This window comes from Canis aureus, chromosome 1 (genome assembly GCF_053574225.1).
Source record: "Canis aureus isolate CA01 chromosome 1, VMU_Caureus_v.1.0, whole genome shotgun sequence".
NCBI classification, from domain to species: domain Eukaryota; kingdom Metazoa; phylum Chordata; class Mammalia; order Carnivora; family Canidae; genus Canis; species Canis aureus.
This window is the reverse complement of record NC_135611.1, coordinates 19,831,738-19,903,826: the sequence shown is the minus strand read 5'-3', so window position 1 is coordinate 19,903,826 and position 72,089 is coordinate 19,831,738. Positions and strand designations below refer to the sequence as shown.

At 40.7% G+C, this 72,089-nt stretch overlaps 2 long non-coding RNA genes across 2 annotated transcripts; both read right to left on the bottom strand.

The window, feature by feature from the left end:
- Nucleotides 1–21,153: 21,153 nt before the first annotated feature.
- On the bottom strand, nt 21,154–62,725 carry LOC144280967 (uncharacterized). The gene is made up of 3 exons (XR_013349437.1): nt 62,552–62,725; nt 50,897–51,028; nt 21,154–21,370 (listed from the first exon to the last, which is right to left on the bottom strand). It is a non-coding gene; the product is annotated as an uncharacterized LOC144280967 (long non-coding RNA).
- Nucleotides 62,726–67,690: 4,965 nt separating this feature from the next.
- Nucleotides 67,691–70,790, bottom strand: LOC144280935 (uncharacterized). Its single transcript, XR_013349399.1, has 3 exons — nt 70,619–70,790; nt 68,194–68,428; nt 67,691–67,870 (listed from the first exon to the last, which is right to left on the bottom strand). It is a non-coding gene; the product is annotated as an uncharacterized LOC144280935 (long non-coding RNA).
- Between the last annotated feature and the right edge of the window lie 1,299 nt (nt 70,791–72,089).

Sequence of the window (72,089 nt, the reverse complement as noted above, 5' to 3'; positions counted from 1 at the left end):
AATGTCTACTCTTGGTGACGCGTTTTCTCCAAAGTCAGTCTGATTTCATTCATGAAAAGACTTCCCGAGTTGTGTAATATCCTTCTGTATTTTTCTGAATATCCCTGCATATACTTTTGTTGCTTTCCTGTCTATTCTCACCATGGCACCACTCCTCCCCCATTTTTTGTCATTTAAGTTCCTACATGACCCACCCTTGAACAGCCCCATTCTGCAAGAGATCACTGTGCTTCCTCTTTCCTTCCTCCAACTTTAAGGCTTTACTTAAATGGTCATTAGGTTAAGTGATATGCATTTTAAACTCTGATTCATCATTCTTATTGCAAGTAAATCCTCCATTTCCTTGGGTAACTCTTCCTTCTGAATCTGGCTTTGTTAGCACCGTGGGTTTTAAAGGTGAAACTCATTTTTGATGCTTTTTATGCATCATCGTTCAAACTACTTTTCTCTAACAAATAGGCCAAATAAGATACATGGACAATGAAGACTAAGTGCCTTCATATTTTCATTTTTGATTATATACTCATTTTTCTACACTTTTTTTTTATACATGAGAGACACAGAGAGGCAGAGACATAGGCACAGGGAGAAGCAGGGTCCCTGCAGGGAGCCTAATATGGGACACAATTCCTGGTTCCCAGGATCACACCCTGAGCCAAAGGCAGATGCTCAACCACTGAGCCACTCAGGAGTCCCTCTTTTTACGCTTTCAAAGTGGTCCTCTATTTTTGCCATAACTTTGTCAATTTTTAGTACCAAATAAAATAAAGCAAAGGGGGAAATGAATCAAATAAACTGAAATAATGCAAGATAATGCAATAAGAATCCACATGGTAACAGAAAACCCATGGGACTGAACAGAAGGGTCTTCTATCTTGTAAGTGCTGGCTGCCTCCTCTTCTCCATCCCTAATATTCATTTCTGCCGTGAAATACTTTACATTTCCATGGATCACATGAATATTTTTGCATCTCTAAAATTATATTCTATCACTTTGGAACAACTTATAAAATGATGGCATTATGCAAATTAAGAAGTGTGTGTGTGTGTGTGTGTGTGTGTGTGTGTATCACCAAGAGGCTCTAACCTCCACTTTGCCCATTTTGTTTACTTAACCACTCTTAGTTGCTCTATTTCTCTGTAACAACAGAGCTCAGGTGCCTTAGTGCCTATCTATACAAATCAAATAGAAGGGGCTAACAAATGTTCCAGAAATCTAACCACCTATTACATTAGTTATCTATTGCTTAATAACAAATTACTCCAAAACCTAGCAGCTTAAAACAGAAAGCACTTACTATCTCCCAATCTCTGTGGGTCAGGGATTCAGGCATAGTTGAGCAGGGTGAAATCAGTGTCTCACAAGGCTGAAATCAAGGTATTAGCTGGGTATGGGCCATGTGGTCCCATCTGAAGGCTTGTCTGGGGAGAATCTGCTTCCAAGATCACTCAAGAAGTTGCTGACAAGTTAGAGTTCCTCAAATGCTGTGCCATGAGGCCCTTTCCCTGGCAGCTCATGACATGGTGCTAGCTTTCCTCAAAGCAAGCCAGCAGGAGAACAAGAGAGGGCATGCAAGACAGAAGCACAGTTTCTTTATAATCAAATCTCAGAAGTGACATCCCATTATTTTTGCCATATTCTGTTGATTAAAAGCCATCACTTGATCCAGCCTACACTATGGGAAACGAGATTATACAGGGTGTGAACCAGGAGGTGGAGTCATTGGTATTGGTATATCAAAGACTGCCTACCACGTCTGCCTGACACCTGTCTGCACAAACCTCTTCATCTAAGATTCACAAGCACGATTCATGTAACTTGCCACTTTATTTATGCAACCATTTGGGAAAACCTCAGCAACCATCACATCTATCAATCTAATAATGAAAATTAATATAAAATATTTTTCAGAAGAGTCTTTCATAAGAGCTAAATCTCTTAAAATAGAGAATAAAGTGCATTAAAAATAAAACAAAATGCCATTCAGAGGAAGACAACTCACAAAAGTTAAAAAATTAGATAAAGATAGATCAGTAATACAAGGAAAATGTAATTCAGAGGTTGTAATATCAATGTCACAGGAGGGGAATTCAAAGTAAGATATTAAATGGGACAAAGAAGATCATTTTATTTTCATATGGTTTGCAGTGTAAAATAAAGATATCATAGTACTATATTACATGTACTAAATGAAAAAGTATCAAAATACATAAAGCAAAACTAATTGAATTAAAAGTAGGAGCTGATAGACATAATACAATTCTTCCTTCACTTCCTGAAAGATGAAGGTAAATAGTACTTACAGATGAAGAGGATTTGAAAAGTAAATCTAGAAGTGGATTGATTTAATGGATAAACACTCAACTTAGAACCCCATGGTTCAAATGGACAGAGAATATAGCTTCTATGTCAGTGTTCATGAATTATTTACCAAAAAGGTGATCATATATTAGTCGATGATGAAAATAAATTTCCTGAAGCAAAAATAAAATAGAACATATTCTCCAACTGCAATTTAATAAAAGTATTAAAAAATACACTTAAAAACCAACACTTTTCTCTTTTCAATTATGGCCACTTGGAAGTAGAATAAATAAATAAGATGAAAACACCTCCTACCCAAATGGAGTACATCAGTATATGCACAGTGTTCCCGTCACTTCAATCTTCTCAGTCCCCAGGGCAACTGGGCTGCGTGTGCGACCAGCAGAGTCCTCTGAGTTCAAAGTTGTTGGCCTTGAGCAGCCTCACCCTGTTTTCCTATATTTTCTATATGTATCATGAGGTGCAAGACTCAAACTGAACTTACGGTCTCTGTATAGATCACTGATAACTAGACTAACATCTCCAATTTTAAGCACAGTAGGGGGAAAAAAGTAATAAGGATAAAAACAGGAGTTGAGAAATTGGTTTTCTTAAATAAAACTGATAAATGAAAGGCTAAAAAGGACGTTCTTTTGAGTCCGACAGACTGGGTTCAACATCCGCCTGACTGGTATTAACTAGTAACTGAGATCAGGAACTACTTAAACTCTCAGAGCCTCCGTGTTCTTATCTGCACTGTGAAGAAAGCCAGAAGTTTGTTGGGGGATTAAGTGAGATAATATACATAAAGTTCTGTGTGTGTGTATGTGTGTGTTGTTTAAGATTTTATTTATTTATTTAACAGAGAGAATGAGCACAAGCAGGAGGAGCAGCAGACAGAGGGAGAGGGAGAAGCATTCTCCACTGAGCAGGGAGCCTGATGAGAGTTTTGATCCCAGAACCGTCAGGTCATGACTTGAGCCCAAGGCAGAGGCTTAATACACTGACCCCCGCCAGGCGCCCCATATATGTAAAATTCTTATGAAATCTCTAACACCTGGTGAATACTCAAAACATATTTATTACTAACCAATGTGGGCTCTTTGAAAAGATCAATAAAATAAATCAACTTCTGATTAGTTCGAGGATAAAGGAGGGGAAAAAAATGAACAACATTAATGACAAGAAAACATGTAAAAACAGATATGATTATATTTAAAATTATAAAAGAACTACATGTTACTCTATTCTACGATATTGAAAATCTCAATGAAATGGATTATTTTCTAAGAAAGTATAAATTCCAAAATCTTACTCAAGAATAGTTAGAAAACCTTAATCAACCAAAACTACTAAAAAAAAAAAATGAAAAACAACTTTAAAGCATAATCTCAACAAAAAGCCCATAATGTTATTTAGGGACTTTTTAAAATACTTTTCCAAGCATAAAAAAAAATAGAAATGTATCAATTCATGTACAAAATGAAGACAATCTTTTACCAAACCTGTCAAAGGACAAGGGGAAAGAAAAAAAAAAAAAAAAACTGTAACCAATCACACTAATGCCTATTAGATATAAAAGAACTAAAAAAAAATTTAAAAAAAAAGCACATAAAAATAAAATTCAGATGTATAACACAAGGTCATGCATCATGACCAACGAGGCTCAATTTCAGGATTGCTGTGATGGTTCATCTTGGAAATGGACTCATAGAAGTTATATTAATAGGACAAAGGAGATAATCCGTATAAGCATCTTGATAAAGGGTGGAGGTACAGTATGTAATAAAATTGACTCTCAATTCCTAATTAAAAAAAACTATTAATAAAATGGAATAGATTTCTCCTTAATATTATTTACAGAGGTATCTATCCCTGACCAACTCTTCTAATAAAATCAGAAATAAGACAAGGATTTCCATCATCACCACTTCTATGTAAGATTTTCCTGCAATTCTGTTCAATGCAATTAAACATAAAAACAAAATATTGTAAAGGTGGAAGAAAAACAGGCAGGAATTATAGATGCTATGGTTGCTTAACTATGAAACATATTGGAAAAAGAAGATGTATCTGAAAAAGTATTAGAACTGACAATCCACGTTTGTATTCAGCTGCTATGCCATGCAAAGTGTGTGCAAACCATTCATACCCAGTATCCATGTTGATTGGTTGGTTCTCATGCTGAACCACTGATCTAGTATTTTGAGTTGTAGCTGGTAATAAAATATATCATTTAGAAGTAAGTCAGGGTTCCTACTAACCAATTATAATCAGTTAAAAAAATGGCACAGTAGTAACCAAAGATGTAAAATATATAGAAACAAACTGGACTCAAGGAATATATGAGACCTTTTTAATGAAAACAAATTTTGCTGAGGGTCACATAGAAATTTACTTCCTTATGAATATGGAAAGACTCAGGACCTCAAGAATATGGAAAGACTCCCAAAGTTTGTGAACAAGACAAGAATGTCCATATTTACCATTCACTCAACATTGTGAGGGAGGTGTTAATTAGAAAAATTACACAAGAAAAACAAAATCCATTTGGAAAAGAAGAAGATTGGAAAAGAAGAAGAAAAAAAACCTTGAATTATTGAATACAGAGAAGCTGTATTCTTATTATAGGAATACTGTATAGATTCTCTGGAAATTAATCTATAAATGTAACTTGATCCTTTGGAAAATCCAATGAAGTTTCTTTTTGGAGTTTGATAAAATTCTGGTAGAATAAATATGCAAAAATGTTTTGAAAAAGAGTGATGAATTGAGATTTTCCTTAAAAGATAGCCAAATGTGTTATAAAACCACAATAGTTAGAATAACTTGACATTGGTGCCAACATAGACATATGAGGTGAAATCAAGTAAAAAATCCCAAAGCAGCCCTATGTATATTTAAGAATTTAGTGTATGATAAAGATGGCATTTTAAATCTGTGGGGAAAAGATAAATTATTCAATTAATAGCTGCAGAAAATATGTTGACTGGTTTTTGTAATCTTGAAGCTACAAAGAGCTTTCTAAACCTGACACTGCAAGATGAAACCATGTTAAGAAAATAAAGATATTGTGACCTCCAAAAAAATTCTACTGGCAAAAATTAAAGAAACAAAGAATAAACTACAAAAGGGTTTTTTTTTTAAGCTATTACTTTCTTATTCATCAATCTATCCCTAGATCCTGCAACAGTGCCTGGCACACAGTAAGCACTTGAATAAATGTTTACATAAAGATGTCTTACAAGTCACTAAGGGAAAAAAAGAGCATCTCAGTTTTAAAAATTAACAAAAGACATGAGTCATAAAAAAGAAATATAAAAAGTCAGTTAAAATGTTTGAAAACTATAAATCTCACTAGTAATAAGATCAATGCAAATTAAAATAACATTTTAATGCAACATTAAAATAACCTGGGTGACTCAGTCAGTTAAGCATCTGATTCCTAATTTTGGCTCAGGTCATGATCTCTGGGCTGTGGAATCAAGTCCTGTGTTGCGCTCCACACTTAGTAGTCTGCCTGAGAGTCTCTTCTCTCCCTCTGCCCCTTCTCTCTGCACACTGAAATAAAATTTTTCTAAAATAAAATAAATCTTTAAAAACATAATAGCAGTTTGTCACTTTTCACCTCTTCCTTCATTTTCTACTGCTCTGAATTGGCCAATATATAGGGAAAAGAGCACTCATCAATTGCTGGTAGAGATTAATAAATTCTCTCTCATAAAAATGTATGCAATATAATTCAAAGTCTATAAAATTGCAGATTTTCTGACCTAGCAATTCCACTCTTTGGATATTTTCTCTACAGAAACTATTAAATAAACATGCAATGATATAGATACAAAATTATTCATCAAGCATTGCTTATAAGAATGAAAACTAGAACCAAATGTTCAAAAACAGGGAACTGGTTTCATAAATTTTGGTACACTTTTTCGAGGAATATCACCCAACAAGGGTACATAAAAATTATGGATAATGTAATTATGCAATTATCAAAAGATGTTCATGATATGCTGCTAGTTCAGAAAAGTCGGTTTCAAAGCAGCATACGTAAAAGTCATATCTTCATATGTGTAGAAAAAATTTGAAGAAAAAATATCAAAATTTTAGGAGTGGTTTTTATCACAGTAATTTTATGTCTTGGTCTTCTATATGTTCTAATTATTTTCAATAAATGTGCTACTTCTATAATAAATGTGGTAATTTTTTAAAACAATAGAAAAGTAGTCATTAGTATTTTCTTTAATGTTTCCATCTCCTGAGTTTACTGTTTTATTTTTAATGGCTTCTTTTCACGAGGTCTTTATAAGGACATTTACCAGAAGTTAACATTCGGTTATTATTAAATGGAAAGCCCTAAAGTACTCTCTACCCTCTATTACTATGTTCATCTATTACTTTCCACCCACTTCATTCCAACATTCTGTATTATTTTTAAACTTTCTTTGTAACCTTCTATATGAAATCGTTTCATTGACATATTTGCCTACTTACTTGTTATTTTGGTTTCTCTGCCAGAATGTCATCTGCACAAGGACAGGTTCTTGAATTGTTTATGTTCAAAGCCATTTCCAGTACCCAGGGCAGTAACTGCCATATGGTAGATGTTCAAAAAATACACAGTGAGTGAATGAACGAATGAATGAATGAGTCTGTTTTAGAAGAGATGGTTTTCTTCATATGATTAAGCAAATGATTCATTGCCTCTTGAGAAAGTTTTGGAATTAGATCAGCTAATTTTCTCTGTTAAACAGTGAGGCTGCTCCACCAGGCAGTGGTGTATATAGTTGTCATTCAAGTCTAGAAGTCAGTAGAGCTGGCCTACAGTCCTGGTCTTACCACAAATAAGCTTCCTACACAAGTCAGTTTTGCTGTCCTTGCTACACAAGACTGGCCCTACCCTAATTGAAAGTTGGCAAAAGGCAAGAGACTACAGCTGCTACTCTTGGTCTCTATTTTTGTGCTCTCTCTCCTCTTTGGAGGGTTCACGTGCTCTCCTCATCTTGTGCTTTCATCCTCTCCTGCTCCACTCTCCTGGTTGAGGGATGGTAGGCTGCTGAAGCCTCCATAGGGTACACTCTGCCCAAACCCTTGCACTCATGACCTTACTCACTTGCCTCTCATGGAAACCCACTTTCAGGGTAGTATCCAAAAAGCTCATACAAATTGCCCTAGTCTACATGTTTACACATAAAATCAGAACAATCTTGTTGTCTGCAAAACAGGAATCCTTGGGCAGAATCATTGTCGCTTTCTGACTTCTAAAACTCAGATGACAAAAATATGCTAAATAATTACAAAGCACTTTTACCAGTCACCTATGTGTGATCCACAAATAAAGTTATTTTAAAATCACAATACTTTCTAATATAGAATAATTTAATTACTAATAGATGTTATCACTACATAGACATGCAAGTCTTCAAATGCCATCAGCCCCGTGGAAAGTATAATAAGCTGGATCCACTCCTAGCTCGGTGGGCTCAAGATCTAAATTGTAAATGTGAGATATTATTATCTGAACCTCCCAGGACTGCCTTGGCACTGGGAGGAATTGCATTGCAATCTTCTATTTAATCCTCCCCTATTTTTTCCTAGATATTTATAACACAGCTGTGGAAAGGTGCTCCTGGCAGGAAGTTGGCATGCAATTTCTCAGGCTGGGAACAAATATCTGAATCAAATAGAAAAAAAAATCCAAGTGGATGAATTTGTTCAAGTTTTAAAGCTGGGAAAAAACCACAAAGGAGTTGAAGTTCAGGTCTGAAAAGCATTGAGTGATGTCAGGAAATAGGTAATGATCTGACTAACCCAAGTTCCAAACCCCCTTTTCTTCAATTTTCCAAGTAACACAGGACAAGGCTGATTTCCTCTTATGTATGGAGTTGATGATCATTCCTCTGAAGACCCTGCATACAAGACTCTATTATCAAAAGTGAAAGGGATTAACGGGGAAAGGAGAGAAAAAGAGTGGGAAATATTAGACAGGGAGACAGAACATGAGAGGCTCCTAACTCTGGGAAATGAACAAGGGGGAGTGGAAGGGGAGGTGGGCAGGGGGATGGGGTGACTGGGTGACGGACACTGATGGGGGCACTTGATGGGATGAGCATTGGATGTTATACTATATGTTGGCAAATCGAACTCCAATAAAAAAAATATACAAAAAAAAAAAAAAAGAATTAAATCCTCAGAGGAGGAAGAACTTTTCAAGCTTAGAGCAATAGAATAAAGCATGAATATTAACAGACCAAAAAAAAAAAAAAAAACTCTATTATCAAGCACAGATAGACTTGTCTTCCCAGAATCAGACTTTAGAAGCCTTTGATACATAAGTAAAACATCTTCATTTGTAATAACTTGCCCTTTTCTTAATTTTTTTTGGGGGGTGGTGGTATTGGGATGGGGATGGAATTATGTACTGTATAGTTTTCATAACTTAAAAACGTATTGTAAGGATATAATTAAAAGACTTTAGAAAAGATATTGGAGGTACTTGTGGGTCACATGAGACTACTTGACCTGGAGGAAACACGAATGACTTAGGCTGGAAGATGTAACCATTTGTTGGGCTCGGAGGACATCAATCATCTTTGTTCTACAAGTGAAACCAGATACAAGGCTCTACTAGGCAGGAAACAGCAATTAATGAAACAGCCTTAAAGGGAAAGTAGTCTTTGAAAAGTGCAAAGATCACAAATCAGCTTCTGGCTGGCTGGCGAGCTCCTGGCAATGACATCATCCTCCACTCAGGCCGCATAGCTAGACAGCGCCCACATCCCCTCCGCAGGTCTGTGTGGCACCCCAGTTACCAAGGCATTTCATAGACACCATCTCATCTGATCTTAACATTCTTTCTTTCGAGAGGGAGAGGCAGAAGCTAGCTTCTCTGGGACACAGAATCAGACTAGCACCCGGCCTACAGATATCTTCAAATAAACCAAATCATTCAGAAACACTGGCCTAGGTAAAGGTCAAGACTGGAAGACCTCAGAATTTTAAGACCTTTCTGGTTGTGTGAATACTGTATGTATGCACTTCTACAGCCTCCACTTACCTATAGTAGAATTTTATAGAATAGGTAATTAATTGCTATTCTGCTATGAATCACTGGTAATATTGAATATTTACAATTTTCTAAGTATATAACCTATATTACCTTATTTTGCTCTTGTGATAACTCTAAAAGACATTCAAATATCCATCAAATGAATGGCTTGACTTAAGTCACTTAAACAGCCCTTGGTGACACTACTTCTTCTTAGCACAACACTATTATCATGACCTTCTTTGGTTCTTACCAGAAATATCTGGATACTGGAAAAAGAAGGGAATAGTGGAGTCTGGGTAAGAGGTAGCAGTTCACCAGATCAGAAGCTCATGTTTCTTGTCCCCAGCTCCAGGAAACTGAATTCCACTCAAGCAGTAAAAACTATGTTCTAGAGCCAAGAGAGGACCTAATTATTAGCCTAATCTAGAAATTCTTGCCCACTCAGGATGCAATTTCGCTGGTGGAATTTTTCATTGGAAAACTTTAGTGAATGTTTATTAAGTGTTTGATTTAAGGTTTGATATAATCTGACCCCATAGAAGAAATAAAACATTAATATTATCCTCAGGATCATCATCATAATAACAGATACTATTCAGTGAATACCAATCCCATCTAGACTCTTGCATAGGCTATCTTTACCATAACCAGGAGGCTGGAATTATTGGTCCTGTTTGACAACTGGAACTAAGAGAGATGGAACAACCCACTAACTTCAACTTCCCGAAGCTAGTGAGTGTTAGTGCCTCTCTGAACCAAGTTCAGCTTGACACAAAAGCCTCTGTTCTTTTCACTATGCTATACTTCATGTGCCCAAGCCCCTGCTCTCGAGAAAATTATGCTTTAGCAGAGAAGAAAAGACTCACAAAAAGATAGCCAAAGACCCAGGACCAGTCCAAGTTCCAAGTAGGTGGTGCCATTCAAAATGCTGTCATTTAGGGGTACCTGGGTGGCTCAGCGGTTGAGCATCTGATTTTGACTCAGGCCTTAATCCCCACTCTGGGGATTGAGTCCCGCATTGGGCTTCCTGCGGAGCCTGCTTCTTCCTTTGCCTGTATCTCTGCTTCTCTCTGTGTGTCTCTCATGAATAAATGAATAAAATATTTTAAAAAATAATGCTGTCATTTGTAGAAGACAGTAAGAACAGTGGTCAGCATAGCCCACCCCAGATCCCCTCTGGGGTAGGCTATGATTTTAGTGGGTCAGAGGTGCATTGACTAAAGACTCTCAATGTTCTATCAGAAAGTTCTCCTATTCTTCCTTTGAATAGGTTTAGTTGGGTCTTGGTTGCCCAGCTAGAGATTAAATTTCTCAGACTCCCTTACCACTAGGGCCACATGAGCCTGTTATAATTATTCTGTGAGAACAACACTGTAAAGGCAACAGAACACAAGATAGAAGGACCTGGGTTCTTGGACCTCACAGAGCAGATACTCTTCCCACCATGGTATGATAGAAAGAAACTTCAAACTGTCTTGAGGCACTGTATTTTGTGATCTCTTTCTAACAGTAGCTTAGCTTGTTCTCTAACCATGCAATGAGCCAAGCCTAAAGGTATGCTGTGAAATGGTGGTTAAATAAGCTGAAATGGAGAGTTCCTAAACTCTCCATTTTGGGAAGGCAGAGTGAAAAAACACCTAGCTTGAAAAGCCAGTCATGGTCTCACTGTGGAGTACTTAGTTCACATTTATTTATCCAATCACATTAATGGAGTATCTGCACATGGGGGATGCACAAGACAAAAGACCTTGCTGCTATGCATAAGAATCTCAGCATCTAGAGAGAACTATAAGGAGAACAACCACTTAGCACTAAAATAAATACCATGACAGGCTTCCCAGGGGTTGTGGGAGCATGAGGCAGAGGAGGCCATCCAATAAACCCACACATGTCTGAGAGGACCTTGGCAGAGACACATGAATCCAATCTTAAAGGACAAATAGATGTTGACCAGGTAAAGGCAAATAGGCCAGGGAAGCTAGGGTCCAAGAAAATGTTTGGGGGAGAAGTTAGCAAAAATGATGGAGAAATGAGGTGGGGGCAAAGCATGCATTTATCCATTTATTTATTTACACAAAAAATATTTTTAGAACATCTTTTTATTGAATTGGTATTATTAAATTGCTTACAATAGAACCTGGTATATGGTAAGAGCTATATGTGTGAGCTATTATTACCTAACGATGAAATAATCATGTGCCACACTATGAATACAGTTATAAGCAAGAAAGACACTTCCCTTGTCCTCTCAAAATTTAACCTAGTGAATGAGATATATTTTTTTAAAAGCAGGAACACTAAGATTCCATCAGAACTGATAAGGAAGTTGATAAAGGTATTGGTATAACTTATGTTACCTGATGTAACCAACAATCCCCAGATTTCAATGGCTTACCACAGCAAGTGTCTCTTTCTTACTCACATTATAGCTGCAGATTGGATAGCTCTCTTTCCCAAGGGTGACTTGGGATTCAGATTCCTTCCTTCTTCTGGCTCCTTCTACCCTCCAGGAATTTCCCAAAATATTTTTCTAAATTCTCTCCATCCAATTAGTCAATAAGATAGTAACAGCCTGGAAGATAATAGATAGGTCTGATACTTAGCCACTCCTGGATGTGATAAACATCACTTGGGCTCTTGTTTCATTGGTAGAAATGAGCCATGTCATTCTACGTAGGGCAAAGGGCAAGAAATGAAGTTCCTGAGTGGAGAGCCATTTATCAATAGAAATTCTACTTAAGAGAAGGGAATACCACTTATAAGTCAGATGTCTGGCTCTGTCATGGGGAGGTATGAGAATGTATAGGTAGGGGGAACCTAGCTAACTCTACAAATCAGGCGAGTCTTCTCTGAGGAAGCAATATTTCAGCTAACACTGGTAAGCTATGCTGGGCAATTTTAAGCATATCCTGAAACAATGGAGGAAAAATTTAATCAGGGGAGCAACATAATCTGTTCCAATTTTCAAAAAGATCACTCTGACTGTAGCATAGAAATTGGACTCCTGGAGAACAGAACTCTTGGAAGAGGATGCCATGACCCAGATAAGAAATAACGGAGGTGGAAACAAACAATGTGATAATGACATTGAAGAGGATAGAGACTACTCAAGCCAACTGGACCTGGTAATAGGTTGGATAGAAAGATAGGGGAAGGAAGGGAGTAATGATGGTGGTTAGGGATCTGATTTGAATAACTTGAGAGAATGTAAAAGAATTAAAAGAAATTAAGGAAGATGGTGATTGTAGGGATGAGAATATTGATTTCTATTTTGGATGGGTTAAATTTGAAGGAATTACTGGGCATTTAGATGCGAATGTCCTGTTGAATAAAAAGTATTCAAGTCTGAAATCTCAGGGTTCAGATCTGAAATGGAAATCATCAGTTTCCATCAGTCTGACATGTTAAGTCATCAGCTGAAAGGAAAGTTACATGGAAGCCATGGAAATGACTGTGACCCCCCAGGCTACACAGTTTGGACTTTATCTTACAGTTAGGGAATGCTTCCCATCTGCTTTCTTGGTTTCTCCCTCCTGGAGGACTTCACTGCTCTTTGCAATTTCACAGTGGCATCCTGTCTTCCTTCCCCAGCTCTCTCCTTCCTCAGCCACCATCTGATGATTGCCACCATGCCTTAAACAAATTCTATTCTCAGAATTTTATTCCTCTTTTTCTTCTTTGAATTGCATGACACATAAGCTCCATTGCCTTTACAGATTGTTGATGGATGCTCTGCAGTGTTCCACTATAGAAGTACTCCCTTACCCCAACAAGCTCACACTCTTATGCTGAAGTTGACAGAGACAGTTTTGAACAGCTGTTTCTGCCACTCTGCCCCAGGTTCAGAAAGAATAGCACCTCCTCGACCAAGCAGAAATGAAGAGTGCCATTTCCCTGGCCCTGTGTGCTCTGTCTCCCACACCCCATTTGCATTAGTTCTCAGCTTGTTTCCACTCGGCCAGTTTTGTTTGCATGTCTGGCACTAGAGGTGGCTCCCAGGACATTTTGCAGCCCTCTTCTTTCACCCAGAAGGAAGGTGGACCACTTTGGCCCCAGTGTACTGCTGAATGCCAACTGGCAGGTGGCCAGGCCAAGGGAGGGCGATGACACTGCTGGGCACTCCCAGCAGGCAGGGAATGGGGGCACCAGATTGGCACCCACAGTTGCAGCCTAAAACTGTCAACAACAGCCAGAATCTTGGATGCTGAACCCTCCTGTCATTCTCCACACTCTTGGAATCTTCTCAGAGTGGCTTGAATACTAATGTAAAGGGAGCTTCTCAGAAGCCACCTTCAGTCTAGGAATCAGAGAGCTGAAGTAGCATCTTATCCTTTTTTAAATTTGTGGAGCATACAGATTCAGAAGGCCTCCTCTCCAGCTCTAGCTCCCATTCTCAGAAACTCACCTTTCTTTTCTTGAGACAGGAAGATTTCTCTCCTCCTATGCTGACTACTGCATGATATCCACATAACCCCTCCAAATTTTCTCTCTCTCAATCTCAAGCCATTTAACCAAATCTCCCAGGTCCTATGGACAACTTTGTGACCAAATGGCAACAGCTCATTTGCTATAAGGTATAGTCCAGATATTTCCTGTTAGCCTTGGATCTCTATCCTTTTCTACCTCTCTCTATGGTTTGAGAGGCTTTTTCTCAAGGACTGCACCAGTGAGCTTCTTTGCCTGCTGGCAATGGGAGTTTGGCCATTAGGAGTTTCTAGGAGGCAGTAGAGGGTTGGAAGAGAGTGAAGTCCCAGTTCCCTTCCTGTCAAGCACTGCAATTTGAATGCCTCCTTCTACTGTTGGTTACAATTCTTGTTAGAAGACCCTCTCCTTATAACTATTCTCTCTGGATCCGCATAGTTGCTTGCCCATTTGGATTTAGAGGTGGTAATGGCTCCCTACTATTACTAACCCCAGAGTAGTGCAGTATCACTCCTTGGATTCCCCCAAATTTTCCTATGACTTTGTAAATGTTCCCTTGGTTAATGTCTCTTCAAATACCCAGTTTGAATGTGCCATCGATTTCCTGTCAGGACCTTGCCTGATATAAGAGACTCTTACAACACTACAATGGAAGATTTCTGCTAATTTAACTCAATTTAATATAACAAATATCAGCTAAGTGTATACTTGTGTCAGGTCCTGTAATCTATACTGGAGTTTTAGCAGTGAACAAAACCGAAAAATTCCTATCTTCATAGAGGTTACACTCTAACTGGGGGGAGATAAACAATTTTCAAAATAAATAAGCAAACTAGGGCAGCCTGGGTGGCTCAGCAGTTTAGTGCCGACTTCAGCCTAGGGCGTGATCCTGGAGACCCGGGATCGAGTCCCACGTCGGGCCTCCTGTGTGGAGCCTGCTTCTCCCTCTGCCTGTGTCTCTGCCTCCCTATGTATGTGTGTGTCTCTCATGAATAAATAAATAAAATCTTTAAAATAAATAAATAGATAAATAAGCAAACTATATACTAGCAAGTGATAAATGCTATGAAGAAAATATAAAGCAAGCAAAGGAACTAGGGAGTAGCAGGGTTTGAGAGGCACGTAGTGCAATTCTATATATGGTGGCCAAAAATGGCCTCAGTGAGAAGAAACTTGGATAAAAATCCAGTGAGGACACAAACAAATACAGAACGTGGAGTGTTGCCATGAAAGAGTCCACATTCAGGTTAAAAACACAAGATGGACACAAAGGAAATTACATATGCCACAAGACAACAAGGGGAAAGATGTCAAAATAGCAGTAGATGATTAAATCCCAGTCAAAAATATGATAGTAATATGATAGTTTCTTTGTGAAACAGACTATAATGAGTCTGTGAGTTTTATGTGTAGGGAGAAGTACCTTTGAAAAGGAAGGAATCAGGGGATCCCTGGGTGGCTCAGTGGTTTAGCGCCTGCCTTTGGCCCAGGGCGCGATCCTGAGTCCCGGGATCGAGTCCCGCATCGGGCTCCCGGCATGGAGTCTGCTTCTCCCTCCTCCTGTGTCTCTGCCTCTCTCTCTCTCTCTCTATGTCTATCATGAATAAATAAATAAATCTTAAAACAATAATAAATCCATTTAAAAAAAGAAAGAAAAGGAAGGAATCAGGGTTGGGTATAAGGAGTCAAACCACTCTGTAGGCCTGGCAGCCTCAGCCAAGCATTCAGATCACTCTGAAGCTAAAATGGCCCATCGGACTAAAGTGGCAGAGCCTTTGCACTCTCACCTTGGTCAGTCACTGGATATGGGCCCCCTGGAAGGCCCTAGCCAAGGGCTAGTCATTGCTCTGAAACTAAGGAACTGAGAGCTAACTGTTGACAATATCATGAGTATTGACAATATCTTTCAAAGAGGAATCAGGACAACGTATCTCCATGTCCACTATACTCATATACTAAAAATACTTGAAATGAGATTGTTTAACCTTTATCTGAGTATCATTGAGAATCGTAATTATTAGGGAGGAGCAAATATTGGTCTTAATTTTGATTCTATGTAATAGAGATCTATGATCTGAAAGCTGATCCTGGGGAAGATTCTAGAATTGATTGTTAAAGCAATGGCTTGCGGTCTCTTAGAAAATGTGATAAAATTTAAGAACAACTTCCCCAAGAACAAATGCTGCCAGATTACTCTCACTCATTTGATAATATTATCAAATTAGTCCTTTGGAAAACTTGATAGATTTTTAGAAAATTTATGAAGATGCTCTCATCAGAGTGGCATGCTAGACTATGTGCTTGCCATCCCAATCTCCCTTTGGAGATGAGTTTCATCACCCTAATCAGCCCTATAAGACACAGATCTTTGACAAAATGATTTAATTCCCCTCCTTCTCTCCCATAGTTGATTTAACAAGCAAGACCAAGAAAAATCAATCTGCCATCAGCCAATGGCCAATCAGATTATCTCCTTCTAGGATTCGAACCAATAAAAAAGAAAAAAGAAAGAAAGGAAAATCAGGCAGATGGTACTGGGTCCCAGGATAAGAATGCCCATGTAGAAATGGTGCCCAGGTTGGTGCCATGGAAAGTCAAAGTTAAAGGGAGGTGAAGCTAGGAATCTCCCAGAATCAGTCAACCTATAGTGTGAAGAGTGCAGGAGCTCTGGCGTGTGGATGGGTGCTTGGGAGAAAAACAGAGAAGATGACTAATGATTTTCCAATTCCATAGGGCCCAGCAATATTTCCTACAATTCAGTTTATGAGATTCCTTGTATCCTTATGAGTCTATTTTCACTTAAGCCACTTTGAATAAGTTTTCTATTACTTGTAATCTAATAAGGCCTAAAATGAGTCTCTAATCATCTACTTATGTTTTGGCTAATGTACTAATAATGAGCCAAATGACAATACATCAGATGGGCTATTAATTGGTTGAAAAAACATATCGAGGAAATAAGGCTTATTGATAGATACCTAGAATGGATTCCAAATGTGCCTTCATTGCTGAGGCGTTCAAAAGTCTTGTCAATGATTAGAATGTTCCATGAAAGTTGGTATCATGACCACCTTATAAAATGCCACATTTATCACATAGTTTAGCAGAGAGTAGGTGTGGGGTAAAAAAATTGTTAAGTGATTGAAAACATAGATTTTGCAGATAAAAAGAATCCAAGAAAGATTTTGAAGAATGAGAGAATTAGGAGTTAGCATGGTAAAATGATTTTGTTTTATAATAACAAGTGCAAAGTTCTGGAAATGAGTCCAAAACACCAACAATACATCTTAGGAGCACGTTGAACGAAGAAATCTAGGGGGTAGCCCCGGTGGCGCAGCAGTTTAGCGCCGCCTGCAATCCAAGGCATGATCCTGGAGGCCCTGGATTGAGTCCCACGTCAGGCTCTCTGTACGATGCCTGCTTCTCCCTCTGCCTGTGTCTCTGCCTCTCTCTCTCTCTATGAATAAATAAATAAAATCTTAAAAAAAAAAAAAAAAAAGAAATCTAGGAGTGTTCCTCAGTTGTGGGCTCAAGCATCAACAGCAACAGCAAACCACAGATGGAATATCACACTCTCCTCTGTGTGCCACTTTTCAATAGCAACACACAGACTAGAGTACATATCAGTAGGGACCAGAATGGCAAAGTGCCTCAAAAGGTATGGGATGAAGAACCTGCAAAATTACAAACTTAGAGCAGACCGCATGATGAAAGAAGGCAGCCTTCAAACTTCTGAACAGTTATCATCAGAAAGAAGGTGACTATTAAATCTCTCCCAGGAGAGGAAAGACTAAGACCCATGGATATAATCTATAGGCTTTCTATTAACAAATTATTGAGCTAGAACCTACCTTCAACCACTCATTACCTTGGTACTGGTTATACTGTGCTGAACAAAGTACACAGTCTCAGCCCTTATGGAGCTTACGATTTATCTTTTTTTAAGATTTTATTTATTTACTTAAATGTATTTTATAGAGACAGAGATAAAGAGAGCATGTGCACATGTGAGTGGGGTGAGGAGCCGAAGGGGAAAGAATCTCCAACAGACTCGCACTGAGCATGGAACCCAGCCAGGGGTATGGTGGAGGGCTTGATCTCACGACCCTGAGACCATGACCTGAGCTGAAACCAAGTGTGTCAAGTATCAGTCACTTAACCAACTAAGCTACCCAAGCACCAGAACTTAATATTTAATATGGATATTGGCATCAAACAAGAAATTATGATTTAAGGTATAAAAAGGGCTTTGAAGGACAAGCAGAAGGTGTGGTCAGATTTCCCTGAGGTTTTAGGAAATTATTTGTTTTGATTTCATTTTTGTTTTATATTATTCTTGTTTTGTTTAAGAGTTGAAGGAATTGGAAAGGAATGTTGCTGAGGCCTTATGAGTAAATGCGGGAATAGTAAATAATTGGGAGACCAATTAAGATGCTAGAGCAGAGGACCAGGGAAGAGATATTGAGTACTGGGTCAAACTAGGGGTGATGGCAATGCAGATCAAGAGAAGTTATTGTATTTAAGATATACTTTGGAGGGAAAATCCAAATGACTTGAGGATATATTGGACAGATGCAAGACTCTTTAATTCACATTCTTTGATATTTTCTTATCATCCAGACAAAAACTGGTCTAAAACATTTTATAGTATCTGTAAAGAAAGTGTTTACTGAGTCAATGAGACAAATTTGGAGGAAAGGGATTTGAAGGAGATGTTTAACCTCCTTCAGAGAATAAATATTTTTAAGGGCTTAGGTAAATGCCATCATTAAAGTAGACTCACAGGATCTCTATAATTTGAAATAAATTTCTGAAGCTCAGGCTTCTCACAGATCCAAATGAGTCTTTATCCCCGATCGCTTATTCATTCAAAAACTTTTATTTAACATTTCAAATATGCAAGAAGCTGTGTGGGTTGCAAAGATGAATCAGGAAAGGGCTTGTACAAAAGTAACAGGAACACAGAATATGTCCTAACTCAGGGTCCCTACAACAAGTACAAACTAAATGATCTAGGGAAACAGTGGAGGTTTTATTTGTTCTGTGCCTTGAAAGATAAGGCAAGGGTGAGGGCGTTCAGAAGTAATGAGAGGCAAGCAGTGAGAAGGTTAAGAAGATGGGCTGGATCAGTAAGAATGTTAAAATGCAAGTGGTAATAACTAGAAAAATATTAGTGAAGAGTTTAGTGAAAGAAAATATGAAAAATAGAATTTTCTCTCCCAAATGTACCTTAAGTGTCACATATTCATTCAAAATACAGCACGATGGGATCTCAGAAGGCAAAACTCTCCAATCCCATTGGTTTTCATTATTGCCTTGCTATGTCTCTTGGCCATATGAGCCAGGACCTAGGACTTCAGTGACCTTTCTGCCATGGCAAAAACACAAAAAAATATTGATCTAACATCCAGATTTTTTATCATTAGACTTTGTTTCCACTTCAATTTTCTTTTAAACTTTGAGTGATATTGTTCCTTTATAATTAAGCTCTGAGGTCATCCATGTACTCTACCAAGGGCCATTTCCAACCAGGCTTCCAAGATGCCAAGCAAGCCCACATGGGACACACATATTGAAGGCTTTCCTGAGTTTCCTCATGTCTTTTTTTTTCTCCCATTAATCCCAATTAAGGCTGCATACTTCCAAGGAAGACGTGAGGAGAGCCAGCTCTGGGGATTCTGTGTCCAAAAAGGGTCAAGGAAATGTGGGATCGATGGTTACGCACAGAGTAAAGCAGCAGTACACGTCTTTCTCACTACCAAGAGAACTATTCAACAGCCTTTTATCCAGAAAAAAAAAAAAAAACATAATTTTTTTCAAGAGACATTCTCCCATAATAAGACATTCTTTCTTTAAAAACGTCTTTACTTTATTAGTCAATAGTTGGTAAATATTGACTTTATTAGTCAATTGTTGGTAGATATTTCTTTTGAACTACTTTTTTCCCAGTAGCAATAAGGGAATTGAAATGATCTATCTATCCATTCTTACCTCCCTGCCTAATCCTATCACTTAGAAAAAAAATGACTGAGAATTAAGAATAACTAGGACTAAACCTACACAAGGCACTATTGCTCTTTACTCACCTGAGTTTTCCAGCCTTGATAATTAGGAAACGACAGTCAAGAGCCTCAAGTCACAGCCAGCAATCAATCAGCTGTCTCTAGTAGCTTTGTCTTTTTGCCAAAGACGTCACCATTTGTCTGGTCCTAGGATACTCACTACCTTCAGTGCCCTCGAGGGCCACCTCAGGAGCTTCCCACACTGAAGGGTGGTTTATTTAACCTGGCACAGCAAGTACCAGCAAAAGATGGTGAGGCTCACAGAGTACAACCACCTGTCACTTCTTATTAGACATTTCGCATTGGAGATTTGTTTTGATAAAGGGCATCGATGCTACTTACATCGGATAACTGAATTGGAATTAAAATACCATTGTTCCTATTATTGAGAAACATAATTATTAGCATTAAAATAGGCTCATCCCCAAATTAGATTATTTCTAGACATTCTGTGAGGCTGTCACTCAGAGCTGTCCTTGTCAGACCCACCCACTCCCACAGTATCTCTTCCACTTCTGCTCTGCTGAGAGCCCCATTCTGGGTGGATAGAGGAACGCCACACTCACACGGGCTGGCGGAGGACAGAACTCGGAGCAGAGACCTAAGAGCTACTGTACGCTCTTCCCTGGATGCACCACCAGGCCCAAAAAGAACCCCTGTAAAGATGGACTAATAACCCATGCAACCTCTCTGGAGGATTTTATTGCTGGAAAAAAATTCATAAAAAGCTGAAGGGATAGTAAAAACAACTGTCCTAACGTGTTTCTCCATACTAACCTCAGGTCAAAATGCTCCAGGGGGACATTTGAACGTGAGGAATACAGTCTTTCTCTACTCCACCTGCCGGCTGGTGTCTTCCCAGGACAGCACCACTCACCATAAGACCCCCTTCTCTGAGTTCCTAGCGCAGATGTTTGCACCATTCATTACTACTTTGTCAACCTCTCTAGAACTATTCCGTGGAACTATTGCTCACTTCTCCCACTGGTATTCCACTTTCACATATATCAATGACTTTTTACTCCTGGTAAGAATATAAGACGTGAGGTTAGGACCTTGGTTACTGTGCTTCTGCTTCACCCACAGAACCTATCACAGAATAGGTAGGTATACAATACGTACCTACTGCTTGATTAGCAAGAATGGTGGTAGAAGCATCACTGAACCAAGAGTGACTTTATACCGCACATGGTGCTGCCACACAAATGGAGTTCAGTATAATTGATTATGAAGCCACACAAAAAGCATAAATCAAGGCAAGGTATAATCCATTTTTAATTTTTTAAAAAAGCAAACGATAACACCCCATGGGGCCTGAAGAACTCGGGATTAATGCACTGAAAAGTCAGCAGAGGAGCCCGATGAAGTGCTCACGGTCAACATCATCAAAAATATTTCCGTGGTGAACATTTTTGAATGCCGGCATTGTCTTTCTGCAGGACACACGATCCATGCTCCTGATCCCCCTGCTCGGCAATCAGACCATAAGAGTCCCACATCTGGATTCCTGCGGAAATGAAGCATGTGCTGGAAACACATAAGGAGAAAACCAGGGTGACTTTTTGTGGACTTGATCTGCTATTTATTTCCAGGATGAGTTTATTAGTATCAACCAGAAATAAAACTATTAAATAAAAATAGAGGTCAATGTGGAAGCTTTTAAATAGACTTCAAGTTTAGAAAGGCACCCTCCTTTTAGGACAATTCTGACTTGATCCTCACTTAGACCCCACTTATGTCCATCATTTCAGTTAGCTGGCCAACACACCTAAGTGGTCAATGCATTAGCAAGTGTGCACATGAAAGTTCCATCTGCACGAACGGTATCAGCTCCTTTCTTCCCCCCATCCCCACTCATTGATAGACGCTGAGGACCTGCAGCCTACATCCTCAGCTCCACTTACCTCCCCCTGTGTAAACCTGTTGGATAAAGTAATGCAGTGGACGAGTCCACGCTTTTGGATTGGACAGAGTTGGGTTTAAATTCCAGGTCCTTCCTTTGCTAGCTGTGAGTACAAAGAAAGGTTGGGTGACAACTAAGCCTGAGCTTTGAAATGGAAATAATAATAAATTCTCACTGTTTGTTTGTTTGTTTTTTTTTTTTGAAGGTCCAATAGGTGCTCGATACATGTTAATTCCCCTCGGCCATCCTCGCCAGGCCTCTGCCCCTAGGAGCTAGACCCCTAAGTCCATAGCGTCTACCACTAGAAGGACTCCTGCCTTAATTCATTAACCACAGGAACCAAGATCCACTTATTACCCTGCCTCCAAATGCCTCCCCAGCCTGAAGTTACCTGCTGACATTCTTTGTCCACCAGACCAGACTCATTTCAATGGATGCAAGCCCAAATATAGCTCAAAATCAGCACATTACTATGAGGAACTGTAATTTGGAGTTCTAGCCAACACCATCCTACCCTAGCCACACCCAACTTCACTTCCCCTGCCACTGAACCATGCATGCCCACGTCCCAGAGCAGCTTCCTAGGGAGTCTTCAGTGAGAGATCCATTTCAAGGCTAGAGAAAGAAAATATGCATCTCATTTGCATCATTTGACTTAAAGTCTAAAAGTCCTTTATTACATTGTTTTGTTGTATTAAAAAGCCCTAGTCAGAAAAAAATAAATATAAATATTATATAAGGAGAGGAAACAGTTACATAAGAAGCCATCCAAGCTCTGTCTCATTAAGAGACGCTATAAAAATCCATGGTTAAGTGCAGCTATTTATGAGCCAAGCTGTGTAGGTTTGAAACCTGAAACTGTTGTGTCGTTTGGGACCATTTGCTTAATCCCTCTGTGCCTCAATTTCCTCATCTGTAAAATGAGGATAGTAATAGCACCTACCTCATAATGATGTTGTTAGTATTAAATAAATTAATGCATTTAAAGCGCGTGGAACCACACTCGCCACATGGTGAGTGGTAGTGTTGCCTGGTACTCCTAACTGCAGAGGCAGTTTTCAGTTGATGGACATCGTCAGCTTTAGAGGGAATTCATACCAATCCCAAATTGTGCAGTATAGACAATTCTCAGGGGCGGGGTCTGTTATGAGTTCAGCTGTGTCCTCCTCAATATCCATATGTCTTAGTCCTAACCTCCAGTACCTTAGAATGTGCCTTATTTGAAAATGTAGTTAGCTGGTATTTGCTGTGAAGTCGTACCTGAGCAGGGTGGGCTCCTAACCCAGCATGACTGGTGTTGTTATAAAAAGGGGAAATTTGCAGACACATACAAAGGGAGGATGTCACGTGAAGATGAATGTAGAGAATAGGGTGATACTCCTAAAAACTTAAGAGCACCAAAGATCGCCAACAAACCACAGAAGCTAGGGAAAGGGCATGGGGCAGTCCTCAGAAGGAACCAGCATGGCCAATGAACAGATTGCTAGCCTCCAGAACCAGGAGACAATAGATTTCTGTTGTTTAAATCACCAAATTTGTGGTACTTTGTTACGGCAGCCATAGCAAACAAATAGAGACACAGATCCAGATGTCAATTTGGGATGAGGTCAGCCAAGGAAGAGCTGCTCGTTGAGCACCCCAGGACAACTGTGCTGTGTTAGCAGGGGAGGGGCTGTCTAAGGCACAATCTCTGTCTGTGCTCAGGACCAACAATGTCACTGAGGAGGCATGCCTGAGCGTGTGCACACACACACACACACACACACACACACACACCATTGTATAGTCAATGTCCAATGAGCCATAGGACAATCAGTGTTCCAAGAGCTCAGAACTAAATAGTCAAAAAAGGCTCTATCTAGTAAGGTCCCAAATGCATTCCAGCACTGGGTAGAAATAGTTAAATTCCTACAAACTTTCCTAAAGCCAAGAAATCCATCCTCAAGGATCTTGCATGCCCCTTTCCACACTGTCTCTAATTCTAGCTGCGCCTTTCTCAGCACATCCTTTGGGGTGTATCTCTCCAACCCACAGTCACTCTCACACACATGTGCAATTCCTCCCCTTTTGTTCCTTCAACTTTCCTTGCAATAGATGCTTCACAGCAACAATCCCATTAGCTTTACAAATGCTGTTTGGAAACCCAAGCAGAGCCATTGCTTTCTCCGGTGGTGGGGAATTTGGTACTCCAAGTGATTTTTTTCATCCCAATTTCAGGGTCACGCTGCTCGGATATACAAAGTGGGGAGAGGAAGATGAGTGGGAGAAAATCTTCCCCCAACAGAAATGTGCAGCTTTCCCTGGAAGGCACCAATGCCACAACAAACAAACATATAAATAATAAATATTCTTTTACTAAAATGATAAGTCTCACTTCAGTAAGCAACACATTATGCACCATACTGGTGTAATAAAGCGCACATCCCCTTGAATCATTCCCACTAATACAATGTATTCAGTGCTCATATGATTACACTTTTACAGCCTGTTAGCAAAAACACATACAATTGCAAAGTGCCGCTAATGCAATGTGACAGAGTTCTGTTATTACAAGAAGAAGTTGTCAGCACCGAGCAATTGATTTTCCTTCATCTCCTTCCTGCCTCTGCCCGTCCTCCCCACCTCTCCTGGAGATGTTTATTTTGTACCCTGGGTGCAGTCCTTTCTCTGAATCAATTCTGATATAATGTAGAGAAGGAATACGAAGACAACGGGAAAAAATTAACACTAATCTAGGTATTCTAAGGGGAAGAAGCTTCCTTTAGGGACATTTTCCTCCGAAAGTCTTTATTGAAGCTCCAAGAACCATGGCTCCCTTCCCGCAGCACAACAATCTGGTCTTTTTGTTCTTTTATGCCATGTCTATGTATTTTCCCCTTATCGTCCCTTCCTTCTTCTCATAAAATAAAATACAGGTGGCTTTAAGGTATGAGGACTCCTACATCCTAACTGATTCACTTCCACGTGTTTTGAATAGCAGTGGAGGGGAAAATAAGGAACACAGGAAGCCAAAGAGAATAAATATTTGATTATTTCTCGGTTAATAGTTTCCTTGTAAATGTTTGCCTTTATTCACAAGGTGACCATAGATAGATTAAACAATGATACTTTCTGAAGATGAAAAGAAATCTATGTCCAGCACCAGTAACTTAATCCAGAGTCACGGAACAGCGCAACTGGATAGCCCTTCCAATAGAGATCGTCAAGTCCAATGCAGTTATTTTACAGGTGAGAAATCCAAACTCCAAAAGTTAAGGAATTTATCCAGGTTCTCATCGCCTCGTTAGTGTCAGAGCTGAATCTAGAAGTCGTCGTCTTTTGCTGATCTACTATACTGTGCCTTTAAGTGTAACACACATACATCAATATATGTGTTACTGAATTACCAGATGGCCCTTAACACCTCCATTTTCTGTGTCTTGCTTATGATAGAATAGGAAAGTTTCACTTGTCAATGTAGGTGTGAGGGAGAATAGACAAGTTCATGAAAATTCCTTGATGGTCTTCTGAAAGAGCAAGTTTCCAGAGGAAACATTAAAATATCTTGATTTATAGATTCCATCTTGGGGGGTTACACCTTCCTAGGATACAAAAAAAGGGCTATTTCTTCCTTGCCCTGTTTAAAACGTATAATTCCCACATCTTCCTCTTCCCGTCCCACCTCATTAAGTGGATGCACCCTTTATTGGTTCCTAACATAAATGCTGACACCTCTTCTTTTGCTCAGCAGGATCTCATTTTAACGTGCCCTCGAATATCTAAGAGCCACACGGAGTATGGGTTATAGCAAGATCTCCAGGCATTATTGTACATTAATATGATAGAAAGTTAAAGCCTCAGCCAGTTGGATTTTGACTCACTGGACCAGTTGAGCCTGTGGCTCTGGCTACACTTCTCATTTTTAAAAATTGACCGCAGAGTTTGGGACCTTTTATCTTGACGATGACTCAAGGTATTCCCATGTGTGAATAGAGAGTGTAGGAGCGGGTATTGTTAATCTGATTTTGGTTTTGGCTTATGATGCCAACTAGCAAAAATTCATGGGTGAAAAGCATTTAGTTTGGGCCAAAAATTATCTGTGATGAGTAAGGGCTTATAGATACGGTCTCTGTTTGAGAAGAACCACTCTCCATGGCTTCACGCTCCTGAGGTATGCATACTAAGAAACAAACATAGAAAGAAAGAAGGGCCGACCTCACATAATATAATGTAGCAAACTTTTGGAGGCACTGGTCTGTTGTGATAGAAGTGGCATCGGGCAACTTTATAGGGCTCAGGGGGACTCAGTTGGTAATGTACCCCTCATCATTGTTACTCCCCTTCCTCCAATTAACATCATTGCCTGATGCCCCTACCTAAAAACCCCTTTCAATAGTATTCTTTGCTTTCCTCTTTCCATATCACAACTATCATGTCCGATTTCTTATCATGCCCCTATATCTACTAATTCGTATTAAGCCATTAGATAACAAACACCACATGTGACCTTAACAATGGCAATGTCCTATTGTTAAAACTAATATAATGGGTAGCAATTACGGTACTACCCCCTCTCTGGTTACTTTTTTTAAAAAACTTCTTTTTGCAAAAAGCTTCTTTAAACATTGATGCCCTTGAATAGTGAAAATGACTTGTGTCTGGTGTAGAGGTGCTGTGATACTCCTGAAAGCCCACGAAGACATCCGGGCACTCTGCCTTCCAATTCTGTAGTCAATAAAGAAAAGAGACAAGAGAAGATTTTCTTTGTCCATATTCCAGGTCAGTTCATGCCTATATATGGCAGGCACGGTACTGAGTGCTCTGGGAAAAGGAAAGGTGAAGAGTGACACACAGGCTGGGGCCTCCAGGAATTTTTAAGTCTAAGAAGGACAAATTCATAAGTGCCAAGAGGCATAAGAGAACTGCCACAAAATGTTTGCAGAGCTAGGAGAGGTGAATTCCTACTCAAAGCACCGGTCAAGGCAGCATGAAACAAGCGAATCAGCTCTGGTCACTATGGGAGGAGGTGATAAAACATGAAGCTCTGGGGCTTGGCCACTGGGAGAAGCACAACCAGTATTAAAAATCAAGCAGACTTCCCCTAGGAGCTAGTTATGCTGAGGGTGGTTATGACATCGCTGATGGAAACTGTCATCTCCTGCTGTTAGCATGAGGCATTCGGGCCAGCTGAAGAGTTGGGCAGGGTCCCATGCATATGTTTGCTTATATCTCCATGTGTTCATTTATCAAGCACCTTAACCAACTATGATCTTCTTCAGAACAGTAAATAAAATAACAAATGAAACATGGGCTAAGGCAAAGTTGGTTTTACTACAGGCCTTTTCATAGGCAGAGAGACCATAACATGACAATAATGAAATATAAATGACCTACACGAAAAAAGATACTTACTGAAGAATCAGTTCTTTCTGAAATAATTCTTAAGGATCTTTTGATAAAGAAATCACATCGTGATATTGCTGATAGGATAATTTTTCATTGAGGTAGGAGGGAGAAATGCAGTAAAGGGTTCCTAAAAGCCAGAAAAGCCTAAGTCAATTGTTAGCCTGGGCACAAAACAACAACAAAACAAAACAAAAGAACCCTGTTCATTTATTGGTACAAGGCCGAATGAGTACATATCATTCAACTGCTGGGAATGGGGGAGGCCAGTTAAATAATGCTGTTCTTAGATAATGTGACAGGTCGTCACTAACACTCTGCCAACATTCCCAGAGTGTGGCCTGGTGCATTCTGATAGCCTCCTGAGCCTCTCTGCCTAAAAGGTTTTCCATCCATTCTGTCTTACAGGCCGGGAGTTACAGAGGTGTTAACACCCCAGGACCAATCCTCAATCAAGTTGGTAGAAATTAATCCAGATTCATCCCACCACAGTGATACAACCCTGATGTGTGCACTACAGTCTGCCAGAGTCCCCAGTAGTCTTAGGCCTCAGTGGGCCACAGCTGTGATCCCATCATTAATGTAACTTTTATTGCCTTTCCTCACCCTGTCTCAATCGCCCACTCTGTCTGGGCTTCCGGCGATCACCTCCCTGAGAAAAAACTTGTACCTGAATTGTTGTCTCAGGAGCTACTTGGGGGAAAACCAAACTAAGACCCATCACTTTTTCACATGTGGATGTGTCAACGAATAAATATTTACTGAGTATCTGTTACCTACATCACACCGTTCTAGATTTAAACAAGCAAGTTTAAGTCCCCAGTAGCAAAGAACTCAAAATCTAGGTGGGGGGTGGGGAAAGGGGGAGGCAAGTAAAACATGGATTCATCAAATATTAAACAACAAACCAGGCAGTGTGTGATGAGTACAAAATAAACCTTCTCAGAAAAGTTCAGGACACCTGGGTGACTCAGCGGTTGAGCACCTGCCTTTGGCCCAGAGCGGGATCCTGGAGTTATGGGATCGAGTCCTACATCAGGCTCCCTGCATGCAGCCTGCTTCTCTCTCTGCCTGTCTCTCTCTCTCTCTCTCTCTCTCTCTCTCATCTCTCATCTCTCATCTCTCATGAATAAATAAATAAATAATATTTAAAAAAAGAAAAGTTGTAGAATGCATGGCTTTGGGTAGATGGTATGAAAGGGCAAGAACAATCCTATTGGAATGACATAAATGTAGATATACATGGTCTCTAACAAGAAATTTTTTTAAAGATTTTATTTATTTATTCATGAGAGACACACAGAGAGAGAGGCAGAGATATAGGCAGAGGGAGAAGCAGGCTCCATACAGGGAGCCCACTGTGGGACTCGATCTTGGGACCCCAGAATCATGTCCCAAGGGGATCATGACCTAAGCCAAAGGCAGATGCTCAACTACTGAGCCACCCAGGTGTCCCTAACAAGAAATTCTTCATTAAAGAGACACCAAAATGTGATTGACCCAGTACTTATCAAACATCTCTGATCCTGGAAACTTTTCTTTACGTAATATTTTGTTGACAAAATCTCTTGAACAACAGGGCACACTTTGGGAAATGCTGTCAAGTTCCAGCTTTGAACATTGAAATCCGATTCCTCAGTCATTTTAGCCAAGGGCTTCTCTCCTGCCAGCCTCATTGGCCAGCTCAGATACGAAGTAACTCATTACCTTAAGCCCGTTTGGATAAAATATATAGACTGACCAGTCTTCCAAGATACTTGGATTTTTCTATATGATATCAGGGTGGATGTATGATGATATCTTTCTAATAGCTACGACACTACTCTAAGCCCTGGGAACAATAAGGAGAAGCTGACAGATATTGACTCCTCTCTTTAGAACTAACTGCCTTGGAGAGAAAATGATCAGTTTGTTCTCCATGAGATATATATACGTCTTTTCAGAGCTATTATTATCTGTATCAGATGAAGCACAGTATCAGATGAAGTGCAACCTTGCTGCTTGACATCAGACTCCAGAGAACTCTGGGTGATTTTGGTGAATCACTTCACTTCTCTGCATCTCTATTCCTCATCTGTCAAATACAGCTACTTCAGAGGGCTCTAATGAGACAATACATGTAAAGGGCTTGCCATTGTTCCTGACCCATAGCAAGAGCTCAACAAGGGTAGCTCTATCTGATACCAGCAGCAGATTAGAACTAGGATGACTCTCATTACTTGGTTCCCTTGAATGGATTTCACTCCCCTGTAACCAAAACTGCCTCCACTCGAACATACCCACAACTTGGGTACCTCACAGTGTCCAAACAGTGCCTACATGAGCCAGACACAACACAGATGAGTTCTTAAAAAGAGGTCTTGAATTTCTTCCAGAGGAAATTTTTCCCACTGATGCAACTGTGGGAAATCTGAATATAAAATGTGAAATTCACTCTCCTGACAATTGTTCAGTAGAGAAATTGTTGCATAAAACAAGATCGACTTGCTTATCAACTTTTTCAGAGAGTTTGGTGAAGTGTTTTTTTGTTTTTTTGTTTTTTTTTAAATCACTTTTCTCCCTCGCCTTCTTGCCTTGATGAATACAATTGCACTGAGGACTTTTTGAGTTGGTTGTAGTCTCTTTCTCCTCACTTCTTCCTAGATTCAGTTTGGTAGGAAAATCTTGTGCACATATAGGTCATTCCTAACATCAAAACATCATGGCGGGTTCAGGGTATAAGACTGGATCTTCATGGAATATTCTTTTCCTTTCTCTCCTCCTCCTACTTATTTGCTTCTCTTCTTTTTCTCTTCTTCTCCAGTCCCTCTGACTCTATTTGCCCTTCCTATCTCTCCCTCCCTACTCCCCCTTGTCTCTCTGATTCTCTCTATCATATATATAATATGCTCTTCCATCCATCTTTATGTCTGGCTCTGGCTCTCTATCTCTTAGTGTGTCTGTCTTCTCTGGGTATCTCTCAGCCCCCTTTCTCTCTTTCTCTCTCTCTCTGTCTCTTCCTCTATCTCTCGCTGACTCTTTCTCAGGTCTCTCTGTCTCTCTTTTTCCAGGTTTCTTTTTTTTTCCCCTGCTCTTGACTCTCTTTGTCCCTACTTCTCCTTTTCTCATAGCATGAACCCTGGTTGAAACCAGACTCTGTAATCTGTATTGTTCTTTAAGAGAAAATTTCCTGATGTAAATGGAATGTACAACATTTACTACTGCTGACAGCCTAATGAGTGACACAGTATCAGCAGACTTCACCAAATGTGTTGGAGGGGGGAGAAAACGACCCTCTCAAATCACTGCAAACACTGAAGCAGATGAACAAAGGAAATTAAACCAGTTGCATCCAACAGACTTTGAAACACACCCACAAACCTTCCCTGCCCCCTCCTCCATCAGCAGATCTTCACACTTTTGCTAATACCAGCTGGTTCATACGCTCCAGAAGTATCACCCTCGCCAGTTACTGAAAGTGAGACTTCAAATATGGGTTAAATCCACTCTGGTCATTAGCCAGTCTTCTGTCCAATTTTTCCCCTGGATTCTCTTCACCTGGAAATTGTGCATGCTTCATACATCTATCATAGGAAAAATACTGCAGCTACTGGGACAGAGAGAGGAAGAAGGGGAAACTTGACAAATGTGGTCCAGAAATTCAGTTTTTTTCTCTGTTTTAAAAGCAAGCAAAGAAATCAGAAGGACATTACTAGTTTCAATTTAGTGGTAACAAGTAAACATGTGCTCCACAGACACAGAGAAATCTCTGATATTTGTGTGAGATCTTTTGGCAGACATGTCAAAGAATGCGAGGTTAACCAGATGATGCTCACAATCTATCCTGAGAGTTTATAACCATCTGATCTTTACTCAATAGCAAGCAGGCAGCTAGAGAAACTGAATCACAGTTATGTCTTGCCCCTCCCACATCTTGTCTTAGAGAAGCATAGACAAGATGGACCTGAACAAAATCTAAGAGGTAAAGCTTTTTGGAGGCACCTTCTTTATTGTTCTTGGGACCCCAGGATTTAAACACACACACACACACACACACACACACACACACAAATACACAGCACCTGGTGGTTGCCCAGATCCTGTCCCTCTTGCCACCCCATCCCCCAGCTTCTGGCCTCCATCCAAATAATATCCTTACAAGCTTAACATTTTCTTGGGTTCCTACCATCTCTCCTTTTTGGTGACAGATATTTATTGTTGCAATTTTATTTCTTCAAAGTCATATACTCTCTCCTCTAAGAGGTAGCCTACTTGATCTAGACTAAACCAATTCACAAGAATGGATTTATTGGGCTAATCTGTTTCTACTGTAAAAAGGCATTTATTCAATGCAATAATGAAAATCTAAGAGGACTCTAGTGGTAAGCATTTTAGGCATTATGGTTGGGTAACAGTAAAACCTTCTGAAGGCACAGTAGCTGCCTATGCTTTTTGAAAGGGCTAGTTTGGGATAAGCCTCAAGATTCTATGCCCTTCCTATTGAATTTCTCTACTTCATCATACATTGATCAAGATAGAGTGTCTCAGAGTGTGTGCTCCTGCCTACCAATCTGTCAGAGGTACATATCATTATGCACCAGAAGTTAACCATGTTCATTATACAATAGAATTTTAGTTAAAGCAGGCACATCCTAGTACCAGTTTAAAAGACTCAAGTGCTCCAATAGTTTTGTTAGAACCAGGATTTACTTGCAAAGCAGCCCTAGAACTTGGGACCCAAGACAATGTCCTATAGGGCACCAAGAAACTTTTATTTCATGCCTTTTTTAGGTGATAGCTTTAATGATTTGGACTCAAGGCTTTTTGCAACCTTTAGGAATAAGGGAGTTCAAAGCGGAGCAAAGTTAAGATAGATTAGCAAGGAGATAAATTTATTAGAGTTAAAATATTTTTAAAAAAAGAAGAAAGTACTAGGCTAATACACAGAAATGCTCATTTAATCTTTGTATCTAAAATAGAAATGATTGATTCAAACACTTAACAAATGTCCATTGATTGCCTACTATGTGCTAAACATTGTGTTGGGTAAAGGACTCCAAAAGGGAAGAATGTATACACAGCAATTTCTAATCTCATAGAGATTATTTTTGTCTAGCTGGGGAGGCAGACAACTAAGCAAATATAAGAAATGTAGTAAATCTTATAATAGAAGTGCAAAAAACTACTCAAGTCTGTACAATGACATGCCAGGGACATCTAACCAAATTCAAAAGATGGGAGTGGGAAGGTGAAGGATGATGGGAAAAGTCAAGGAAGGCCTTCAAGAATCTTTAGGAACTAAAAACATCAGTAAGTCTTAGTGTCTTGAGTTCAAGTTAGGTGTAATAGAGATATGATTAAAAAACAATTGTTAGAGAAAGAAGGGTTGTATTAGTTTGTTAAGAGTTTTGATTGTATCCTAAGGGCCACAGGAGCCACTGAAAACTTCTGAGCAAGCTAATGATGTAATCAGATGTGACTATGAGCACAATCAGAGTAAAAGAAAAGCCTGCATTTTGTAAATACAACTATTAACATATATGGAGTCCTCAAGGTTGTCAACATTTTCTCAAGAAATGTCTGGAAGGCATCAGATGCAAAAGAGCATGATCAAAGGCCATCTTGCTCAACTGCTCTACGAAACCAAATTCCCTGTTGAAGTTGCAGGGTCTGGCACCCCCTGCCTTTTGTCTTGGCAAAAGAACATGATTTAGAAGCATAGAGGCTTGTCTAGATTTGAGGAAGGTCAGATTAATCAATCTTAAAATATTCACTGTCCTGCATAGCATAAGCTACCAATCGGACCTATCTTTTTCCATCAAAGATTCAGTCAGCAAGACTTACAACTACTTAGTCCCTGGAAATGGAGCCACAGGGCAGCAGGTTACGGAGTCCTAACCCAGTTTGTGGTGATCTCACAGTTGGACAGAGTGCAATATTGACAAATGGCCCTCATATGACCATGGTCTCTGAGGGAAGGACTCACTTACAGACTTTCTAGTAGTCCTTGGCGGAGCCATGTAAGGGGGATTAGTGGCAGATAAAGCTCATCTCTCTCCCTCTCTCTCAGTGCCACCCTCTTATGAACTAGGTCTGTTAACTTCATCTGATACAACCTGTTTCACCTTGTCTAGAAGAGTGGGGGCCCAGGGTCAGAATATGCCTGTGCTTTCTGACCCCAAGGTCTTTCACACAATCGATATGCAGTCCACAACAACATTTGATAGAGCCATTGTTAATTGACTCTGTTTTCATTGTTTGTTTGATTTTATAACTAAACTAGTCTCCAAGGAGTAAACTTTCTAGTCCACCATATGTACTATACAGTTAATTATAACACACTCCCTCTCTTACCCATGGACCCTGAACATAAGGATGTTTCTAGTCTACATATGGTGAACAATACTGTTCATGCATTCTACCCTCAACGCATTTCCTAGAGCCCTCACACAGTGGACATTAATGACTTCTTTGGGCCCCTTCTGGTTTCACCAGATGAACAGAAATGAAAATAAGCAGCTGTCATACTTTAACTTAAAAAAAAAAAAAAAGAAATTCATCAAGCCTAATCCAATTTGGAGAAGTATTTGGCTTAGAGAGAAGGAATCGGCTGTACCATTGATGGCAAAAAGCTCACTTACTAATGCACCACTTCCTGACATTCAATTTGCACAATTTGTCTCTTATTATCTGGCAACTCTCAGAAGATTTTGGAAGCAGGAAAAAAGAAGGCAGAAACATAACAAGCAATAAGATTAAGAAGTGAGAATGAGGGGGGCACCAACTTGAGAGTCAGTTACCCAACTCCTAGACCATGTCTCTAGGCCCATCAATGCCTGTTGACAAGCCACTCCAACCAGATAATGGCCATAAAAGGGAACCAAATGGAAGGTTAGCCAACACACAGTAATAAAACAAAAGCCACTTTATGTTAGTTACCCGGCACTTTAGACACCAGAGAACTCATTCGAATCTAAACTTAGATGTGATATATCTGAGAATATTACCATACACCTAGACAGGGAAAATTGCATATTTTCCATCATAAAAAAAATATCAAAATGTTTTATCTGTGCTTCTGCAATTCAAAAATGACTGAAGCTGTGAACTTCAAATTTGGCAAGATTGTAGTCCTCATTAAGGAAGGGAATGAAAGCCAATTTTGAAGAAAAATGGTTTCCTATTTTTGAGTGTAGAAGGTTGAAACAATGAGTGTTGAACCTAAGATGAAGAACATTCCCTCTGCTGTTTTAGTTTCCATTTGGATAAAGATTATTAACCAGAGAATAAAACTAGGCATGTCTCTTTTTTGACTTATAAAAGAAAACATCTTTCCTGAGTCCTTCATTTCTAGCTTTCTAAATCGAAGTTCAATGTGTTTCATGAAGCTAAGATGTAAAATTAAACCACCTCACAAGCAGATAATTCATAAAATTACCGTACCTTGGCCTGTGTAGACCTGGGGTCATCTATCCCCACATATTTTTGGAGTTAAGTGGCTGGGGTACAACACGCAGGATGTGTGAGGGACTAAAAGGATACTCTTAGAGGACGTGTAGCTTTGGAATTTCCTGATTTGACTGCAAAGATTTCAGTCTTAACACTGTGTCAATATTGGTTTTAAATATATACATATTTGTTTATTGGCACACACACACATACACACAGGAATCGCATCCATAAAATGCACCCACATCTGTGGTTAAACACAGCAGCTGTTTAACAGCCCAGTATAACAATCTGAAAAAAAATTGAGACCTGAATTCAGAGTCCCACATCCAGGCTAAGCTGCAGCGGGAACCGAGGCCCTGTATGAGGAATGCTGCCGTGAGAACTCTCCAAGATTCCCCCACGTAGAACTCCTTTGCCAAATTCACAGCATGCTTCTCAAAGTTTGGATTTGATCATGAAAGACCCTAACTTTATTCCTTACTCTAATAATTGTCTTGTAATAAATACTTTGAAGACTGGCTCAAAGTAGAACCAGGGCAACTTGAAGTCTATGCAATGTGTACATTTTCTGCCCCCCCCCCCCCCCAGATCTCTGTGACATCGATGAACAAAAGAAACAAAAGTAATTCAAAGGGCCTGGCCACACGACCACAAAAGAAAAGGCCTGTCCCATGAGCAAGTGTCCCACAGGTGCCAGCACAGGAGCCAGCGCGCACTTTTTGTTAAGCAACCCCCACCATCGCACCTCCTTTGGCCTGCACTCCCTGTGTCTGATAACCTGAGTGAGAATCATCTGGGAAATTACCGAGGAAACGCACAGCAGTCTGAAATCACACCCGTAAATCATCAGGGCACACAAGAGTGGGTAATCTGGAGTGTAAGGTGCTCTGACTTCATGAATTTTCTGCCAGTGACTGAGATTTTTGGAGATCCTGCCAAGGGGTGTACAAAAGAGAGAGTATGTCACCTTCCTGTCATCTGTAAGTGCCTGATTCTCCAGATGCGGAGATGAGACATTTTTATTACAAAATGAGTTTGCAGATTTTCATTGCTGTTTTTCTCACTGAATTTCCTTTTTTCCTCTCTATGCATGTGTTTTCTTTTACTTTTTTTTTTTTTCTAATTTTGCTTTTTAACATGTGAGTTGAATCAGTGCATCTTACCCACACCCTACCACCACATTTTCCTTCCAACAGCTGCAGAATGAATTCCAATTACCCCAGCCCGGCACTCAAGGCCCTCTGTAATCTGACTGCATTCATTCATTATTCATTTATTCATACGTTCACTTATTCATTGTTTTCATTAAATTTGTATTTATTAATCATCTATTATGTCTGCATGCAATGATAGGAGTGGAAATACAAGAATAAGATATGTTATCTGCACCAAGGAACCGAGAGTCTAGCATGAAGCACACACAATAACTATTATAGAATGGAGCAATGTATGAGCACCATGGGACAATTGAGAACACTGTGCCTAATTTTGCCCTAAAGGAGATGTAAAGTGTGAGCTACGGTTCAAAGCCTGAGTAGGATTTACCAAAGTACATACAAAATGAGGTGACAAGGACTGTTGTAAGTAGGAGGAACTGTGTGATCAGTCACTGGGTGAAGAAGAAAAAGGTGAGCAGAGGGTGAGAACCCAACATAACGTTTCCATGTGGTCTTGCTGTGATAGGTGGGTCAGGGGGGTGAGGACTGAGATACAGGAGAATAGAAAGGTTGGCAACAGTCTGTCCATATAAGGCCAGGAAAGGTCTACTAGGACGTTTGGTTTGTTTCATGGTTTGGTAGACATTGATTTTAATTAAGATTCTAGATTTGGTTAATCTAGAAAGCTTCTAGTTGACTTGTATTTTTGGAAAATCACTTGAGTATGCAACATGGAAGAGGTGCCTCCATTTCCCTTATCTGCTACCACTCTGCCTTTCAAAAGCTTACTCCATTCAGCTGAGTCATGCAGCAAGTAGGAACTATTTCTCCAACCCAAGTGTGCAAGAAACAAGCCTGCCCAAATTTTAATACAAGTCCCCTTTCTCAGGAAATGCAGGGTCCTCCTCCACCTTTCCCAAGATTCTAAGTTTTTCCAGGGTGAGTGCCTGGAGAACCTAACAGTTATTATATTGTATCGGCTCTATATTTTTGTAGGGGACCTGTCCTATGCCTTTATGCTGTAAGTCCCAGACTCCAATGAAACCAATCCCTATGAACAAAATGTTACTCTTCCTTCATAAAATCTTTGTTCTCCACTGAAGGCTTTGTGCCTAATATTTTTGCAAGTCTTTTTGGCCACTACTTTGGGTAGATCACCTGGAAATCTTGTTATTTTTCAAATTCTGAGTCAAGTAAGTATGAGGTGGGGCCTGAGTTTCTGCTTTTAACAAGTTCCATGCTGTTTGTCTATGGACTTTACTTTGAGTAGCCGGGATCTGCATGTTAATTATATCCTACTTTTCCTGAGACATGTCTTCTCTATTATTAATCTAGTATTGGGGATTTTTAAAAAAATAATTTAGTTATTCATATAACTCAAAGATACTAGATCTTTGAAAAAGAATATGCTTTCCACATCCTTGTACCCTCCACATGAAGGCTAGCTACCCAGTAACTGATGGCTTATGCCAAGATTTGCTGATCTTATGGTTCATACTGTTTTTCAGCCCTTTACTGGCTGTCAGTGATCCCCAGGATTCAGTTCAAACCCCTCAGATCATATTGAAAGAGTGTGACCTGGCCCCTGTTCCCTCTGTAGCCTGATCTGCCAGGCCCCCACCTCCTGCTCTGAGCCCTGCCATCACATAAGGGAAGTTTTCTTATTCCTTGAGGGGCTCCTAGAAATGCCTGATTAGAATGCAAGAAGGTGTCTCCCCTGGGGACTCTGGAGTGTTAAGGAAAGACTGGGAAATATGTTCCATTTCTTTCATCCTTGTCTTCTAGCCTGGATCAAACGCTCTCCATAACTCAGATGCAAGCATGGCCCCTCCTGGGACCAGAGGCAATGAGAAGCTGAACCATGTAGACTGAGGATTGGGCCTCCCTTCATCCCTCAAGTTCTCATCCTCTCTTTCCCATTTTGTTTCCATCTGCGCACTGGCTACATCCAGGTTTGGTGAAGTTCTTCCATCCTCTAGTCTAACTTCTAATTACTTTTCTCTCACTACGTTTTCTAGCATGAGAACTTGGGTTGTTTTTTTTTTTTTTTTTTCTCAGAATATTCATCTGTGGCCCTTGTTTCTCCCATTAGTGTTTCTCCTAGGCCTTCAATCCTAGCTCTCTCTCCTTTTGCCCTCTGTGTTCAACTGTCCTTATGGTAATGTGGTGCATGGGGGACAGTGAACAGCCTTTCCTAAGTGGCCAAGATGTGTGCTGCGAGCTTGGCTTTTGAGTTTGTTCCTCTTGTACCAGCTCTTGTTCTATAAAATTGGATGTTATGTTTTCATGGCCTCCTCAATACCTTTTAGCATGCCTTCATCTCTTTCTTCATCTTAATTAAAGCCTGTTATGTTACATTCACATGTACAAATTAAAACAAATTTTACATACACTTCCTTTATAATTCCTGGCGATTTGCATGTGAACATGGGAGGGAGTACAATACCTGAGGATGTTACAACCTACAGCCCACTACCTACTCTCGATTCCTGCACAAGGTTTGCTGACAGGCAGTCCAAGAGGTGGGTCTCAAGGCTAGAATTCTGATAAGCTCTGCACCGTCAGGGGAATTGATCCAATCAGAGCTTGTTGAGCAGCAAAGTGACATCAGTAAAGATCTCCTCTCTTATTAGGTTGCAGATTGCTTTCCCTTAACCCATCAGAAATCTAGACTCATCTGAAACTTAAAGGAGATCCTTACCCAGCTGCTTTCTCCCCTACAGGACTTGCCTATCATGAGACTGGTGGCTTAGAGCTTGGCGTGAGGGTTTTGTCCAGATGTGGTGGGCTTCAGGCTCTCGAACATTCTTCCTTTTAAGTGGTGGATTGAAACTTACCACTGGAAGACATAGGCAAGAGTGCTTTTAAGCTCTTTAGAGGATATTAGCGTATTGCCCAAATGTCCTCTTGGACAGATTTCTGTTTTCCTTATGCATTAGATTAGCATACTAAGGCTATACTCTTTCATAAATAGTGAGGAAGAGCTGGCCCCTTTGGCAGAAATGGCCAGGTTCTGCTAAATTAGGATGCTCTGTAGGGTAACTCAGCAGACTACTCTTGTTTATAATCATAAGCCCAAAGAAATTAGACAGAACCCAAAGGAATCCATCTAATGCTGTGGTCCACTGAGCATTTTATTTTTTTTAATTTATTTTTTTATAAATTAATTTTTTATTGGTGTTCAATTTGCCAACATATAGAATAACACCCAGTGCTCATCCCGTCAAGTGCCCACCTCAGGCACTGAGCATTTTAATCAAAACAGTGAGCTTTCCTCTCCAACCGTACTGTCCCCCATGGAGACTGTTATGTCCAGTAGCAAGAAAGGTACCATTGCCATGTAGGTGTGAATACATGAGAAAGAGCTAAGTTGAACTGGAAAGTCATCAGAGATACAAATGAGAAGGTTGGTAGGTAGGTTGGTAGGAAGGTTGGCTACCTTCCCCCGGTTGGTAGCCAGGGGAAGGACAGTATGAAGAAATGCCACCATGCACCTGGAGCTCAGGCACCTGCTCTGCACTGTCACTTTGGAAATAATTTTGACAATTGTTTCAACTTTATAATAACTTTGCAATGCATTAAAAATGCCTCGTAACTCGAGGCCCCACTGCCATATAAAAATTAAAATGTATTGATCCACTGTTTCCTTTACATTTCAATTTAAGGGTGATAAAAGGAAGGAGCTGTAGTTTTCTTTATATCACTTTCCTGCAAAAGGGGGAGAAAACAAACACAGGTGCTTTAAATTTTCAAGGTGCAAACTAAATTACACGATGCCCAGGAGTGTGCAGTAGCATTTCTTTGTTTGAGCATGGAATAAAAGACAGATAATTAGGAAATTGGGAGTCTATTAATTTTCCAAATTTACTCATGCAAGAACCACTGAGCTATGGTGATATTTGCTTACCTCGTCATTATGCAAAAATATATTAGCTAATTATTTTGACTAATGCAATTAAGATATGCATATTTAGCATAAACCATACAATAGAAATGTTACAGTCAGCAATTGCTGGGTTGCGCTCATGGGTAGCAGAGAGGCAAAAGTCCCTGCTCAGTCTCCAATGGTAAGCCACAAGATTGCTACAACTCTGCCTGCACCGTTATTATTAGTTTGGTTGCAGTAATTAATTTACTTTACAGCATGACTAGGTGGCACAGCTAGCAGTGGTATTAATTTTTGTTATGAGACACCTGAAGATGTCAGCTTTTGAGCAGCAGCGTCTGCACCTTTAATTGCCTTAATCAGTAGAAATGCAGTATCTCTCTCAGAGATCCAATTAAGAACACTATTGTTATTTTTCTTCTCTCGCTAACCCTTACTAATGAACACAGGGGCTAGTGGAAGTTAAGGTGACGGCAGTAGCCAAGAGAAGCATCTTCTCCTCTTAACCTGGGAATCCCACCGAGCCCAGAGCTCCCGAAGGACAGAGTGACACTTCCACTGTATCTCCATGGGCTGTCATCCCACAGGCCCTTGCTACATGAAGTGTGAACCAGCCTGGGCCCACCTCGGACCCTCTACATCACAATCTGCATTTTAACAACGTCCCCAAGTGATGAGCTTAAGCATGAAAGTTCAAGAAATGCTGCTGGGAAGAAGGGGGCCAGAACCGGCTTGCACCTAAATGAAGGTGGAATCATGGAATCAGTGGTGTGATTTAGAGTGTGCTAGAAAGGCACCCATAGAAAAACCCATGACCTTCGGTGCCTATCACTTATTCCTTTGCATTTAGGAGCACTTCTGCCTGTGGGAGTTTCATAACACAATGCGCACGCTGTTGAGAGATTAAGGTTTTTCTCAACTCTCATTTTACACCGTGCCAGCTTAGATGCTGGAAAAGAGAAATAAGGAAGACGCTGAAGAGAAAGACCAAGGAGGGAAAAGGGTTGGAGAAAGAGTATAATGAAGATGATCTTCTATCTCACAGTTGTGTCACAGGGCTGGTCCCCACACTGCTTTCTCTCCGGGCTCCAGCACGAACTTGTCCAAGGATGTCACCCAGGTCCTTTTAACAGTGCTGTGTCTCATGACATGTGTCCTTCAAACTCCATGTTAGTGCTGGATCCTTCTCCCCTTTTTGGTTCTTTCTCCTTTTGTCTTTACTCAGGAAGACTGATAGGGTCAGGTGACAGCCTTTGCATTATTCAGATTTCAACTCTCCAGAACTTTCCTCTCTGGCTTACTTATCTGGACCAGCTCTCTGCTCTCTATTCACCCATATTTCATGCATCTGATCCTTCAGGAAAAAACCATGGAGACCTTTTGTTCCCACTCCTGGCCACAAACTGGCCCTTCAGGTTACACACAGTGCATCTGAAATCTAGCCCCTTTTACCTATATCCTCAGTTTTATGTCCAGTTACTAAAATTTCATGTCTGCAGAATCAAGTTCTGTTTATTGTCACCTTACTACCTTTTAATATTATCTAGGCCAGCCCAGTTTAGTAATCAGGCCGTTAACAACAGTAAAAGAACCCCTTTGCTAGTAAAAGTAGCGGAACCAATGAGAATAGAAGCACTCAAACTTCCGGAAGCAGCCGCCTCCTCCCACGCAAAAATTTCATGTTGAAGTCCTAATCCCCATTACCTCAGAATGTGAGCACATTTGAAGATAGGGCCTTTACAGATGTAATTTGGGTAAAAGGAAGTCAGTAGGATGGGCCCTAATCCAGTATCACTTGTGCCCTTATAAGAAGAGATAATTTGGACACAGACACACACAGAGGTGAGATGACACGAAGACACAGGAAGGAGATGGGCATCTACAAGCCGAGGAGCGAGGCCTGGACCGGAGCCTTCCTTCAAAGCCCTCAAAAGGAAACAACCGGGCTTGACACCATCAGATTTTTAGCCTCCAGGACCGTGAGACAACAAATTTCTGTTGTTTAAGCCACCCATCTGTGGTACTTTGTTATGGCAGCCCAAGGAAACAAATACAGCTCCTTCAAACAAACAAACAAAACAAAACAAAACAAAACCAGAATTTTTGTTCACGTATTTATCCCCTACAACATCAAACATTACAGTGTCCCATAGTAGGTATTCTACAAACACTCACTGAGTGAATGAACAGATGAAGGAATGGCTGCACACATGAATGAATGATTGAAAGAACTATCCCCAGGTCCTGAAAATAAGACACGTCTCCCTTTCTTGGGCCTAATGACTCTGCAGAACTCGTATGATATATGCCTTCCATCCCAAGGAGAAACAAAAGCTGAACCCTGAACAAATCCCCTAGAGAAAAACTGTTAGCTTTGGGGTCCCTCTTCCCAGCCACAAGGGGCTTTTTGTTTATTCTTCAAGGAGTCTCCTGCATCCCAAGGAGCATGAGTCAGCCGGGTGGCAAACATATTTGTTTTCACATATTAGTCATATATTTGATAGAGTGTATAGCAAATGTATGTGATAACATAAAATATATTTTAAAATTACAAATTTGGACAGCTGTCATGACATTTGAAAGAGTACATTAAAAACGTTTCTATATCCATTTTTAAATGCCATGCTGAATGGCTAAATTTGTCAGCCTTTCCACATATTTTATATTTGCTTGTTTATTTTGATTCTTAACAAGGAGCTCACTAGGTGAATTCTGGGCAATTGGTCAATATTAATGAGAATGCCACTTTGTAAAAGCTAAGTAAAAGCTAAGTAAAAAAAGCTAAGTAAAAAGCTAAGATGAACTTAGACTCACCAGCCAGTGAATCCTACTTCAACAGCTTACCTTGAGCAAAATAGGCAAGAAATGATTAGGAACTAAGTGGGAGATTTAACAAACAGGGGTGGCAGGACAACAGGAAAGTAAGACTTGGGGCTTAGGAACTAGCACTTCAAACATTGTGTACTTGGGCTGAAGTTGACACCATGTCACATGTGCCCCAACCAATGCAGAGACAGTTGCTCTACTTCTGTGAATTTTTGCCATCAGGGAACATAAACCTAGAGCAAGAAAACCCAAAAATACAAATTAAAAAAAAGCTCCCCACATTTTCAATTATGACTTCTTAAGAACACTACACAAGCCAAATTAAGCATGTCAAGAGGCCAGATGTGGCCTGTGGGCTGCCACTCTGCACACTTTATGCTACTCCATGTTCGAAAATGCTGGAAATTGGGCCAAAGGACTTTCAGACCACACTGGATTCTCATCACACACCTTCTCAAAGGAATTTGGCTTTGGGATTACCTTGTATGTGAACCTACATTATAGGTTTATTTTATCTATTATACGTATTCTTAATATATTCCGTGAAATTCCCATAGTGTGAGAGACATTGACACAGATAACCCAATGCATTGTAAGGCTTTTTTATTGTTGATTTTTATTGGCAATTACTACAAGATTTTATTTAGGTTGAATTAAAATATTAAAATTGGCTTGCTTTGTCTGAATGTCTAGGAGCTAAGAGTAAGGAGTGGAGGCCTACATGTGTGATGGTGGCAGAAGGAAGATTGCCCAGAACCCAAAATTTGCCTCGGATCACCAAGTGTCAACTGTACTGTGACAACGTTAAGTTGTCCTTTGGAATTGAGCTAATCCTTAAACTGTGTGCATATCCAAAACATTAGCTATCTGCTGTCAGGCCTTTATGTGCCACATGCTGAGTTAATTAACACAGAGACGCTTGATACTGGAACCCTCCAGAGGGGAAAACAGAAAGAGGCCCAGGCCTGAGAACAGACAGAGACCTCGGGGGGATGGAAAACACAGGGGTCTGTTCAGTTTTTATTTCTTTTTGCACTTGTGATACAAGGTCAATGGGTTAGTCAACCCCATTTCTGTTCCATTGTCTGCTGTAACTCCCAGGAAGAACCTTCTTCGAATAATGAAGCCTCACTGCATTCCAAAAATTCAACATCCAGATTCCTGATACTTTTGCTATGATGGTCATCGAGAAAAGTTCCCCAGAAAACTGGCTTGACCCTACAGACAGCAGCAATCTCCGTGGAGCCACCACAACACAGGGCATTTATCTCTGCTCACAGTTTCATCCTCGTAAATGTATTTGTATATAAATGTATTTATATACGTGAATGGAAAACATGCCCAAATTTTACATTTTTACACTGTGGCAAATGATGTACACACAGATATCTCTCTTCTTTTGTAGTTTTAGGGACTCGTTGATAGAGAAAGCCATTCTATCATTGCCTACCTCTAGAATGTAGGATGGTAGTGTGTGTCTCTGAGGCCCATGCCTAGAAGTCATGGCACACCTTTCGAGGGAAGGCCTGTGACAATCGATGGAAAATATTCTAATAACACTGTGAGGGCCAAGGAACTTCTTCTGGACTAGACAGTAGCAATGGGGATGGAGAAGAAAGGAACAGAAAGGGAGATGCTGAAAGAGGAAGAAATAAGACTTGAAAAGTAAATACAGTTGACCCTTAAACACAATGGGTTTAAACTGTGCAGGTCCACTTATGTGTGGATTTTTCACAGTACAGTAATAGAAATGTATTTTTTCTTGATAACATTTTCTTTCCTCTGGCTTACTTTATTGTAGAAATACAGTATATAATACATAAACATACAAAATACATGTTAATCGACAGTTTATGTTATCAACAAGGCTTCTGGGCCACAGTGGATTAGTAGTAGTTAAGTTTTTTGGGGGGGTTAGAAGTTTAGAAGTTATAGGTTCATTTCCAACTGCATGAGGATTGGCACCCCTACCCACTGCATTATTCAAGGGTCAACTGCATAATGTCAGTATATCGTGCAGGTTTCGAGTATGAATGCTGAGGAAGCCGATGCAGGGAAGAAAGGAGGCTAGAGAAGCTGGTAAAGAGGAGGTTGTCTAGCATGGAGGCCAGTCACCAGCTGGAGAATAAGACAGACTTGACTCTTAGACACATGACCCCAGGAATTGCTGTTAACTCTCTGAGCTGTAGTTAACTCAGCTATGCATTAGGAATGACAACATCTTCATACGGTCGTCATAAGGCTGAAAATAGAAAATGTACATCTCAGAGATAGTAGAGCACAACATTTAAAAGCATGGATTCTGGATCAGACACATTCTTTCCCCATTAAGGTTATCTCCTTGATAATCTTGTAGCCTTGGGGAAGGTATTTAAGGACTCCAAACCTCTCTTCCCCCGTGTGTATAATTAAAATGATAATAATAGTACTTGCCTCATTAGTTTGTTGTGGGGATTAAAAAAGGCAATATATGTAAACCAGTGCTGACATATAGTAACCGCTGAATGTGTATTAGCTACTACTAGGTAGGGTGCTTAGCACAGTACCAGGAACAAAACAAAAGTTCAACTAACAATATCTATGATGATGCTGATGGTAATACGTAGAGATGTGTTCAAATAGCGCTGTAATGGAACACTAGTAAGGAAAAAACACTCAACAGAGATAGAGAAATGAGAAAAGAGCCACAGAACAACAATGACAACCAAAGTTCCACTCTACCCAGAGGGAGAACACAAGAGACCTCCCTGGCTCATGAGACATAGGCCAGATTGGATCATCATGGTTGTGTCCATCACCCTTGGCCTTGGCAATTCTCAAACACAGGCTACAGAGCAGGGTTCACAGAAGCACATCAAAGCACCACAGTACAATGTTGGAGAAGCATCTCAACTGTACCGACATCTGGCCCACCAGACATCATGGTGCTTGTCTCCCCTTAGCCTTTCCTACATCTCACCCCACAACACCCCCACTACTGCTGCCGCCATCATTTTGGCTAATTTTGCATTAGCCATGTGGACTGTCGGATGGTTTCTGCTGTATTTTGTTGCCCTTTCAAATATTTCTTAAATAGAAGATTGTACCATCTGGTGGACAATCTGCCTGTGTGCTATCTCACCTATCACAGCATGGATCCCACTCCTATTAGGGAAGGAGTGAGGAAGAGAGAAGCCGCCTGCTAGCATATTGCCTCTGGCCGCCTGCAGCCCCATTGTCACTGGTCTGCTCCCTCTTTCCCAATGGCCTGGTTCTGCATGCACAGCAGTCAGTTTCTGTGTGCTGAGCAGATGTTTCTCCCACTCACTCCATGGCCAGGCTATTACTCATGGGGCTTCAGGTAGCAGATGTCTCCATAGATAGACCTCTCAGACCTGTGCTGACATTTTACCTACATAAGCACCAAATGGTGGTGTAGCTACACTTAATAAGTGGGAAAGAGAGTGGCTAAGGGCTTCGTTTAACTCCACACACACACAAAAAAAAACTTTGCCAAGTAAAAAAAAAATTGATTTATGGTCCTCAGAATATTAATATTCTAAAGAAGGAGGGCATCCACAAATAAACTGAGATATATATATATATATATATATATATATATATATATATATATATATATCACATACCCATGGACCTTGACAGAGGCTCATGGCATACGTGTTTACTTTTTATTCTGTTCCAGGGAATAACAGTTGCACCTGGGGAGAAATGAAGAGTTGATGTTTGGGGTTTAGAGGATGACACTATTGGGATCCCTGGGGGGCTCAGCGGTTGGGCACCTGCCTTCAGCCCAGGGCATGATCCTGGAGTCCTGGGATGGAGTCCTGCATCGGGCTCCCTGTGTGGAGCCTGCTTCTCCCTCTGCCTGTGTCTCTGCCTTTCTCTCTCTGTGTGTCTCTCATGAATAAATAAATAAACTCTTAAAAAAAAGAAGAAGAAGAAGAAGATGGCACTATTAATGGTAGCATCAAGACTTGAAAACATTCTCTGGTAAACTTTGTTTGATGGAACAACAGCAACTTTCCTGATTTGTTTTCCATCTGGGGGTGAGCAATGTGGTCTCAATGAGGCCCATGGAAGAATTCCAAATGATTGTCAAGTATGGCAGTTGTCCAGTTGTCAAGAATGGGAAATCTAGAACCAAATTGCTTGGGGTTGGACCCAGACTCTACCTTCTACTAGATGGGTGACCTTGGGAAAAGTATATAACCTCAATTTTCTCATCTGTATAAGAGGTATAATAATACTACTCTACTTCATAGAGTTGTTTGATTCGAAAACCCTTATAGCACTTCCTGTTTGCCAGACATTCCCTTAAACACTTCACAAGTCAGCCAAAAATAGCTCCCCCTTTTTCCTAATGGAATCACGGCATAACACCAGTACCCATTTTGAACATGTGTTACTACCTGCACCTCACTACCCATGTGGTCAGATGGTCAATGTCACATACTCCCAGACTGAGAAGCCTCAGGATGGACTCTCTTTCCTCCCATGACATAGATAAAGGCTGTACTCCATGACTGCTACTGCCTCTCCTTTATTGTTTGAGCCAAGGCAGGATAGGAGTAATTTGCAATATCAGCAGGTAAAAACTGTCTACATCATACCAATTTAAAATGGCATCTCCCAAGTCACCTAATGCAATTTCTCCCAATATCCCACTAAAATACACATGAAATACTCAATAAAAGGAAAACTCACTACAAAACCAAAAGTAAAACTCAGCAGATGACCTGTGGTGAGAATTCTAATTCTACTAATTATGGATTTCTACTAATTAAAGACTGATGGAACTGGAAATAGAAAAACCATTAGTGTCTGCCATATTGGTCTCATGAACTGGATAGAGCAGCCAAAAGTAGATCTGAAAATTCTTCATTTTCCCCCAGTACCTTCTCTCTCTTGCCTACCCACCCATAACCAAAAACAATGGTGGCTATTTCTCTCACTGCACAGGTGGTGTTTGACATAATAATTTGAGCTAACATTTATCGATTAGTAACTTTGTGGCAGGCACTCTGCCAAGCATTTCACATATGTTAATGGAATTAATATCCACAACAACCTATTAGAGTAGATGCTTCATTCTTACCCTCATTTCAAAGTCAAGGAAACAAAGGCCTGGGGAAGTGAAGTGACTTTATCAGGGTCTTGCAGCTAATAAATGGAAAATCAGAATTTGAAGCCGAGCAGTCTAGCTGTAGAACTTGGGTTTCAAATCGCTATACATGACTCAGTTATTCCAATCATTCCTCATATTTCAATACCCAAACAGAGAATAAACATTTTTTTAAAATTATATAAGAAAGCACATAGAACTTGTGATGCAAATTGCATTATGAAAAGCATAGCCCCTACAAGTAAAGGAATATGGACAATGGAGGGAATACAAATAGTCTAGGTTTTAGCACATGCTTGCAAGTCTACATTTTCCTCTACTCCATGGGTTCAGAGGGCAAGAGAACTGGGTTACAAGAGTAGAGGAAAGTCTCTCTTTGGCCCATCAAAGCTTCTCTTGATGGAGAGGAGTGGAGCCTGAGCTGAGAGGTATAAACATCAAACTGCCCTCCTACTTACATTTCAGTCAGCAGTAGACGACAAGTAGAATCAGGACAAAATCCACAAGCTTTTTTGTTTGGCAAATGGTCAGTCTGAGCTGATGTGGCCTTCTTTAAGATTCAGTAAAAATTATACGTACATACATATGAAAGAAAATATGGAAGATTAAAGAAATGGACATTGGGCTGTCCTGGGGGCTCAGCGGTTTAGTGCTGCCTTCGGCCTAGGGCGTGATCCTGGAGTACCAGGATCCAGTCTCATGTCAGGCTCCCTGCGTGCAGCCTGCTTCTCCCTCTGCCTGTGTTTCTGCATCTCTGTCTCTCTGTCTCTGTCTCTGTCTCTCTCTCTCTCTCTGTGTCTCTCATGAATAAATAAATAAAATATTTTTAAAAAGAAAAAGAAATGGGCAGTATCCTAAAGACTAAGAGGAAAATGTGAAGATGATTTACTATAAGGGCAAGAAAAAAAATAGAAAACTCTTCAATATTTTTGATAGAATTGGAAAAATTATGGTATCTATGAAACAGCGGAGAAATCTAGAATAAACTGACATGACAATTGAGCTGGACCCTTGAGGAAGAATTGGAAGAAAGTTAAGTTTGCAATGGCAAAATAAAATCCAATTTAGAGAGAAGAGAGAGCAGATCCAACAATGTCAAAAATAAAAGCAGTAATGAGGAGGACAAACCAGAAAATTTGTTTTCACTGCAAATAAAAGGCATAAAGATAAAAATGATGAGAGATAATATGATTATTGGGCAAAACATATAGCTAGAACTTAGGAATATAGATATTGCATGAAAATAAGAGAAAAAAAAATGAACCAATGCCAAAGAAATAAGAAAAGATAGAATTAAAGAAAAATTTTCAGGACTAAGTTTGATGCTAAAGAGGCTAATCTAGTCCAAAAAAAAGAACTTAAAAAGTGATTGAGCATCAGAGAAAGAGAGAGATGAGAGATGAAGAATAAGAGACAGTGAAACTAGGAGAAAGTGAGATCCAAAGAAAGTGAAAGAGGACACAGGACAAAAATGTGTAATTACAATCAATCAGTCATTCAAGCATCAAGCATCCCCACAGAAGAACGAGGCTGCTCCCCGTGGTGGACCTTGTGTGCCTGCACACCTGCTCTCATCCCTAGTACATCAGCATGGGCAGCCTGACCACTGAACTGCCAACCCCTGGGATTCTCCTCCAGTCTTTTTCTGACCCTGCCCTTCTCTGCTCTTGCAGAGGTCTTCAAGTCTGGGGAATCAGTCACTTCTGAAAGCTGTGTTCAAGCAGTAAGAGACAGGATTTGGTGACTAAGTACCCCAGGTTCCTCACTTCTCTGAGAGGGTAACTTTGGGAAATGTGTTTTTCACTGACTTCCACAATTAATGCAGCACAATTAAGCTCCCAGTGTATACAGTGGTATCTGTCTTGCTAACCCACTCTAAGACATGCCCTTTGTCTGTCTTGCATCTCCACCCTCCCTCCTTCACCTGTCAAATGAACTCGCATTTGAATCCTTGCCTCCAAGTTTATCACTGAGGGAACTCAAAACCCATCGGCAATGATAAACTAAAAATTAGGCCAGATTGCTTTCAAATACTGAATATCAGAAAACCATGGTACCAAGTTTATCCAGATTTAAAACAAGTGATCTGGGGCCCATGAATTTAAAGCTCAGCCAAGTTGTCATTCATATGACAATTATAGACTTTCCCAACTAGGCAAGAGCTCAGAAAACTCTCTTCTTTCAAGTATTAGTTGAAGACTACCTCTAGCTTTTAAAGGGAGGGATCAAGGAAACTCTAGAATGGAGAATTTGTGACGTTTGCTGGTTTCCTAGCCCTATCCAGACACCCTTCTCACAGGTCACATTTTGACTACTACTCTCTTCTCTGGACGATTTTTTAGAATCAGTTTCCTTGTGTTTCATGTGTTTGAAGTTTCAAACATATTATTATTATTCAAAGAATGACTTCCATAATGGAATTTCTAGTTTGGGCAGGTGGTGATAGTAATAAAAGTAACCAACACCTATCAAATGCTCACTAGGAGTTAGGCACTGAGCAATATCTCATTTAATTTCACAATAATCTAATGAGGTATGTACTGGCATTATCCTAAAAGAAGAAACTGAGTCACAGAGAGGCTAACTTCCTCGAGATGGCATAGCCTGTAAGCGGTTGTGTGGATTCAGAACCTGTAGCCTGACTCCAGAGTTCTCTCTCTGAATCACTCTGTTTGCCCTTTATGGTCTTTCATGGGAATTCCCGAATCTAAGCCTCAATGTACTCCCCCTCTAACTCTGTCATGGGCCATTAGGAAAGAGGACTGTCAGAGGGATCAGAGGATGTTGCCAGGTGTTTTCCCTTCATCTTTCATTTAAATGGGTTTCAGCAAAATGAGGCGGATACTTGCTTTGACTAGAAAGATGATCCTATGCAGATTTATAAGCTATTTTCAAGACCAACCTCAAAATGGCCATCAGACTGATGAGTTGCTCACATTCTAGAGCAGTATTTTCCCATAAAGCTTTCTGTGATTGCAAGAAAGTCCAAATGTGTCCTATCCAATATGATATACTTGAAATGTGGCTGGTGAGGCTGCAGAAATGAGTTTTTAATTTTATGTAAGTTTAGTTGAGGATAAGGATTTAAATGTAAGCAGCCCCATGTGGCTGATGACTACCACACTGCCCCCATGGAGGAGAAAGTGAGATCCAAAGAAAGCTCTAGAATCAGGAAGGGCTTCCAGGCTCCTGTCTCTAGCATCCTCCATTTGCATGGAACCAACTAGAGAAATTCCGCTTTAACAAAACTTGGGGCTGAAAAGTTGTTCCAACAAGCCAAAAGAGATGACACGCCCCCTCTAGAGCGTTTATGGCTCTTAAGGAGGCACACACACTCCTGACTCACCAACTTTGGTGACTTCACTCCAAAAATGCTGCTGCTGTTGCTGGCGATCTGAAATCTCTGGAAATGCTCTCAATGCAATGGTTTCCAAACCACATTCTTTACTCTTGAGTTTGCCACGGTGCTTCAGAGATTCTGCAAACATTTAATTAGGGTTGCGTTTGTAAATATGTTTAACCACTCTTAAACAGTAATTTAAAACACTCAAGTGATCTGAACAAATGTGAGATCACTCAGTGTAACCTGGTACTATCAGGTTGACTTGTTTTTCTGCCAACTTTGTGATCCTGCCTCTGCAATCATCTCCTAGGAAATGGGGAATGTTCCGAGGTCACAAAGGAAATGTAATAAAAAAACAAAAATCTTACCATATCTCTCTACTTAAATGTCTGAATCAAAATTGCCTCCCTACTCTGTAACCAAAAGAAAAAAAAATTCATAAATAAGCAGAGTAGAATTAGGAAGTTGAGGCTGTTATAATGGCAAGAGTTACCCCTAATCCCCAATTTCAATTTTTTGCATTCAACCAAATAGCGTCAGAATTCTCTTTGAAAAAAAAAAAAAAAGGAATTCTCTTTGAGCGCCTTTAAAATAAATAAAGGTTAAAATCACAGATGCATAAATTAGTAAATTGCAATATAAGCTTAAGGTACTCAAATGTTCCTTTTGCTGCTTTGCATACTTAAATGCCAAGTAATGCTTCCTTTGGGAAAGAAAATATTTCACTGCTTCAGAAAAAAAGTTTGACCCTCACCGCATAGAATAATGAAGTGTCCAGCAAGGTGTAGGGTGACCTTATGCCTCCAACTAAGTGTTCTTTCCACTCATCGCCCTTGAGGTAGGTCTGTGCTACTTACGCTAGGATAGAGAGAAAAGTGACAACACGTTACATTTGAACCTGCCACCAGGAGAGAGGCCAAGTGAGGATACTCAGCATCTTCTAGTCAATGTGCTCGAAACCAAGCAGAGAGGATTTTACTTGACCTTACAAAGAATCATCCTGAGTGTGGTCACCCCGCACCTTTATCTTTATGAGGGGTGCTTGCTCATTACCTGCAGACCCTGATGAACCGCAAATCCAACCTTGAGGACGTTGAACCCAGAAGCCTGGGAGTAGTCGCTAGGGCTTTAACCACGTCTGTCGCGTGCTTTCTCTCTCATCCAGCTTATTTCGACTTCCTTACCTTTAGAACTAATTTTCCTCCCGAGACCATACACAATTTCAGTGCCTGCCTGCCTTTTTAAATTGATGAATGGCTGTGACAATTGCTGTTGCATTTTTAAACATACACAAAAAGTGAGGCCAACAACATTAAGACTGCAGTTGGATTTCAATATTTTAAAGAACACACATTCCAACCGGGACTTCATTTGGTGAATGTCTGTGGCAATCAAGAACAGTGGGGAAAATGCCTTCGCATAAAGGACTTGAGGGGAAGCATCCAGAATGACGCAGGAGAGACCCCCCCCAGGAGGGGAATGTACTAAACTATGGTTCATCAGTGTGAGTGAACCCTCCAACAGGCTGATTTCTTCTGCTTATTTGATCCTTGTCCACACTTGCTTATTGTGGGATAATTTCTCTAACCACCTTTTCTCCCACAACACCCTGGAAAAAAAATAAAAGGGAAAAAAAAGGCTGCTTTATTTTACAGCTAATTTGCTGTAAGCACATAGCCCAGCTGCTCACAATGAAGTAAGGGAGGAAATGAGAACAGAGGGAACCTTCTAATGAAGGAGGGTGGGGGAGCAGTAAGGAGATGGAAGAGGCTAGATGCTATTTGTATGATTAAAGACAAGCAAAAAACAGCAGTAAGCAGATATGTTCGTCTTGAGCCCAAGAACAGAGAAATAAAAGATAAAAAAAAAAATACTGAAGGGCAAATAATTTGTTCGAGCTGGTATTTTAACTGGCCAAAAAAAAATCTGTCTCTTCTTTTCATTATACAAAATCGTATTTTGGATTTTGCTCTTGAGCATGTGTTACCATTGGCCCATTATTAGTAGACAAGGAATAATCCTAAAAACGAAAGTTAAGAAATTTGCAATTCTATAAGAAATTGTTCAGAGAGGTGGGTTTATTGATTAAATAGGAAAAGATTTTGATGAATCAATTTGAGGATCATTGGGAAAAAGACATCCTAAAGTGAGATAGCAGATTGCGTACTTGTAATCTCGATCTTACAAAGTACTTCCTTTTAAAAATAGGAAAGATCACCTTCTTTATTGCATGGTCTCCTTTCTGCCGACTCAGCACACACACACACACACACCCCTTAGCAAAACCTCCGTTAACTCTTTCTCCTGGGGGCCACGTCAAAATGAGGTACATTTTATACTTTTGTACTTTTTCAAACTGCAGAATGAGATATTCATATGGAAATGAGGAATTTCCTGAAGTTTCAGCTTTTATAATGTAACCCATTTGGGGCAGGGGCAGGGGGGCAGCTTATGAGCTAGAAGAGAAAATAAATAGGTTTTAATATTTAGCTTTAAATAAATGTATTGAATTGGTCTGTATGAAAATAGTGCCAAAATAATTAATTTGAGCCTGGCCTTCTCATTTGTCAGGGAGAACAGGTTGCTGTAGTCCAAGGCTGCTGTGAAATGGTAAAAGAATCAGCCCAGCATCCCTGAAAATCTCAGGGCTCCTCTCTCTAGGTCTAATTTCCTCTGGCCCAGCTGGGGACTCCATTCAGGCTGGCCTCAGAATCCTCATTCTGAGGATTGTTTGGGCACCAAGGGAGCTCCTTGTCCCACCTCATATCCTGTAACATTCTTCTGCCTGCTGATCTTCAGAGGAAACCAACATTTTGAGTTGCTATTTGATAGCAGTGACTGGGAATTCCAAATTCCTAAATTTAATCCCACTTAGTAATTTGGAATCATTCTTTGATCCTCGCAGTTGGTGAGAGGGATTGAGGGCCACCATAGCGAACAGAGCACTCTCCTTGGTACAATGAGATAAAAGTCCAAAACATTCTAAAAAGGAAAAATTGAAAAATAAAAATGATAAAGCTTTGGGCAGCTTAGAAGTCCAAATTGCAGATTAGCAAACAAGAACATAACTAGATCCAGGTTCAGAAATGATAAGACAATGATAATAATTAAGAGATACCAGAAATGTACTTCTCTTAAATTTGAAAAACTTTGAGCTTTAAGAATAGAATTTTTTAAAGATTTTATGTATTTATGTATTTGAAAGGGAGAGAGAGAGAGCATGAGTTGGGGGGTAGAGGGTGTGAGGCGGAAGAAGCCAACTCCCCACTGAGCAGGGAGCCTGCCACAGGGCTTGATCCCAGGACCCAGAGATCATGACCTGAACCAAAGGCAGACCCTAAACCGACTGAGCCACCAAGTACCCCAATTTTTTTTAACAGTCTTTGATGGGGAAGGGTGATACTTGTTGTCACACTAAACAAAATGCTAATGGAGCAAGAGGAAGGTAATTACTCTGTTTTTTTAAAGTGTGTTGTCCAGGGGCCCTGGGTGGTTCAGTCGGTTAAGCATCTGCCTTCAGCTTAGGTCATGATCCCGGGTCCTGGGATGGAGCCCCATGGCAGGTTCCCTGCTCAGTGACGAGCCTGCTTCTCTCTCCCTCTGCCTCTTCCTCTGCTCAAGTTCTCTCTCACTCTGTGCTCTCTCTCAAATAAATAAATAAAATCTTTAAAAAAACAAAGTGTGTTGTCTAATTTTTCTCAGCACTTGGACACCTGAAACTCTCTCTGGGTGCTAGCCCAAATAGTTATGGACCTATTCTGCATACCTGTGTGTAAAAAGCTGAAAAAGTGCTAAAATATAGGAAGGAATGGGACAGTGGAATACTATACAACTGGGAAAAGGAAAGAAAACTATTTCTATATACTACTCAGGAGTAATCCCCAGGATACATTTTGTTGAGCAAAAAAAGTCAGGTGGATTCCCAATTCAACTCTCATTCTTGTTATTGGTCTAAGAAGATTTCCTAGTTCTTGAATTCAAGATTTCACGATTCAATCTTGGTAACTTGTGCATTTTTAGGAATTATCTGATTTTTCCCCCTGAATTATCTGATTCGTTAATAGGTAATTGTTCATAGTAATCTGTTATCATGCTCTGTATTTCTGTGGTTAGCTGCTGTATTTTTTTCTCTTCCATTTCTCATTTCAGTTTTTGAGTCTTCTTTTTTTCTCAGTTAATGTAGTTAAAACATTACCAATTTTGTTTTTGTTTTTGTTTTTTGAAAAAACTGATCATTGTTTTCAATGTTGTGTTACTGTTTATTTTGGTCTCCATTTTATTTATTTCTGATTTTTCTGTTATTTCTTTCCTTTACTGAATTTCTCAGCTAAGATTCTTCTTTTTATAGTTCCTTGTGGCATAATGTTGTTTATTTGAACTTTTTTTCTTAATACAAGCATTTATAGCATAAATTTCACTCTAACATCTGCTTCTGCTACATCCCATAGATTTTAGAATATTGTGTTTTCTTTTGAGAATATTTTGATTTGCCATTTTATTTCTTATTTGTCCCATTGCTTATACTATAATGTGTTGTTTAGTATTTACATATTAAATATTTAATACTTACATTGTAGATTTTCCAACTTTGTTTCATTGTTGATCTTCAGTTTTGTACGTTTGTGGTTGGAAAGTATACTAGGTATGATTTCAGTCTACATAAATTTGTAATATTCGTTGTCTCTTTTTTGCAGTTTAACCAGGGGTTTCTATGTGTACTTGAGGAAAATGTGTATTCTATTTTTCTTGGATAGAATGTTTTATATATATCATTTAGAACCATGTATTCTGAAACACCTTTAAGTGAAAAATATTGTTGTTGATTTTCATCTGGATACTGAAATTTGTTGAAAATTTTCTAAAAATTGGGATCCCTGGGTGGCGCAGCAGTTTAGCGCCTGCCTTTGGCCCAGGGCACGATCCTGGAGACCCGGGATCGAATCCCACAGGCTCTCGGTGCATGGAGCCTGCTTCTCCCTCTGCCTGTGTCTCTGCCTCTCTCTCTCTGTGTGGCTATCATAAATAAATAAAAATTAAAAAAAAAGAAAATTTTCTAAAAATAAAAATTTTAAAAAGTAAGGTGAAGAAAATGGGTATAATTTGCTGCTGTATATCTAAGAAGTTGGAGGGAAAAATAAATATATACATAAGCATATTTACAAATGCACATATATGTAAATGTAAATCTCAATCAGAACTTTGCCCCTTTAGACATTAGGCAATGTCTAAAGACATTCTGGGGGCACCTGGGTAGCTCAGTTGGTTAAGCATCCAACTCTTGATTTTTTCTCAGGTCATGATCACAGGGTCCTAAGATTGAGTCTGTGTCAGGCTCTACACTCAGAGCAAAATCTAGGTGAGATTCTCTTTCCGTCTCTCTCTCTTTCTCTTTCTCCACCCTGCCCCAAATAAATACATAAATAAATTTTTTAAAGACATTTTTAATAGTCACAACTGAAGATATGTTACTGGTGTCTAATGGGTAGAGAACAGCAATGCTGCTAAACATACTATAATATGTAGAGTGACCCTCCACAACAAAAAATTATCCAGTCCAAAATGTCAGTCCCATCTGGGTTAAGAAACACTAATATAGATATATGTCTATGTGCAGGTGTGTGTGTGTGTGTGTGTGCATGAATCTTCCTCTATTTAAAAAATAGAAATATAAACCATTAAAATACAGAAAATGGATTATCTTTGGTAGATGAAGGAAATAGGGTGGAGGAAATAAGAATAGAAACAAGACTTATATGATTATACCTGGCTTTGAAGATTTAACTTTGAAACTATGTAAGTATTTACATAATTATCAAGAAAATTAAGTTGTAAAAAAGAAAATCCTGACATTTACAAGCAAAATTAAACACGTGAATCTGTGTTTTGATGAGGTAATATAACCATACAAACAGTAGTCAGTGACTTTAAAACACAGATATTGACTCTACAGCCTAATGGAAAACATCCTTAGGACAAAAGAGCTGAAAAACAATCTTAAACTCTTTCCAGATATTTTTGATGATTGTCCTGGTATTTTTTTTTCCTGGTATTTTATTTCAAAACTCTTTTGTATAAGGATAAAACAAATAATTACTTGCCATCATTGAGATTCAAGACTTAGGCATTAGGGAAAGAGATACAGAAGAAGGTAAGGAAAAATCCTTTAGTCCTGAATATGAACCAAAAATCAGTATAGAATCATGACATGCTAAAAAATATTTATTTTCTAGTTCTATCCACTGAAAAAGCCTGGAAAAAATAACCAACATAGCAGCAATGAGCACTCTTAACCCCCAGATTATGGCCACTAAATGCCATTTTCTGTGAAAATAGTTGATTTCAGGTCTGAAGCAAAGAAGCAAAATCTATTAGTGTCATACTAGAAGCTCTTAAGGGCCAGTTTGAAGAGGCTACCACTGCCCAAGCATAACACATCAGAATATTAGTAGTAATTCCAATGGATTGAAACACATCAAAAATATTTAAAACCATGAGTTTATGTTTTTTAAAAGTCAATAACTGTAGAATGCTAAAGAACCAACAAATTATTCTGAAAAATAATATATATATAAAATAGAGCATTTATACTGACTTTCCTATAGAAACTATACATCTGAATGACTAAGTAGTTGATAAAGTGAAGTTTCACTTTGAAGATGTATTTTAGATAATTAATTAACAATATAAAATAAAATTGTAATAGTACCCTGGTAAATTAATGGTTCTAGGTAATGATTATCAATGTCTGTTCACATCACAAAAAAAAGAGACATTCTATGCCTACCAATAGAAGAAATTCTACTATTTATGAAGTATTCTTGCCAAATAATCTGACCTAAATTCAATCAAGCTTCTAGATCTCACTGCTAGTTCTAGAAAATGCAGAATACAGCCCATAGGGATGTAATCAGCAAAATCCCGATTGTGGAAAATAAAAAAAGCGAACAAAATGATATGGAGGAGAAACTTAATGTATTTTTTAAAAATTTAAAAGACAGGGGTGCCTAGGTGGCCCAGAGTCTGCTTGGGCTTTTCTCTCCCTCTCCCCCTCCCCCTCCCCCAGACTCAAATGCACGCTCTCTCTCAAATAAATAAATCTTTAAAGATCATTTAAAAGACATGAGTTAATTATAATATAGGAACTTCAGTTGGACCTTGATACTAGCAAAAAGTAACAATATTAAAAAGATTATAGACAATTGGAGAAATTTGAACACTGGCAGATGTTTGATGATATTAAAGACATTTTTAATTCTTAGATTAATAATAGTATTACTGTTGCTTTTTTTAAAAAAAAAAACAGTTTGTCTCTTATAGTCACATCCTAAAATGTTTATGGATGCGATGATGTGATGTTAGGGATTTGCTTCAAGATAATCCATTCAGGGGAGGCAGTGGGTACAGTTGAGATTAGCCAAGAGTTGAAAATCATTGAACATGAGCAATGGGCATGTAGGAGTTTGTTATACTCATCTAATTTCACATAAAACTTGAAGTTTTATATGATGACATATTTTCCAAAACTTAAAAATGAGTAAAATTAAAAGAAGGAATGGATGTTCCTTAATTTCTTGACATACTAGAAACACTGTAGCAATCATTCTGATGAAAATGTGCCAGAAGCATCCGCTGAGAAAAATTCTCTAAGAGTCTTAGCAACGTCATCAAAATAGTTAAATCTCTCTCTATTCTACACATCTCATCCCCATCCATCTTCGTCCTGTAAAGAATCTTACTAGGAAGTTCTCTTCCTTCCCCCAACAGGTAAATGCCCATTAAAACTGGGATGACATCATTCTGATGGATATTACCGAAAAGTTATATCTCGTACCACCAATTGAACACCTTCTACAACCAGGTCCTTTACATATATTTGATTTAATCTTTACAGCAAGGAAGACATTAGTATCCCCATTTCACAGATGGAGAAAGAGAAGCCAAGACAGATGACATCACTTGCTGGTGGCTATGAAACTAACAAGCATTCCACTGAGGATTTCCATGAAGAAATTTCAGACTTCAAGGGATCCCTGGGTGGCTCAGCGGTTTGGCACCTGCCTTTGGCCCAGGGCGCGGTCCTGGAGTCCCAGGATCGAGTCCCGCGTCGGGCTCCCTACATGGAGCCTGCTTCTCCCTCTGCCTGTGTCTCTGCCTCTCTCCATCTCGCTCTCTATGTCTATCATGAATAAATAAATAAAATCTTTAAAAAAAAAAAAAAGAAAGAAACTTCAGACTTCAAAGACTGCTCTGTTCCTGGTACCACAACAAATCCACACCTGATTGTGCTGCTTGGGCTAAATTTTCCCCATCCCCAAGCCCACCAAAGTTATTTTACAACTTTAGTGTACATTGGTGTCACCCAGGGAATTCGTTTAAAGCGAAGATTCCTCAGCACCCCCGAAGAGATTCTGATTCAGTAGGTCTAGGACCAGAACCCAGGGATATCCATTAAGCCAAAGATTCTGATGCAGATGGTCTGGGAACAAACTCTTGAAAAACACTCCCCTAATCCATCACAATCTTAAATTTCAAATGTATGATAATATGATCCTCAGTGATTTGGTTCCTGGCAACACAATCCCCTAAATGAATAAGCAGTTGTTCAACCACTACAGAAAGTCTCTCTGCTCCTGTTGTCCCTTCCTCTGAATAATATAATGATAATAATAATAAACACAATCCTAATAACAAGTACAGTAGAACCAATGTTCTGAGAAGTACAAAGGACATGTCAACACTCACATACCCTTCTCCATACAGCCTCAGTGAGTTGGATTTAAAATCATGGAGCCTAAGAGCTATAATTTACCATTAAGACCAGCAGCCTAATCCTTTGGGTCCAGCTCCAATTCCTATCTTAACGGAACTCTTCGCAAGTACCATGTGCTGTGATACAGCAGGCTCTTCACAGATGAATGGGACACAGGCTTTCCTTTGAAAACTTTTAGAAGCAGAGATGTAAACACATTGACATGTAACACCATGCAACAGAGAACACAAGAGTGGAAGAATGTTCCAGAAGAGGGGCCTCATTTCTCCAGGCCATGACAAGGAAAGCATCTTAGCGACCAGGAGGGACCTCAGCAGGACATCAAAGTCTTGCTAACAGAGGAGAAGGGCATTTCTGTACTGGACACAGAAGGAAGCAAAGTCCTGGCGAGCCCACGGTCACCCTGCTACCGTGTTTGGGGCAGCTCTTGGAGAGAATGAGCTCGGTTTTTTCCAGATGAACAACATCCAGGCCTGGAAGAATTTTCAAAACTCCCTGTGATCCTTCAAGACTCCCTCATCCTCCCCCAGGCACTCCAGCTTACATACACAACTCTCCCCAAAATCCGATTTATTTTTGCTCAGGATTTATCAGCCACAAAAATGGGTTTAACCTTTTGAGCTTCAGTTTGGCACCTCATGCTTTTCCCTCCTCAAATGTTGTCTCCCACCCCATCTGGCTGTGGCAAGACTCCTTCAAGGACCAGACATCTCTAAAATTAGGCATCGGCTGAGATTTATGCTGATTCTCCTGATTCAGTCCAGACTTGTCAACTTCCCTGGAAGCAGTAAGATAGTTCCATAAATTACTGCAGCCTTTAACCGACCAAACTATTTTTAAAGGGTGGTCTATATCAAATGCAATTAAATCTGAATTGTTGCCTCAATAACTCTGCCTCCTTTCTTTTCTTGTTCGCTTCTATCCCCGAGTGTATTTAGCTTGCAATACATTTAGAGTTCAATTCATCATTTTATTTTCCAGCCTCCGGAGGAAAGCTAAGTGTGGTACCACTTTTCATTTTGGGAAAGTGTGGAAAGTAAGTCTCAGCACAGCACTTCTTAATATGGACCCTGGTTAAGCACATCACCCTGATCCTGTCTCCAGAAAATGTTCAGCGCTCGTTAAAGGATCTGTCCAAGGAATTGACCATAGCGAATGTTCTAGGCCTCAAGAGCTAAAGCAGATCTTCTATCAGTTTCAGTGATTCTGGCTCAAACATGCCCTGGTGAGTCCTGTGTTACCCAACTTCGTGAGAGTCACTGGACCCCATGCCTCCCTCAGCTAAGCCCGCCTCAGCTTCCCACCTTCTGAGTCCACTGTTTTGACTGCCAACAGCTATTAAGTCTCACCCCTCCCTCTTCTAGTGGTGCCCCACATGGGGCAAGATGGTCAGGAAATCCTGAGTACTTTCTGAGTACTCTCTCATTTGGCACTGGAAGAGATTCAAATACCGCAAGCCTCTGTGCCCAGGGGCTGTCACCACAGCGTGCTCCTTCCCGATGTCATGGGAGGTTATTAGGAACCTGCCCTGCTATCCCCCTGAGACTCAGAAAAGCATGAAGTGCCAAACTGAAGCTCAAAAGCTTGAACCCATTTTTGTGGTGGACAAATCCTGAGCATAAGTGAATCAGGCTCTGGGGAGAGTTGTATACGTAAGCGGGCGTGCTGGGGGAGTTAACACACCTTTTCATCCCCTTTTGATGTGCGTAGGGCACCAGATTTGGGTGAGGGTCCATCTGCCTCTACAAGTTGTCAAAACAATGTGTTTTCCTCCCCTCGAGACCACAATCCCTCCCATACCAGTCAGTGAAGGAGAGCAAAGACCCTTGGGCATCTCTCTCACTGTGAGTGGAAAGTTGAATTTGCCCCTGACCACTGAACCCTGATGGAGGCCTGCCGCTTCACTGCGCCCACGACAGGTGGACCAGAGACCAGAATCCTTCCCTGGCCCCTGTCACTACTATAGTTGGCTGCCCGAGTCCTATCACCTGGTCTTCTCCACACTGGAAGCCGCCTACATGTCCCTCTCTCTTCCACCCAACAGCTCAGCCCTGCCACTGGCTCAGTGAAAATCAGTAAGCATCCCTTTCTTAAGATACTCTATTGCCAGCAGCCAGGAAAAGCTGGTAATAGCTACATAAATCAATAGTGATTGAAACATGAATGACTCCCCCTGGAGTTGTGCAATTCACAATTTACAAAACTGTGAGTGGAGTCCCTATTTCACCAAAGCTATTCCTAGGTCTTTCCTGAGTTTCAGCAGAAACATGAGTTTTATCCAAAGTAAGAAGCCCAGCAGATTTCAGCTTTCTTGTCCTGTGGGTGTCATGCCCCTCAGGTAGGAAGGAGGAAAAGGGCTGCTGTTACAGCTTCCTTTTGCTTCCCTCAAATGAAAGATCATCACCCAATCCCTTAGTTCATTTCCACGGACAACTGGTACTTTAAGGGTGTCAAATCCTTTGTCACATGTGACCATCCCATGCACTGTGGGACATTTGACACCCCAGCAACCAGGCACCAAATGTCACAGATATCCCCCAGTTGTTGTGGAAACCAAAATCATCCCTCCCACATTTGCAAACATGCACTCAGAAGCTAGTGTCCCCTCCCCACCCCATCACAGTCAAGGATTATACAATAGTTGGTATCTGTTTCCACCGCCAAACTTCCCTCCTCAGGAGGGCCGGCACCTTTTCTTACACAAATCTACATTCCCAATGCCCAGCACAGTACCCAGCAACTAGAATGACTAGAGTCATTTGCTCTGAATTGAAAAAGAGCCCTGCAAGACTGGGCAGGACAGTTAGCACATCAGGATGCTAATTGGCCTAATGGGTGACTGGAGTTTGCTCCCACCTCAGCTGCTGGGAGAGAACCATGCAACTCACCTCTGCCAAAACCCACAGCGCCTTGTCCTTGAAATGCTCCTCTTACATGGAGGGCATCTGCCTGCACCCAATGGGTGTACTCACCACCTACAGAAACAATATTCACAGCCCGTCCCACTCCCTCCACAAGCAGTCACAGGTTGCCTTTCTCTTATGCCTGGAGAGCAGGATGGCCTGCCTCCTGCACAGGAAGAGAAGAACAGGGCAACACATGTGCTGACAAATAGAAATATTGAGTCACTCATTAAAAAAAAAAAAAAAAAAAAAAAACCTTGAGGCAGAGAAGTGCTGGATCAGGAATTCTGCTTTACCTTCTAATGCAATGTTTTCAAGTTTCTCAATGCATTTCTTTCTTATTCTATCAAAACCTAGGCTCAATAGGTAGGACCAGCATAGCAGGATTGGTTGTTTACCCATCATCTTTGTTCTTTGTTAACTGACTGCTGTTTTGTTCAGATTCCCACTCTTAAGAAAAATGATCCTACTCCCATCTCAGGTGTCAGCTGAAGCCACAGTTTGGCAAAGGGTAGCCAAGACCAAATCCACCCCGCTATCCATTTTTCCCTGGCCTGGAACCAAGCATGTGTGATGGCTAATTGATGTATAAGTTTGGCTAGGCCACAGGGCCCAGATATTATTGCACATGTTTCTATGAGGGTGTTTTTATATGGGATTTCTATTTAAATTGGTAGACTTTGAATACAACTGATTGCCCTCCATAATGTGAGTGGGTGTCATCCAGTCAGTTGAAGACCTGAAAAAAATAAAAAAACTGACTTCCCCTGAGCATGAAGGAATTACGCCAGCAGATAGCCTTTGGCTCTGAACTGCAACATCAGCTCTTTTCTGGGTTGCTAGGCTGCTGGCCCACCCTGCAGATTTTGGACTTGCCAGCCTCCATAAATATATGAGCTAATTCCTTAAGATAAATCTCTGTATAGATAGATACATAGATACAGAGAGAGAGAGAGAGGGAGAGAGATACACACACACATGCACCTTCCCAGTGATTCTGTTTCTCTGGAAAACCCTGGAAAACAGAGAAATTCTGTTTCTCTGGAAAATTTAAATGGTTTTTAAATTTTAAAATGTTTATATTTTAAATGGTTATATAATCACCCACGTAATGTCCTCAATTTTGCCTCATGACCAGCAAAGCCTAAAATATTTACCATCTGGCCCTTTAAGGAAAAGTCTTCCAATGTCGGTTCTACATCAATCATCTTCATCCTGTTCATCCTGCTGGTAATTGGTTTAAAGATGGTGTCAGTCAGATAAAAGGGAAGTTCTCCTACTGGCTTATGAGGTTTATTTGCTCATATGAAAGAATAACCAGATATGAAGCCCGGCATTGCCGAAGCCATGCTGTAGGCATGAGGCCAGCCTGCCCAGGCACAAGGCCACCCCACAAGGATGCCAATCCAAAAGGTGAAAAGGGTCTCTAATGGAGTACATCGTGGGGTACAGAGTTAACACTATCTCAAGGCTTCTCTTTATGTGAGACAACAAATTACCTTCATGTTTATGATGCATTGAGTTGGGGTTCTTGTCGCTTGCAGCAAAACACATCCTGATAGATCCATCTTAAAAGTGAAGAGTCAAAGAGATTTCATTTCTCCATCCATGTCCCTGGGTAGCTGGAACTAGAACACCATCTTATCTAAACAGAGAAGTCTGAAGTTGCAAGCAGTGAGACAAAGTGTGGTTTTTCATGAATGGACTGTGAGTAGCTAAGTAGATTCAGCTGAATTAATTCTAATTGGTGCTTTGAATGAGCTGTTTCATAACAAATAAAGGCTGCACCCACCTTACTTGCATGTATTCCATTTTGTGTTAAATCTCCAAGGGACCAAATCATTGATATTTTCCCAAGAGAAGGAATCTTATCAAAATACCAAGCTGTATTTGTGCAAACAGAGGAGATCCACATCCCTGGCCCTACCATACTATTTTTTGCTTATTTGTTTGTTTTCCATTAAGAGGGCAAACAATTCAACTTTACTAGCTACTGCCGCATGTATGCTCTAACGGGTAAGATCTTGTTGTTCCCTTATATTAATTTGATAGCCATTTTCATGCCACAAGGTATAGAATTACCAGGTAATAAAACCCCACTACCATCCTCCTAGTGGTTTTGTAAAAGATTTTACTGTCCCCATGTCATAGATGGAACAGAAAACAGTAAATGAATTTTCAAAGACTACGCAAGGTGCAGATAACTTCACTCAGTGCCATATGAAGAATAATTTTTGGCTCCCTCAAGCCTAAGCTACCACTTTCTTGCCTCATTCTTCAAATAATTGCCTCCTACCCTCCTACTGGTGTGTTTGCAGAGACCTCCCTATGTCACTTGGGTGAGTCATGATACTCCCAGTCCATGGTCTTCCACAAAGAGAACTCTGAGATCTTCAACAGACTTAGCTTGCCTTTGGGGAGGTTATTGATTCTTGGACATTTTTCTAGTCCAAGAACTAAAGAGAAACCAAAAAAAAAACTTTACAACCAACTCCGCTAACAGTCCTAGTTTTGTTCTATTTCAAATCATCTCAGATGCCTGCCCTTGAAATTTTGAACCGTCTTATAATTGAGTCCATTCTTTAAAATTACAGACCCAGATATAAAGAACCATGATCCCAGGACTAGAAGGAGCCCTGGTGGTATTCCAACTCCAAACTCCTCTTCTCCACTCACCCTGTCCAATGACTCCATCTACGCCTCAGCACATCCAGAGCTCATGGTTAGAAAGCTCTGCTTAAAGCAGTACAAAAATCTTTCTCCTTGCCCCTTTCACCCATAGGTTGTAGTTCTGCTGATGGGTGCTGAACATAAATTGCAGACAAAAACCAGTCCATATCAAAACAATCTATTGTTAATGATGTTAGAAAGGAAGCCAGGCTGCTTGAGATGGCAAAGTGAACCCCCTGTGATTGTCACGGGGATGCAGAACAAACACATTTCCTCTTTCACAAGACAGGCTTTCAGATATTTTAAGACTGCTACCTTGTAACCCAGAATTTTCTCTTCCCCATGCTAACCATCCCCAGTTCCCTCAGCCTTAAATCAAGGAGCCTGAGTCCAAGTCAACTCATGGATCCGAGCATCCCTCTCCTAAATAAGCCCTTGGAAATAGAGCAGTCTCACTGAATACTAATAGCCCCAAACTTCTCCCCAAATCCATGTGTTCTATAAATTTCCATTGAAGAGAACTACTTTTCATGGCTTATTTTTTATGTACCTTTGGGAAAATACAAATTCAATTATGTTCCTGTGATTCTACTTGTTTGGGTCTATACCCCCTAGAAAATCCCTGCCTCCTCGTAACAATCCCAAGGATCCCAGTTTCCTTCCTAACATCATTAACAATGGGTTGTTTGGATATGGGCTGATTTTGTCTACAACCAACACTCAGTGTTTGATTTCAGATGCATGTTAAACACTGTCATATCTATTTAAAAATAAGTGAGTACCATCAATAGGTGTGAACATCTTAGAAGTGAGTCTAAAATTTCCATGGCAAAGGGAGGTGCTCATAAGGCTCAGAGGCAAATCTGAACCAACAGTGAGAATGAATGATGAGTGTCTAAATCTTGACAGTCCCTGAAACCAAGGATTCATTGAAGGAATAGCCCTTAGATGAAGATCACAAACCAAGAATTAATCAATCAGGACCTACTCTAGGCGATGCGAAACAGTAACTTGTCGTGGAGTCACAATATAAACAAGTCTGACATGAGCCTAACCTGGAGTTTACTATCTAGTTGTTAAACATGTATTGGCAACATAAGACCCGCTAATATGTGGGGCAGATAATGAGTACAGAAGTTTTGCAAAGGAGAAAGAAACATAACATATGAGTGCTTACTAGGTGCTCACCACACTGCAGACACCATCTCCTTTACACTATCCAGCAGTTTGGTCATCATATCACGATCCATTCAGAGATGAGAGAAATGAGTTAATGCAAGATGGTGGTACATCTCTCAGTCTGATCTTCCTAGAACAGGGGAGGAAAAGACCCAAAAACAAAACTGCAGGATTAAAATCTTCCCCTGTGACTGGTTCCCAGCTAAAAAGAGGGCACCAAACAGCAAATATCTGAGCAGAGCAGTGAAGAAGGCAAAGGAGTGGTACGGCTCAGAAGGGGGACAGTGGGCTTGGGAACTGCATGCAGACAGCGCCACGCTGGAAAGTGCCCTGAGAGAGATGTCCCCTGAGACCATTTAAGGAGAAGACAATATCACTTGGTCAAATGGGGAGGTTAGGATAGGGCAGTTTGGGGCTCTGTTCTCCCACTCCAAAAGCCATGGCTAGCACTGACTCTTGACCTCCTGAATCCCTAGAATCAGAGTGGGAGGCGACCTTAGCCTTCTCCTAGTCCAGCCCTTCACTTTGAAGCCAAACACACAGTGGTTCTAGAAAGCTAAAGAATGCTTTAACATACCGTGATCGTCCTACTTGGGCTGGAATTCAGCACGGGCTTTCATGGGGTTCCATTCTCTTTCCACTAAATCATAACCTCTGTAAACCAGATTTCCCAGCATCCCCACTTTCTCAGGCCATTCTGTTTTCCACATAAAGGAGAGGCTTGCAGCGCCCTATCTGAACACTGAAACCAATAGCACTTCATGCAAAAACCTCTTGGATTGCCATGGCTCAAGACTCACGGGCTAAGGGAAATAAGCACTGTGCAGAAGTAGCTATAAATAAAAGCCCCAAACTAGTGAAAGTTTCTAGATCTCCTTTTTATTTAAATGTTCCTCATTTATATGCAACCAATTCACAAAAGCCCACACACCAATCTGTAACGCACCTGGTATTGTGAGAAATTGCCAGTTTGGTGGTGTCGTGCTTTTTTCCCCCACAATAAAAACTGCACAATGTCATGTCCTTAGGGTACATCAGTCCCCTTTCCTTAGTCTTTAATGAATCCTCCGAAGAGTTAGGTTTATAAAATACACCCAACAAAAATAGGCTGTATTTATTCCCTATCATTGTAGGGACACCTGTCCAGGTACATTTTTAGAGAGTGGGTTTGTCCAATAGTTCTCTCTGGTGTGACCTTGTACCACACTTGTGCTGTACGGAAAACCGTTTTAGTTGGCTTGGGCTGCTGTAATAAAATACCACAGACCAGGTGGCTTAAAGAACAGATATTTATTGTCTCAGAGTTCCAGAGGCTTAAAGTCCAAGATCAAGGCGTCAGCAGGGCTGGTTTCCTCTGAGGCCTCTCTCTTGGGCTTGGAGACGGCCACCGTCTCCTCCCTGTGTCTTCACATATCATCTTTCCTCTGCCCATCTTTGTGTCCAGATTTTCCTTTTCTATAAGGAAATTGGTCATATTAGATCCAGACCCCTCCTACTGACCTTATTTTAACTTAATTATCCCTTTAAAGACCCCTCCCCCATCTCCAAATACAGTCAGATTATGAGGTACTGAGGGGTAGGCCAAATTCAGCCCATAACACCCAACACCCTCCCCACCAAATCTGTGTCTCCTTGCATGCAAAATACATTCTCTCCATCCCAACAGCCCTAAATGTCATAACCCTTCCACCATCAACTCCAAGGCCTCTACCTCCAGCCGCTTTTAGGGCTGGAGTGTGAAGAGGTGAAGAGGGATTAAAATAATCCGTCATTCTCACCTAAAACTGGTTTATAGGCCACGGAGAGCAGCTTTGGCTACCTGGGCTCCATCAGGAGAGGCGTGAGGCTCTCCAGGGGGCTTCCACAGCTCAGAGCAACTCCTCTGGGAGAAGGAAGTGTGTGTCTCCCAAGACCACTGCACAAAACTAGAGGGATGAAGTGGGTAGGCCTCTGTGGTGAAGGAGAATGCATCTCCTCTGGCCTCTTGTTCAAAAGGTGCTGATTTCCTCTGTTCTAGGAAAGGAACACAGGGAGAGCTGATTCAGCTCACTGAGGGTAAAAATAGCTAAGTGGACAGCTTGAGTGAGACTTAGCACTTCACCTGTTTTTCCTATTATCAACTGCACATGGGACGCATCAAGGACTGCGAAGTTAGAAGCCATTGTAAAACCAAGGCTCTGTGTAAAAACCGTCTATCCGAAATTGAGAAGTGGTGGGGAGCTCACTCGGATTGGAAATAGCCGCTTCGCAGGCTCCTCCTTGCACAGCTGCCAGGGGAATGGCAGTCCACGGGAAGCCTCGGTGGTACGAGGAGCACGTCAGGGAATGCACCAGGGATACATGCCGCCAACGGCATTCCAGCACATTCCACCCGGAGGAGGAAAGCTTGGGCTTCCCAGGGTCTTTTGACAGTCTTCCAAAGTTCCCTGCCACTTCTAGCTACCCAAAGGTGCGTTTGTGGGTCAAGTTCATTTTCAGGGGGACCAGGTTGGACACCTTTTCCGTAAAGAGCCACATTTATGCCCGATTCACGTATCTACTTGAACACCTACAATTTTTGAACCGTAACACTTGAAGTGGCCGTTGGACCCTTCAGCCTGGCTCACCGCTCATAAGTAGGACTTCCCCAGGGGAGGTGAATAGAGACAAGTGGACAGCCTTTGGAGGGTCTCCTGTTGTCCCTGAGTGTCATTCTGGTGTTTTAAGAAATCCTAAATTGATCCTCAATTCTACAGGGTCTCAAAAGTGTCAAGTTAGGGATTTGATAAGGGAGCAGGAAAACAGATCTTTGGGGCTTAAGGAGAAAACACACACACACACACACACACACACACCTATGTTCATTTTTTGAGAGAGAACAAGAGACAGCTTGAGAATAGCAAACATGCCCCAGTTTGCCCATCCTTAAATATTATTAGATGAATCTGTCATGTTGACAAATAGCCCCCACTAAGCGCAAACCCAGCAGCCAGCAAGCATGGGCAGAGTGTTTGCTCCCGCTCCTCACAAATGCAAATCGTGGAATGCACGAGGCCTGTATAGTGCACACATGTGGTCTAAAAATACCCTGCCTGTCCCATCTCTCTGGGGATCCACTTCCCAGGCCACCGGGGCCCTGAGGCCAGGGCCTGCCCAGGGGAGGAGCAGGGGCCTCTGTTTGCACCAGAGCTAATTACTGGAGGACCTAGACAGGCAGCTGCTGGGCCCCGGCTCTCAGTTTGCGAGCGTCTTGCAAGGCTGTGGTTCTAACTTTAGAACTGCACTCCAAACTTTGATCTTTCAGCACTGCTTGGCTTTAGGCAAAACATAAACTTGAGAGCTGCAACATGTTTTTTAAATTTTATTCCCCTGGCAGTTTTAGAATAAGGACAGGAATTATTTTCAAATGAGAATCTTTGACTGCATAACACAGGCTTCCAAAATTAAGCAGAAACACATGGCGGCTCTTATTATTAAATTTCCCTTGGAAAACAATGGTTTAAATTATTGGGGGGGGGGTTAATTTGATAAAACTTTGAAATGTGAAGCCTAAAGTCTAAAATTCAAAAAAAAAAATAGCTTTAGTATTGTTGGAGTTTCGGTTTTTTTTTTTTTTAAGATTATTATAGACTTTTTCTAGCCCTGACATTATTAATCTATATTTGCCAATTTTTTTAAAAAAAAGAATGCTTTGGGATTTAAAATGTAAATGACAATTTTTAAAGCTGAAAACCAGGTGCTAAAGGGTTTTCTGAAATACAGAGAGATATTTGGAGTGCCCGATTAGAGCCTCTCCCCATAAAGCATGTTTTTAAGAAAATAATGAAGAAGATAGAATTTAACTGTAGCCTAATCTGCCGGAGATTCGATGTAGCATCGAGCAGGAGATAGAGACCTAGCAAGGTGCTCTGTGCACTCCCTGGCTGACAACACTCAGGTCGGCCACCATTAGGGCCACTGGCACCTTCTACCATCAAACTCTATCAATGCACAGCTTTCCTCTTCTCCCCAAGCCATTGCCAAAAAGGGATTCGGGCAAGAGGATGTTTTTGGAAACTGCACTGTCTCAGACCTCCCAGGCACTATTCAATTCCTCCTTCCCTTCCAAGACTCAGTCAATTACTACCTTCTCGATGAAGCCTTTCTGATCACCTCATTTAAAAGTTTCCCCATGCCCTCATCAGCCCACATCCTTATTGTGCGTATCACTCGTTTGGAACTTACGATTTCCTGCTGAATGTGGTTAGTGATCTTTAAAATGTGGCTCTTCCATTCCCAGCTACCTTATAAGATCCTCAGTGGCAAGAAGCAGCTCTTTCTGCTATCCGCCTCCCCCCTTGGGCCTAGCTCGGTGCCGGGGTGGGGGTTGGGGGGGTGCTGTGGCTGGGCTCCCCGCTGGTACTGCAGGGGGATAATCACAGTGCTCCAGTAATGACAAGAACTTATCTTCTAGCATCACCCAGAGGACACCCTAGGCAACAAACACAGATGGAAGAAAAGAAACCCAAAGTCCTTCCACCCCCTTTCCACTCCTGCCCTGAAGGAGAGCCATCTGCAGGAGGTGGGGCAAGCCCCTCCCCCACCCCCCTCCCCCAGGCTCTCTGGCAAGCTGGCACATGCCCCTGGAAGCCTTCGGCAGAATGGAGAGATGGGAGAGGAGACAGGCAGCAGGTATTCCCCCCTGTGATTGTGCAAGGGACTTACTTTTTTACATCTGTCGAGTCTCCTAACCTGGCTCCACATTAGAGACCCAGCATGTTTTGAAGCTTCTCTGATTAAAGGGATAATTTCTACCTGGTGTATGGTTGGCCTTAATGATAGCCACCCACCCCTCCGCACACACAGCGGCTTCCCTGACCCTCTTTGCAGGATTTTTGAAACAGTATTAATACCAGTTGTAAGAGAACACGAACATCATTCACAGAACTTTGTTTATGTAACTGAATTCCAGTTTGGAAGGAGTTCCTTTTCAGTTATAAGAAACTTCCCTTCCTCTTTCTAGTTAGCCAACCGAAAGAGCTCATTCAACACTTTGAGGAGGGATGTCATTGCCTAGACCCTAAGACACTGCAGGTGTAGAAGAGTGAACTTTGCCTGGGTGGTGCCTGTGATTTAAGGCCCTGTTACTCCAAGTGTGGCCTCAGGGTACCGTCTGGGAGCTGGTTAGAAAAGGAGAATCTCAGTGTTTGCTCCAGCGCCACCGAATCAGGATCTCCATTTGAACAGGATTCCCAGAGATTCATGTACACATTGACATTGATCATAAGCATCCTATGAGATGCCTCTCTCCACACCACAAAGCCTTCTCCCGCCGACCTGTCACTCCTGCCCGAAATGCCTATTGTCAAGATCCATGGGACAGGGGTTACCCATGCTTTTTTCATCTTTAAATAGCACACTCTAAAGGAACAATATATTAAGGCAAATCTGCTCCTAGGACTGAGAAGCCCAAATGAACTCATCTGTTCTTTTGCAAAGGGAAGAAAAGAAGAAGCTGATGCTTTGGGCACGCCAGAAGAATGTGCAGATGGGAGTCTCCTGGTATGAGGATGGCACCGCCCGCCCCATGCTATCTAGATCCAGATGTGGGAGACAGAGTTCCTACAGCGGCAGATTTTCAACAGTTGAAAAACAATCTTCCCAAATAGGTGGCCGCATCCAGGAGGGCCTGAAAGCCAAAGAATCAAGTCCAGGA